General features: G+C 36.8%; 12 protein-coding genes and 6 pseudogenes across 12 annotated transcripts; 9 read left to right on the top strand and 9 right to left on the bottom strand.

The window, feature by feature from the left end:
- Window positions 1-141: 141 nt before the first annotated feature.
- On the top strand, window positions 142-1,612 carry LOC139884148 (uncharacterized; the record flags this gene model as incomplete). Its single annotated transcript, XM_071868221.1, has 6 exons — window positions 142-492; window positions 581-727; window positions 833-961; window positions 1,114-1,215; window positions 1,307-1,345; window positions 1,466-1,612. Coding segments are annotated over 6 exons (915 nt in total), but the record flags the coding sequence as incomplete, so codon positions are not given.
- Window positions 1,613-2,323: 711 nt separating this feature from the next.
- On the bottom strand, window positions 2,324-13,341 carry LOC139884149 (protein ROOT PRIMORDIUM DEFECTIVE 1-like; annotated as a pseudogene).
- On the bottom strand, window positions 5,099-5,733 carry LOC139884163 (dihydroneopterin aldolase 2-like). The gene is made up of 2 exons (XM_071868232.1): window positions 5,537-5,733; window positions 5,099-5,306 (listed from the first exon to the last, which is right to left on the bottom strand). Exons 1-2 carry the CDS (start codon window positions 5,731-5,733, stop codon window positions 5,099-5,101), a joined length of 405 nt encoding a protein of 134 aa, XP_071724333.1.
- LOC139884161 (aladin-like) lies at window positions 6,831-10,207 on the top strand. Its single transcript, XM_071868230.1, is given in 14 exon segments — window positions 6,831-6,888; window positions 6,994-7,049; window positions 7,142-7,266; window positions 7,367-7,581; window positions 7,673-7,775; window positions 7,949-8,128; window positions 8,251-8,318; window positions 8,695-8,782; window positions 8,887-8,962; window positions 9,222-9,321; window positions 9,551-9,608; window positions 9,747-9,884; window positions 9,967-10,054; window positions 10,145-10,207. Coding segments are annotated over 14 exon segments (1,416 nt in total).
- On the bottom strand, window positions 11,256-12,704 carry LOC139884147 (RNA polymerase II C-terminal domain phosphatase-like 4; annotated as a pseudogene).
- Window positions 13,342-14,056: 715 nt separating the features above from the next.
- LOC139884150 (histone-lysine N-methyltransferase, H3 lysine-9 specific SUVH1-like) lies at window positions 14,057-16,048 on the bottom strand. Its single transcript, XM_071868222.1, has one exon. It carries the CDS (start codon window positions 16,046-16,048, stop codon window positions 14,057-14,059), a length of 1,992 nt encoding a protein of 663 aa, XP_071724323.1.
- A 4,158-nt stretch (window positions 16,049-20,206) lies between these two features.
- Window positions 20,207-24,306, top strand: LOC139884151 (alpha-L-arabinofuranosidase 1-like). Its single transcript, XM_071868223.1, is given in 18 exon segments — window positions 20,207-20,371; window positions 20,493-20,547; window positions 20,655-20,857; window positions 20,948-21,063; window positions 21,165-21,312; window positions 21,397-21,466; window positions 21,550-21,579; window positions 21,582-21,685; window positions 21,769-21,814; window positions 21,904-21,956; window positions 22,192-22,336; window positions 22,449-22,567; window positions 22,667-22,738; window positions 22,817-22,920; window positions 23,010-23,066; window positions 23,169-23,361; window positions 23,443-23,589; window positions 24,157-24,306. Coding segments are annotated over 18 exon segments (1,977 nt in total).
- Window positions 24,307-27,345: 3,039 nt separating this feature from the next.
- Window positions 27,346-29,012, top strand: LOC139884152 (E3 ubiquitin-protein ligase At1g12760-like; annotated as a pseudogene).
- An 845-nt stretch (window positions 29,013-29,857) lies between these two features.
- LOC139884165 (DNA-directed RNA polymerases II, IV and V subunit 11-like) lies at window positions 29,858-31,123 on the top strand. The gene is made up of 5 exons (XM_071868234.1): window positions 29,858-29,910; window positions 29,991-30,080; window positions 30,175-30,253; window positions 30,664-30,759; window positions 31,091-31,123. The coding sequence occupies exons 1-5, from the start codon at window positions 29,858-29,860 to the stop codon at window positions 31,121-31,123; spliced, it is 351 nt and encodes a 116-aa protein (XP_071724335.1).
- Window positions 31,124-32,112: 989 nt separating this feature from the next.
- LOC139884153 (probable protein S-acyltransferase 1) lies at window positions 32,113-34,037 on the top strand. Its single transcript, XM_071868224.1, has 5 exons — window positions 32,113-32,181; window positions 32,667-32,846; window positions 32,953-33,261; window positions 33,354-33,575; window positions 33,660-34,037. Exons 1-5 carry the CDS (start codon window positions 32,113-32,115, stop codon window positions 34,035-34,037), a joined length of 1,158 nt encoding a protein of 385 aa, XP_071724325.1.
- Window positions 34,038-35,055: 1,018 nt separating this feature from the next.
- On the top strand, window positions 35,056-36,914 carry LOC139884164 (magnesium-protoporphyrin IX monomethyl ester [oxidative] cyclase, chloroplastic). Its single transcript, XM_071868233.1, has 5 exons — window positions 35,056-35,514; window positions 35,870-35,934; window positions 36,011-36,338; window positions 36,462-36,560; window positions 36,651-36,914. Exons 1-5 carry the CDS (start codon window positions 35,056-35,058, stop codon window positions 36,912-36,914), a joined length of 1,215 nt encoding a protein of 404 aa, XP_071724334.1.
- A 778-nt stretch (window positions 36,915-37,692) lies between these two features.
- Window positions 37,693-38,259, top strand: LOC139884154 (GCN5-related N-acetyltransferase 1, chloroplastic-like). The gene has a single exon (XM_071868225.1). It carries the CDS (start codon window positions 37,693-37,695, stop codon window positions 38,257-38,259), a length of 567 nt encoding a protein of 188 aa, XP_071724326.1.
- A 142-nt stretch (window positions 38,260-38,401) lies between these two features.
- Window positions 38,402-41,292, bottom strand: LOC139884156 (probable aquaporin SIP2-1). The gene is made up of 4 exons (XM_071868226.1): window positions 40,987-41,292; window positions 39,929-40,189; window positions 39,660-39,810; window positions 38,402-38,589 (listed from the first exon to the last, which is right to left on the bottom strand). The coding sequence occupies exons 1-4, from the start codon at window positions 41,290-41,292 to the stop codon at window positions 38,402-38,404; spliced, it is 906 nt and encodes a 301-aa protein (XP_071724327.1).
- Window positions 41,293-42,728: 1,436 nt separating this feature from the next.
- LOC139884162 (proteasome subunit alpha type-3-like) lies at window positions 42,729-45,800 on the top strand. The gene is made up of 10 exons (XM_071868231.1): window positions 42,729-42,835; window positions 42,960-42,999; window positions 43,090-43,173; window positions 43,941-44,014; window positions 44,437-44,523; window positions 44,619-44,703; window positions 44,846-44,892; window positions 45,099-45,164; window positions 45,382-45,472; window positions 45,729-45,800. Exons 1-10 carry the CDS (start codon window positions 42,732-42,734, stop codon window positions 45,798-45,800), a joined length of 750 nt encoding a protein of 249 aa, XP_071724332.1. The 5' UTR covers window positions 42,729-42,731.
- Window positions 45,801-50,278: 4,478 nt separating this feature from the next.
- Window positions 50,279-50,713, bottom strand: LOC139884157 (uncharacterized). Its single transcript, XM_071868227.1, has one exon. The coding sequence runs from the start codon at window positions 50,711-50,713 to the stop codon at window positions 50,279-50,281; it is 435 nt and encodes a 144-aa protein (XP_071724328.1).
- Window positions 50,714-51,540: 827 nt separating this feature from the next.
- Window positions 51,541-52,966, bottom strand: LOC139884158 (ubiquitin-conjugating enzyme E2 22-like; annotated as a pseudogene).
- A 4,177-nt stretch (window positions 52,967-57,143) lies between these two features.
- On the bottom strand, window positions 57,144-59,258 carry LOC139884159 (uncharacterized; annotated as a pseudogene).
- Window positions 59,259-60,722: 1,464 nt separating this feature from the next.
- On the bottom strand, window positions 60,723-63,340 carry LOC139884160 (COP9 signalosome complex subunit 2-like; annotated as a pseudogene).
- Between the last annotated feature and the right edge of the window lie 61 nt (window positions 63,341-63,401).

The raw sequence follows: 63,401 nt of genomic DNA on the forward strand, positions 1-63,401 counted from the left end.
GAGGTAAAGTGCAATCTAAACTTTTTGCTTTAATTTTCTTGCCTATGGGCCATTACTGGGAACTTTCCCAAAACTTTTCATCTCATGGTTAGAATTTACTTCTCTGAAGATGTTTTCTGATTCAATGATAAAAATTTGCAGGTGACTACTCCAATATTAAAATTTGTGTCTGAGTTGGTGAATAACAAACCTCGGAGAATTCATTTTGATTATCCGTCTGCTAATGGTTTAGTACTTTTCCGAGAAGTCAGCGTGCTCATGGTTGCTTATGGGACAAAGTTACTGTCACTCCCTGACGAAGCTGACAACTATACCTTAAAATACAAAGGGATCTGGATTTCCTTGGAAATTATTACTCGTGCTTTGCTAGGAGGTTATGTTATCTTTGGTGTTTTTGAAGTCTATGGTGATACATCACTCGTTGATGCTCTTAATATTGGTCTCAAGATGGCCTTATCGATTCCTGTGGAAGACGCACTGGCTTTTCCAAAGGTAAGATTTCTGATTAATATATTTGGGAACTTTCCATCTTGTAAAGAAAAAAGATCTAAAATCTACTCATTATTCAATTATTTTGCAGATCACTAAGCCTTACTTTGAATTCTTGGAGGCAATCTTCCGTAAAAACTTAATTTTCTTCTTTTCCCAAGATAGAAATACATTTTTTCGTATATTTGTGTGTCTTGAAGCTGGTATAAAAAGTTTAGAAAAGAGCATCTTATCAAAGGTATGGAAGTTCTCTTTCGTCATATCTTTTCGAATTTCTTGTACTCGCGATCTGAGAGAGAATCATACTTTATGTGGTCTAAATGATTTCATATGATTAATGCAGTGTGCAGTGACGGTTGCTAATATGGCGTCTTTCCATTTCTCAAACACAATAATGGAAGAGTCGCCTTCCTTACCAGCTGCTCGTTGTCTTTCCCAACACATTGTAGATCTACCAGCTTTGTTTCCCCAGGTAAGTTGTTTATGGCTAATTGTGTCGTCTACTACTTTTCTGGTCGTGATAGTAAATCAATTTAATTAGTATTGATAAGGGGTCATCCAAGTAGAGTTTATGTTTTTCTTAGTTCTGTGTTGATGTAGAGTTTCATTTTCTCCATTTTTTAGATGTTGAAAACTCTCTTTGAGGTGTTCCTATTCAACGAGACTGATTCTCCGTGGAGTCTTAGCAAAGCTATGCTAAGTGTGATCCTCGTACTTAGTGAAGAGGTATTTGTTGGATTTGTAGTTACTATTCTACCCAGTAATATTTCTCTCTTTTATTGAGATCCCTTTTTATATGACTTGCAATTTCTTGCAGACTTGTATGAATGTGAAGTCAATGATTCTTGCGTCACAAGTAAGTTCATTTCATCAAATTATTGATTGCCACTGCATGCTTAGTTTGAATTCTCTGTTTTTTCTATGATAATTCTAAAATGGTGGTTTTGACATTCGTGATATCTTCTTCTTTTTGCAGGCAGCGGACAAATTACAGCGTTTTTCACCGTGCTTTGATGATCTAATGAAAGATATTAACAGGAGCCTTGATCCAAATAATGTTGACAGGTTCAGCCAGAATCTTTCCAGATTCAAGAAAGAGTTCAAGTCTATTTACCAAGGTTGAACGTATATACCTAACAGCTCTCTTAGGACAAAAGAAAGAAATACATACATGAAAATGGTAGGTAGCCATAGCAAAGAAAATATACAGGAAAACGACGAGGGAAGCTTGTCGAAATTATAGTCGAATGTGAAAATTGACAGTATGCAAGTAGACGCTTAGTCAAAGTGAATGGTGCTCTATGTATGGATTTTTGCAGCAATTTATCCTCTCCAGAAAAGAGAGAATTTATACTCAAAAGGGTTTTTGTTTCTTGATATTCTCTAACTTTATTTCTCGAGATTAAAGCGGTGAATGGTGATGCAAATACCAGTACTTTTTAAACCAGTTGATTGATAGCCGAATGTCTACGAAAAATTTACCGCATTGTATGCTTCGAGAATATAGTTGTAGAACAGAGCATTCCTGGAAAAACAGTGTGAATAGCTAAAGTAGAAAGAACTACCAAGGATTTATCTTTTCTCATAAGTAACAACCATGAAGTTTCGTGCGAGCCAAGTTATAATTGTTCAGGAGTCGAAATGAGCTTTAAAATATGCAGGAAAATAAAAAATTTATGCACAAGTTACAGATAATATGATGTTTCATGATACATCTTCAACTAACCAACAGAAACCAATTAAACTGTGAATAGAATTTCATGTTCATAGCCTATCTATTTGCTTTGGGAAATATGTTGAGAATTAGAAGCATCTCCTCTTTTGTCCCTAAATCCTAATTGATTGTGCCATTTTCACTACTGTTACAGTCTTGAAACTCTGCTTCAGATAAGTCACTAACGTCACTCAGATTGTCGCTGAGATTCCCTTTGTCAAAACCCTCTAACATTGGAATAACCCAATCTCCATCTCTTTCACAATCTTTATAGACATTCCCGACCACATTACTCCTTTCTTCCTTAATCTCTGCAGGAGACTTCAAATCTCTTGTATTTCGGCAGCCCAGCAGAACGAGATCCAGCATTTTTCGCCGAACAAGGTAAATTGGATTAGACTCAATCAAGCAACCTTTAGCATAGGCTTCTCTAAGAAACACAGTCTGAGTGCTTCCTTTAGTAGATATATAAAATATCCCAGGATGCATCAACAGCAACTCACGCACATTGACTTGTGTGATACCATAATCCTTTCTAAAATGAGCCAACCTTTCAACATTAACCATATCTACAGTCAAGCTCAACAGCTCGTAGATGATCCCCACAACACGCTTCTCGAAACGCTGGATCCCTCCGGAAGTACAAATCCCGATTCCGTCCATCGTCTCATAAGGCTTGATGTAAGGAAGCCTCTGCCAAGTCTTCAACTTTTCCCTTGCCCCACCCTCAATCTTGAATCCTGTAGGGAAACTAATGGGAAATGCATATCTGATCTCGAACTCACTTAACCACTTTTCTACATACTCTTTCTCCCTCCACCTTTCAATCTCAGCTTTTCCCAAACCATTGTTGTCATCTCTATTTACCAGCTCTACAGTTTCCAAGTCTATTAATCTAAAATCATTCGAATATTTCCCTAAAATAGAGTCCCGAAAATTGTCAGGCAAGCCTAGATCTCTCCTAATCAGCCTCAAAGCTTGAACGTGAAGCCTCCCTGTTTTTGACATCATTAGCAGTTTCTTGATTCTCTTTACAGCATCCAATTCACACTCTTTCACAACACACGCTTCTTCTTTAATCAAATCCTTCATCTTACGAGTTAATCTGCAACACACATTCCTTTGTACAGGGTGCTTAAATATCTCAAAAATGTGGGGATATTTGTTCAAAATGGGCTGACATTAACATTTAATCCAACAATGTTTCTCCATCGAGACATCACTTGTACAGAAACAAAGGGACCTCGTTTTCGATTGGACATGATTTCCTGGAATTTGAGGATGATTCTGAGCTTCTTGAGGTTGGCCATGAGTTTGTCGAGCTTTAGGTCTCTGGTTCTGTTCTCTAAACGAGTTTGAGCTGAATTGGTTGGTTTTTTCCATCTCTTTTGGAGAAAGAAATTAAAGGGGCCAAATGAGATTTTGAATTCAGAGTTTGCAGTGGGAGAAGTAGCATCAAAAAGTATTTTAGGTCGCAGGAAGTTTTCTTGCCTAACTGTTCTGAAGATCATGTTCTACTGTTAGCAATTCACTGGGATGAGATCATTCCAATCCACTTCACGGAAGGATGCACTAGCACTCAAAAAATGACCCCAAAGAGACCTGCAAGGAAATCGATTGATTCAGCACTTGATCAGCAAACCTATAATATAAATTCTGATAACGAATTAAACTAAATAGCATTAAAACTAACTCTATGACTTTCAATAAAAGGCATAAATAAAACAAATTTATCAAATCTTTGAGGGTAAGGTAGTTGCAGCTTCAAGAGAGGAAATGCACCTTATTGCGTATTATGTCCTCCGAGGCCAACTCACTAACTCAAAGGAGATCATTCACCTCTTACGACATGGACGCACTAATCCTTTCCAGAGATTGGTATAGGCCAAGATATATATATATATATATATATATGTAAGGCGACAACACTGTCAATATAGTGTGAAACATAAAGTTCAGATGATTCAGAAACTAAAAGCTTATCTAACAGTTCAGTTAATATATTGTTCAAAATGTCTACTTTTTAAGAAATTTTTGCTTCATCTCTCTAAAAAAAATTATATCTTTGAATCCTATCTCCTTAAATAAAAAATCTTATTGATACGGATTATCACAAACATTAACAACGAACCAGCTCAATGTCCTAAATGTTAATTACCTGCACGGAGTCCAGAGTGTTTTGTCTCATCAACATGGTATCTAAGCAGCAGAAAGAAATCTACTCAGATGATTGCCGCCGGTGTCAGTGCATTTTTATATATAAAAGCTCTTCTGGAGGCTGGTAATTGTTAATTCATGTTGATTTCGAGAGACGATGGAGACAGGGAGGTGGTTGGTAACTTCCCGGCGTCTTGGTGATTGCCGCCGGTGTGGGCGACGTTAGAGGCGGTAGGCGGTGGTTGATGCTTCGTCGGGGGCGGGGAGGTGGAAGAAGCGAAAGAAAGATTTCTCCAAGGCCTATGCCAAAGCGCGATCTATTCGTGGGCTGTTTCAATAAAAGCCCATAAAGGGACCAAATATAAGACCCCATTCTACAGCCAGCCTCCTTACTCCTTAGTATCTTTTTGGTGCTCATACTTTAGAAAAATACCATCTTTGGGAACCCCATTTTATAATTTTGCTTATTAACCTTTGCGAGTCGCCAATGATGGAGGCTTCGATGCAATTGGCTTTATGATTTAGTGTTTATGCGCATTTGGCTTCAGCTTCATAGTCTATTTTAATTGCTCTCGGATAAGAAGATGCAATCATGCATTGATCAAAGCAAAACCAAACAACACTTATAACTTGAAGTAAATACTACTTGTGAGCCTGCTATAGTAGTAAAACAGGGCCAAAAACATCAAATTCATTATTTCATACGTATACAAGTAAAGATTGAAACGGAAGATAGGGTCAATTTGGTGGAGCATCAATGCTTCTGTATCTGAGAATCTCGACACCCAAGTAATCGATAGGACCCTGGACAGCAACATGAGGCTTCCCAACTTTCACACGAATGGCAGTTACTTGAGGATGCTTTGCTAGAGTGGTTGATGAAATTAGTTGCGCCACCGACTCGAGAAGATTCTGAGGTGTTCCTTCAACAATTCCCTTCACTATCCTGTTCAGTCAAATGAAAGAATTTCAGGAATATTGACATTTCCATAGATTCAGGAAACAATAAGGAATCAACGAAACTCTGAAGATGAAATTTTGGCAATCGTAATGAGATATTCAGATTATTTCATTTTAGCTGGCAGATTATGTGAGATATTCATTTCATTTCAGATGAAATTTTGGCAATTGTAATGAAATTTTGGCAATCATAGACCATTTCATTGTGTCACTTACCGGTAGATGTCAGTGTAACTTAAGGTGTCCGTCAACTGGTCAGACTGACAAGCCTTCCGGAGATCCATCCAGGCATCCACATCGATCAAGAACTTCTGACCCAGTTTCCTTTCTTCTGGTTTTACTCCGTGATAACCATGGAACATCATTCCCCTTAAAACCAGTTTGTCTCCCCTCAATATCTCAATGTCTTCCATTTCTCCTATACAAGTCAATAATCAATCAAATGTAAAAAGGGGTCGTCTTTATTCGCATATACTAGAAGACTAAGAACAAAAATGAACACTTTCTACACATCAGCTAATATAATGGTAATTGATGAAGGGTAATCTTTACTCAAAGGAACAAAATCAATAATTGCATCCAAGACAACATAATTAAAATCCCAGTCAAGCAGCAAATCAATTAGGGCAATGACCCAAAGATACCACATTGATGATTGAACATCATACATGCCTTTTCTTTTAAGCCTTGCATTCAACAAAGGTCATAACTTTACGTCTATTTTACTAAAAATTTGTTATATATTGTTTGAATTGCAATCAAATAGCTGTTCCCAAGAGTCCTAAACTGGAATTGAATTGCTCAAGCAAAAATCCACATCAAAGTACAATTGAATCAAATTCACACTCAAGCACAGGTAAAGAGCTTAGAAGAGATTAAAAAATCACATAATTATTTAAGTGGCTAAAATCCACTTCTTAAGGACGATGAGCACCAAAACGAGCCAATGAAAACATAAACTCAAGAAACAGAAACATCAAACTTCATACGTAAAGTTTAATATATTATCGGAAATTCAGATGAGGAAATTTACCGTTGAAATGGATATAGCTCCGTCGGCGGCGGTGGTGATAAACGGCGGAGAGTAGGAGAGGCACTCTCAGACTCACCGAAAAGCAGAGTGGCTGTGTGTCACTCATTCACTCTCCCTGTAAGCTTTAAAAAAACGAAAAAGATATTTACATCCCTATACTATATTATTTTATAAGAGTCAGTCCCTTTAGTTTTACTTCCTTTGATTCACTATGTTTTACTCGGTTAGGGATTAAAATCAAATAATGGAACAATACAAGGGTAAATCATACGAAAATGATAAAATGAAGTGAGTGACGAATGTGTACATAACACCAAATTCGAACTATTCTTCTTCTCGACCAAGTCAGCTGCTAATCAACAAAATTTCACATTCAGTTCGAAGAAGCTTTGGGCAAGAAACATGGAATCTGCTGTGTAAAACCCTAAGGTCTAAACCCTAACTTAGAGAGCTGCACAGCTTCTTGAATCGATTACAATGCCGTCGTATCCACATCCTGGCTCCGTTACCATCTGCGAAATCAACAGAGACTTAGGTTAACTTGCATCTCTCTACTCCTGCTATTGAATTGGTTGTATTGATGGCATTTCGAATTCCGTGTTTATAACAAGAAATTATCTGTGTTTTTGTAATCTGACAGTTACCTCCGATAGCCTTTCGGATGATCGAGCCAAGGATACTTATGGAAAAATACTTGTAAGTTTTATTTTTATTGGTTTGAGTTAGTCTGATTTCTGGTTTATTTGTTTTGTTGCCTGAAACTTGGGTTCTTTTGAGTGCTGTTGCAGGGAATGGTGTTCAGTCCAGTTCCATTTTCTGCGGAAGAGCAGTTGCCTGCAGGCTCTGAGATGGAACAGCTTGGAGCTGACAGGGGGGATGTCTCCAAACAACGCTATGTAAGTTGTTTGCAAAAGTTTGGAATTAGCTTTTTTTGTCTGTTTTGTGCTTTTTGGATGTTTCATTCACATGGTAGTATTTAGATTTTAGTCTTTGCTGCTTTTGAAAACTAATAGTCTGTTACTGGGAACTTTTTATCAAACTCAACCTTAGTGCTAAATGCTAATGTTTGAAGGAAAAAAATATCATTTTTGTCATACATTGGACTCCTTGCAGGTAGAGTTGTTACCTCAGATTGATATGCAAAAAGTAAGCTGGCACCAGCATAAACATATTCTGGCATTTATTTCTGGTCGCAATCAAGTTACCATTCGTGATTATGAGGATTCGTGTGAGTGAAATTTTACATTTTGTAAATTGGGTTTCCTTTGTGTAGCTTTTGAATTTGATTTCAGTGCATGCCTGAACAATTTCTATTTCAGCACAAGGGATAGATCCCTGTATATTGACTAGTGAGTCGCAAAGAGATGTTAAAGTTGTCGAGTGGAGACCAAATGGTGGAAAAGCGCTTGCTGTAGCATGCAAGTGAGTATCATAATTCATAATTGCTGCTTATGATACCAATATCTTTAGTATATTACTTTTTGAAAATACCAATAAATTATTCTGGAAAAGAATTTTTGTAGGACGCAAGACGCTAATCTTTTTCTGTGGCATGAAAACTTCAATGATTTCTCAGTTTTTATTATGAATTTCAGTGATGGAATTTGCATTTGGGCTGCTTCTTACCCTGGAAATGCAGCATCTGTGAGATTTGGCGCGACCTCCTCATTAGGAACTCTATCTAGAGGATCTGGAACTCGTTGGACTCTGGTGGATTTTCTTCGCAGCCAACGTGGAGAACAAATAAGCGCACTATCATGGAGTCCTGATGGAAGATATCCTAACTAAATTTTCTTTTGGTATTCAACGGTTTTATATTGGTATTCCTATAGATATCGTTGTTTACTTGAGGAGGAGTCATTAATCACTAATTTAGATTTCCTTAACCCATCCACAAATACTTGGCTTCTGCCTCATATATGTACTCCATCAACTCATCATTCACCATATGGGATGTTGCTCAAGGTATACAAATCACCTACTTAAAAAGTTGTTGTTTCTCGCTTGTATCTCCTTTTTAACTTGTTTCTTTGCCTAGATGTTCTGATTCAATTGTTGAGTTGATATGTTCTATTTTGTTGTGTGGCACTTTTTATTTGGTTTTTTTCCTTTTCCTTCTTTGTTCATTCCAAGTTCAACCTCTCAACGTATATCAAATTTTCATTTAGGGTAGTTTGATGTTGGTGCCTTGAATTTACATGTATTATTAAAACAGAGCTTGAACTTCTTATTGTCCATTGTTACAAAGTTTTCTCTCTGGTTATTGATCGGCTGTTGTGTTTTTTTCTAGACATCACGGTCTATTGTTTTATGCTTGATTTTCTTATCTTGTGATATTCAGGGGAGGGGACACCTATTCGGCGTGGAATAGGACCGACGTCATTCCTGAAATGGTCGCCGGCGGGAGATTACTTCTTCACTGCCAAATTGTACTGTCAATCTTTGGAAATTCAATTTTATTCTCAAAGTTTATACTTGATATACTTTTCTCCATTTTAGATTCTTAGACCGATGTTTAAATTGTACTGTACAGTGACGGAAAATTTTATCTTTGGGAGACCAGCACATGGACATCCGAACAGTGGACATCAACCAGTGGTTTTGTTACGGTAAATGGAAATAGAAAATGATATTCTTATTATTCTTAAATCACCTTTAAATTCATTTCATAAATGTTCTGGTGAATATTTAAATGCAACTTTAGCTTCTATTGTTTCTGAATGATGTCCAACTATCACGTATTTTATGCATATTAGTAATTCTCTCTCCATCTCTTCCTTTCTCTTGGTCAAATATGTTTTATTTTGTTTTTGCATTGAACATAATGTAGTACTTTCTAGAACCATTGATCAAATCATGTGATGTCAGGGAGCAGCTTGGGATCCTGATGGACGAGTAATTTTGATTTCTTTCTCCAAGTCATCTACGTTAGCTTCTGTTCACTTTGCATCGAAGCCTCCATCATTGGGTACGTAATCATGCATTTTTATCCTCTAGGCTGTGAAGAATATACACAGCTATGTTTAAACTTAAAATAACCGACTGAATTATGTTTTGGAGATCAGAAGAGTATCTTCGGAATCCTCTAAATCATGGCATCTTGGAAATTCTTGTATTTCTGCAGTTTATGTTCAAAACTGTATCTTGCTAAGATCAATAATCATGATTGTAATCTTGTCTTTGCTGCTACTCTTCAGATGCACACCTTATACCAGTTGACTTGTCAGTGATAGTTTCCTTGACCAACAGTGGCAGGTAATCATGGCACTTTGGAATTTCTTGTAGTTCAGTTTATGTTCTCAAGTATGTTTTTGTGCCTATTATGTTCTTCTTTCTGACATTGTGGACTTATATATGTTTATGATCTCGTGGATGTATGCTAATGTCATGCAGTGAGGGAATTGAGAAAATAGCATGGGATGCTTCAGGAGAGCGACTGGCCGTATCTTATAAAGGAGGAGATGATAATTACAAGGGGCTGATTGCCATATATGATGTGAGGAGGACTCCTTTGATCTCGGCATCACTAGTGTAAGACTTTCTGACATCATTGTCATCTTTTATGTCATTTGTTCATCTACAACTTGAGATAACTACAAATTATTGGTTTCAGTGGTTTCATAAGAGGACCTGGAGAAAATGCAAAGCCTACTGCTTTTTCATTTCACAACAAGTTCAAACAAGGACCTCTACTCTCCGTGGTGAGTCTTCGTAATTTATTTCATAATTGCTTGGATGGTCTTATCTGTGCACTACGTATTGATCAATCAGAATTCATTTTTTATTTGCAGCTGTGGAGCAGTGGGTTTTGCTGCACATACCCTCTCATATTCCATTCTCATGTCCTCCCCTAGTCATGGTATAAACAACAAATGAAATTTTGTGTCCGACAGAAGTATGAAGAAAGTGCAAAACATTATCAAGAAGATGAACTGGATTGTTTTTGAGCCTGTACGTAATTTCTTGATTCGTTGAAACTTTTGTGAACTCGTAATTGATTTAAGTTTCTCAACGAAGAATTTATCATTAGCACCGAACTATAATCCTTGCGTGACGAGTTTGTATACCATTTCTTCTGAACTTTCCTCCTGTAATACAAGGCTCTGCTCATTTCAATGTGACGAGTCGTCGAGTCGGGTAGGAGAGGAGAGTTAAGGAGAAACATCAGAGAGAGAAAGAGAGATCTTGATACATGGTGTAAGTGGAAAGCCAAGAAAAAAAAGTACCAAAAATATCGTATTCAAGGAAGTTTTTCCAATATAGATGAATTATGCTTCATTGAAATTAAGATTAATAAATTTAATTATTAATCTATTCCCTTTTTTTTGAAACTAATAGCAAGTATATATTTTTTTATTAAAAAAAAAAAAAAAAAACTTGTCTGTTCTCTAGCATTCAGGATTCTCGTCAAGTCTAAGAAATCGTCAAATTTTAATTAATGGTAAGTGTCTAAATGTCCATCCTAATATATCATCATATATTATTTAACATTTCAATTTCTTGATTACTGATCAATCATACGATTCAAAATGCTTTCATTATATAGATAACATAGATAGAATGCACTAAATCATATTATTATGTAAATCTGAGTATAAATGCTATACTATTTAATACTCCTAGTAAAATATAATATTTCTTTTGAATACTGAATAGAAACTGAAATTGAACTTGTAGACGGTGTTTATTACACATTAGTACATTACAGATTAACTGAGGACGAGTCTTGGCATAACATGTTAAGGTTGCTCTCGGGTTCGAGTCACGGAAACAGCTTCTTTGTAATTGTAAGGGAAAGGCTGCGTACTACGACATCCTCCCCCATACCCCAAAGCGGGGAGACTTAGTGCACCGGTTTTTGCCCTTTTTAGTAATCACAGTACTGCATTGAAGCTATGCTTTCTACATCATCATAGTGTCTAATAAGCACCCCTTCAAATGTTGGTTCACACTGTAACTGCCATCTTCAGTAGAGTGTTCATATTCCAACCAAGCTTTGAAATCTAGTTCGTTTTGATCATCAGCCGAGTTTTCGCACTCCACAGAAACTTTAGAATTGGAACCTTGCTCGTTTTCACCATCAATATTGCTTTTACCCCCATCAGAACTAATAGATCATTTAACATCACGTGTTTCCCATTCATCAACCGTATTTTTTTCCCACCCCATCAAAGCTACTACATCATAACTCGTTTTACGCGTTTTCGGTTCATCGACCATATTGTTTTCACCACCTGCCTCACATCACGGTTTGCATTGTTGTCTCCATGGTCATCAAAATAATTGTGGTGGATTTGTTTAAGAGCTTTAAGGACACATGCAAGAGACCCATCAGCCCCGCTTTCGTCACGCTTCAGCTCACAAAGAGATTTGCAGTTGAAGCCAAATTGATGACAACTTGATGAGAAGAAATGGTATCTATCAATAAGCATCAAATTGTCAGTGTTTTGGCCATGCACTTTCCGTGTCATCAATAATAAGAACGCCACTTTCGTGTGTCAACACCACATCTAGACTCTTTTGATTTTTTTTGTGCCATCATCTCGGGAAATGACTCTGCCAGTGAAGTATTCCATCTTAGGATCGAGCAGGTTGGCCATTTCTGATGCATAGAACCTGTCACCCATAGTGTAGATGTACATCTCAAACATTTTGCTTGCTTCCTTCAAGAATGGCCGGACAAAGGGCCTCAAGTCATCATGCGCATACGTTCCAACATGAAGAGGCTGCCCTTTGCAACATCTTGCAGAGAATCTATTTGCTTCTTCAGATATTCATCCTCTGTGCTCATATCCTTGAGGAAAGTTGAATTTAACAAGGTATGATCCAAATCGAGAACCAAGACGAGCTTCTTCCGACGTATCAGATTCTCCATATCTGAATTGCGTAATCTATTGATCTCATCAATGTCGAGTCTAAATCCCTCATGTATGTAAGATAATGTTACACCTGAATCACTGGATTCATTTTCCAAGTTCTTCCCACAGACTATGCACATGCCTCTAATGGTCCGGAATAGGCGCATGGCACTTTTCCATCTTGTTTTAGGGATCCATCAGACCGTGACGTCACCTCAAGTTGCTCTATAATTTCCACTCTATCCAATTTGCGTCTCTTTAACCTCTCTGTGTCGGCATCGGAGTCTTCATCATTGCTGGCATAGCATTCTTCAGCATCAGAGTCTTCATCATTACCGACATAGCATTCTTCGGGATCGGAGTCTTCATCATTGTTGACATAGCATTCTTCGGTAATGGCTTCTTCATCATCCTCATCAGTGTGAAGCTCAGCCTCAAGAAAGGAAGCAAAGTCATCGCTGTTGCTAGATGAGTCAGACGACAACAGAGACATCTTGAGAAGGAAGCAACAGAAGGAATTTTCCTTTCTACGATCGGGATTAGAAGAACTAGACTGAAGCTTGAAGAAGAAGAATTACATAATAAGAGGAGAATAAATATAGATCGGGGGAGAGGTTCTTAGAGAGATAATTGTATTGATATTTGATTTGTTAAAGCAATGCTACTACTTAATTAGGGTATCGGACACTAAATATATATATATCTCACACACATATTCCTATTTCCTATATGATTGTGCAACAATATATTCTTTTCCTTAGTCACATGTTATTATGTATGATAATTTGTAGTTTAATTTCGGAACTTATTCAAGAATAGTCACCGAGGTTTTACAAACGTGCTGCTCAAGTAACAAGGCCGCCTTACTGATGATCATCCCTAATTTATTTATTTTACATTATAGAATATATGATCTACATTGATATGGATAGATAAAAACTGGTTTGAGTTTGACTCATTTCAGAATTAAAGATCCTCGACTTCTCCAAGCGGCCCCAAGTAAAAACCAAACAGTATATGCATATACTCGATCAAAACCACATTCACAAGCAATATAGGTTACAACTTCCTTAACCTCTTCTTTCGGTGAAAATGGACACAACCGAAGAATAACGACCCACAAAGTTCATTTAAATGAGGATTCTGAAGAAAACACAACATGAAACCAAATCCTACAAAATAGAGAAAACACTTCATCCAGAAACCTAAAACTAACATAAACAGGTTGCTGATCTTACAATTTTTCTTTTTTCCTTTTTCCGGAAGGGCTGTTCTTACATGTTTACAACTAACAACAGCAGACACAATAATGTTTTGCTACTAACCGGGAAGTTATATCACTACAGAAGGCTGCAAACTGGACAAAATGCCTTCCGTCAACCGCCATGAAATGGGCAAATTCCCCGTTACCAAAAGTTCTAACCGCTACACCTGCAAGAATGGAAAATCCCACTTGAATAAGTTAAGATACCAAAAAGTACTCCATTATTCATTAACTCCGATTAATAATCACTATCACGGTGGTTCAACTAGCATACTGAATAAACCTATAAACTCCAAATAGTACTATAAGTTTGTAAATATATTATTCCAAACAAAATCCCACATGTTAGAACAAACACGTGCATGTAACTTATGTCTTCACTATACTCAAAAAAACAACTCACGTCTTCACAAAGGTCAATGGATTGCCTAACTTGTGTTCTAATTCCAACAGCTGACATACATATTTACATTACATAAACAAAACCCACTTAAAACTGATTGATTGAGCAATGAATTAAAACCACTGACCTTTTTCCCAAAAGCAAAATTTAGCATCCAGCTTCCCTTGTCGATCAAGAACTAATAAAAGTAACCTCTGCACTTTTCAGCTCCACAGAAACACGTTTTCCTCCTCTGGTTTGACTCTTCAGGGGTAACCATTCCATAATTATAGGTCAGCTCCGTCATTGGTGGAATGTGCTTGATGGCATAAAAGACGATATGTAAATCACACTCCTTGTCGTTCTGACGTGACACAGGCTGCCAGAATACGTTAGGAAAGCAGCTATGGTTCATGAAGCGAGCTACGTTTCCGCTAGTCTTGGCACTGATGATCATAGGAAAAGGCATTTTCGCAGGCTCGTTAAAATCAGCCGGCATAATTTCCATAGGCCTATAAGATCGGGTGGCATCAAATATATAATCCTCTTCATTCTCGCCCCATAGCTCGTCTGCTAGAGATTCATGGACAACTTCCCCTGCATATTCACAGATATAAGAGCCAGCTCGGATAAAATCCCACGATCTTAGCCCCCAACCCTTGTTCCTAGTTCTGAAAACTTCCAAACGAACCCTTAAGCCACCTTGTGATACACGGTTACGACAAGTAGGCGGACACTGACAAGAAGAGCCACATTCATGAATCAAGACTTTGGGGGTGACCATAATTCCATTTGCAAGATATACCATGTCATGACCGTTTTTCTGATGGCAGGTACAGCTGGCAGCGTTACCGACTGTGCATCCACCATGACAAAAGCAGCCAACGGAACCTTCCACTGGACTCAACGGCCTTGGATACTTAAGCGTAGGGACATAGTTAAAATATGACGGTCCCTTTTCACCGTCGATATCATTCACAAGAGAAACGGGAATTTTCTCAGCTCCTGAAGTAAGATCTGGCAATATGACCCCATCCCTAGAAATAAGACCATCTTTCCACTGCTGAATCATTTTCCACGTTGCCCATCCAGCAGCCTGTCCAGGTAATCTAGCCAGCTTATACTTAAATACACTAAAACCAGTCTTCCCTTTGTCTATCCACGACTCTTGTATCTTATAAAGTCCGTCGTACACATATATTTTGGCTGAATAACTGTTTGCTTCTTTAATACCTCGGATGACTCTCACCTCATTTCCACGATGCAAGCTCTTTTCAAGAGCAAGGTTACCCCTTTCTAGCTTCTGATCAGCATTTTCATTACCACCGTGGCCACTGTAAATCAGAACATCCGCATCCTCATCATTATCCCCATACCCTCCAGAAGCGACAATGCTAACAGCTATTGGCTCTTCATTTTCACCGATACGGACACTCATGTAGTCGATCCCAGACATCGACGGGGCATGTAATCCGACGACACACATTTCTATTCTGAAAAAGAAAATATCCCCTATCTCAACTCCTGGAACAGCTCCAACTCTCCTTTTCACATTTGTACGAATCCCCTTATGCAACAAAACAGTACCAGCTTTTAAGTCGGGGCGTCTAGCAGCACCAGGGTTTTCTCCCCTTAACTCATCGATTTGTGTGAGTTTTCTTCGGAGCAAATCAAATACCAACCGGACATAAGCAACTGACTCTTTGTCCCCTTCGGTGCGTCGGTTCGAGTCGAATTCCACAAGATTGAAGGATGCTAGAATGTCTTCCACTGCTGCATCAGTGTCAACCTCAGAGTTAACGTCTCCACGCGGCCTTCCCCTCCTTCTCCTTCTCTGACTCGTATCTTCTTCATCACTAATGTCCTCAACAGCTTCTTGTGGTGGTTGAACCCTTTTTTTCCTACCCCTTTTAGATGGACCAGCGGTTCCATTTGCAGTTGTCCGAAATGAATTGATTGGAACTGCATTTGATATGGGGGTTTGAGAATGATCCGACGGAGTGAAGAAGGGGTAAAATGGGGAAACTCCAGGTGGGAAAGGACCAGTTGGCGGGGCACAAGCAAATGGAGCACCTTGAGGATTGGGTGATGATGGGAAAATGGGTAAAAGACACCGTATTGGTTTCACATCAAGTACCCTAGTCTTATCAACTGTCTCAGGCATTGAGTTTTCACCAGGATAATGATCCATGAAAACACTTCAACGATAAATACTTCACTGTTCTTCAAACTCGTTGTCGAAGATGGGATTCCTAGAATGTACAAGCAGTACATAAAAAGTCAGATTCACAGTAATGAAAACAAGTACGAATGAAGAACAAATTGCAGGCAGAACAACAACAACAACAACAACAAATTGTATGCCAACTGTTTGAAACCCTAACTCTATCAACCCACCAAAAAATTATGCTCCATTCTTCTTTATCAAGGTAAAAACTAAAAATTGCAGAATAGACATATACACACTGCCCCAAACCATCTCCAGATCAAAAAAAATTAAAAAATTTTAAAACCCCATGAAATGAAACCGTGCACCAGCAAGAATGATCCGCTTAAACATGCAAATGAAAATTGAAATTAAGGGTTTTTTTACCATTACCTTTGGTTGAAGAAGAAGCTCTGCTTGGCTACAAACTGAGTGTGAAAGTAACTTTTTCAAACACACACATGCGCTGAGTGAGACAATAGACAGCGAGTGTAGTTGTAATGTGAAAAGTTTTATGTTTTGATGACAGAAATAATCTAATGGAAATCAGACCACGGGCTTTTGTGTAGGATGGCAGACTTTATTAGAGGATCGAATCCTGGAACGTTGGATTTATCATCGCTTGGCGTATTACTAACCTTGTGATCGAATTTGGTCCGTTGGATCTCAATGTGTGTGCGTTTTATTGGGCTCAGCCCAAATTGAAGATTCCATTGGACCATTATTAAATTGAAAAAATAGGCTCTGGGCCCAATTTATTTGGGAAGGACTGAGATTGCTCCTTAGCCAACTGAAATTGACTTCTGTAGTTTGACATTTTACCCAACTGAAAACAAAATGTACATACAACTCTATTAACTTACCATCAAAAAAAGAAAACATACAGTTCTAGTAACGTGCTTATTGAATACATTGAAATTTTAAACTACTTTAAGTATGATATAAGAATATATTGAAAACGAGTTGTAGTAGGCGCCGAAAAAACTTTCCCCAATTAAGTTCTTTTATGGAGTTTAATGAATCTTTCTTATAACATTTACATTTTTCGATTGGTAGTATATATTTTTAAATATGGAAGTCTTTATCCCGATCAATACTTCAATCAAGCTAGCATGAGTATCATACAATCTAGCTAGCATGAATATCATGAGTTGGCTCAACCTCGCTTGTTATTCGGCATTAAAGCGTTAAGATTGAGTCGAATACATGATCCTTATATTATGTTATTTTAATATTTACGTTAGAATATTTATTGTTAAGCTGTTGTACTATACTACATAGCCGCAAATGGCTACAAACCCTCGATTAGACAGCTTCATTAGCTCATAATATGTTACTATTTCTATCGTCTATCTAGTTAAATATTTGATATGCTTAACTCTGTCAACTGTCATCAAGTAATTAACGAAACTTACTTTTTTTCGTTAAGCCTTACTAAAAAGAGAGTGGTACATAATCTAGCTTTGAAAATTTGTTGCAAATGACACATTTAGGAAACATTTTTGGATATCACACGATTGAAGCTTGGGACAAGTTGAATGATCAATGATGATGTGTGTGTCTAACTTAAACTTAATATATCTTGGAGTAGACGAGACGGGAAGAAGGGGATCAGGCAAGCAAATAACTACATACCATTAGTAAACAATTACTATCAGAGTTTCTTTTGTCTTATTCCTTGTAACTTTTTATGCAAATATATCTTCTACATAATATTGTATTTCTCTCATTTTCAATTGCATTTTTGCAAGCAACGATTAGTGGTTGCTTGTACTCGTGTTTAAGTTATTTCCTTTAATTTACTCCTTTGTTAATTTTATTTCTTTTTAATTTTTTTTAATAATATTCAGAGGAGTTTGTCGAGAAAAGTAATCATCTAAATACGAACCAAAATCAAAGCAGAATCGTTAATTTAATAAAAAATTATGATTTTAATTCAATTTTATAAATTTAAGAATCGTCAATCGTCAGTTTTGAATCGGAACCATACCACCTCTAGCCTAGGCTAATTAGAGCAATTCATGTACTAATTCCAACCATTAAATTGAAATCATCTTTATCTTTTAGTGTTTATGTGGTGGTTTATATTTGGAGGGACTTCTCTCTCCAATCTCAATCTCATTTTGAACCAATAAAATAAATGGACTACATTTATAAACCAATCAACATTTTTAATATTTATATTATAATAAAAATTGGGACTTCTTTATTAGGATTATACAATAAAATCCATTTTTGACAAATTCCAATTTTTCTCTCTGTCTAAATATCGTTGATGTGTATAAAATCGAGACTCAAAATCGAGACCGACACTCAACATGCTGTTAGTTTTATCACAAAATAACTAAGAATACAATTACAAGTGGGACATGTAATGGTGAAATGGTGATTATCTACGATTCTAAACAATAGTTTCTTTTCTTTTTTTTTTTAAAGGAACAATAGTTTTCTATATTTATATAAGCAATCATTGCGATCAATTTAGATAATATGTGAATAAATAAGATTTGCACCGTCAAATAATTGAACTAATACTCCATAAATACTCTTATAGATTATATGAATTTCAAAAAATAGAATATATTATCACATTTAGTAGAACACATGTTACGTGTTTGAGGCTGAGTGTATGTTATTTTATTTATTTTCTAAATATGCTTAAGTGGCTGATTTGTTTCGTGATTTAAACTTGCTTAAAATATTATTTATTTATTATTTATTTTTCACAAAATCTTTTTAGCTATTCTTTGGTTTGTAATAGAAACTAAAAATTGTGATTTGCAAAGCTGGCGTCTACATACTAACAGACATGGAAGGCATTACTTATTACATCACATGGGAGAGGCTCTCCACACGGTTAGCACGAAGTGTCTACTCCTTCATGTTCAAAACTCTAAAAATAACACTCTCTGGATAGTTTTTTATTATTTAAATTCATTCAAATATTCATATATACAAATAAAAATAATAATAATGATTGGATATATTTATTTTTATATAAATTTAAAATATTAAAATGATTTTTATACTATCTAAAAATTTAAAATGACAAAATAATATCTATTTAAAGATATTTATTTCAATTTTAATGAGTTTAGAAGATAAAACGATATTTATTAAAAAAAAATGATTTATTATTTAATTTTTAGAAAATTTTAATTCTTTTACTTACTACTAGTACATATAGGTGAGATAATTAAATTTTGAATATAATCTAATAGGCCATAATAGAAAACAATGTAATCCAATACGGATGAGATTTGAGATATCCCAATCAACTGGGTTTCTTCCAATGCTGACGTGAAAGCAAGGCAAACGATTACCAACATAATCCCAAAGACTACTATTCTATCTTTAATCCTAATTTTTAAATCCTAATCATTTAATCTTACAAATATTCTATCTTTAATCCTAATTTTTAAATTTTAATTAATTAAATAATTAATCGTACAGATTAAATTTCCAAAGCCTATAAATAGGACCGAGTCAAACACAACATTTTACACAAAAGAACAAAGAGTCACCACTCTTCTCCACAGTCATCAAAAGTCAATCCTGCTCATTATCTCTCTCTCGGAGGTGATTATCCATGGTTTTCTCCTGTTAATTAATCAACCCCACTTGGGATCTTTGTTCATTGTGGATAAGAAGATTCTAATACAACGTCACTGAACTGTTATTTTATCATCTGGGTCTCTTTTACTTTCCTCTTTTGAATTCGGTGTTCGTCATTTTGATTGTTGGGTTTGTCATTGATGCAATAAAGTTTCAGTCTTTTTGATCATATAATTCCTTTGAGCTAATAATTCGGAACTTTGTTCATTTGCAATGGCTATATGGGTATGAAAACTTTGTTGAATTGTAATATACTATCATTAGCTGTCACTTTATGCCGTGTTTGATTTTATCTATCCAATGTTGTCTCTTTTAGACCAGACGACGATGATTGATGATGAATTTATGAGACATGATCACATAAAGTTTCTTTTTTAGCATGGCATAGCCGGATTTTGTGTTAAACCCATTATGTTAATAAACTATCTTCTTAAGTTAATTGATCATAATGTAACTGAATTAGCTTACTTTTATCTGCTTTTTTATATCAGGTATTGGATATTGTGAGCTGAGCTGAGCTACTGAGCAATGGATTCTTGGAAGTTCACTTGCTTTGGTTTTTCGCTATACCTTTTGGTTGCTGCTTGCTGTGTCCAACATATCGTTGCACAGGCAAACTATACTGGAAAGCTTGTTGTAGATGCTTCATCTGGCCGGAAAATCCCTGACACTTTATTTGGAGCATTCTTTGAGGTCAGTTTTGTTAATTCTTATGTTATTCTTTGTTATATCAGTACAGTCTTCCCAAGTAAAATGATCATTCTTGCATTTATTCTGGAGATTGAGTTTCAGCTGGCATATTGTTTATCTACAGGAGATTAACCATGCCGGTGCGGGTGGACTGTGGGCAGAGCTTGTAAGCAACAGAGGTGAAAAATAAATCCTGTCAATTCATTAGAACAAAAACTGATTTGAACCATCATGGTAGATGATTATCATGCCCTTGGAGACTCAAATAGTTATCTGAAACCAACAGGTTTTGAAGCTGGAGGCCCTAGCACACCATCAAACATTGATCCCTGGGGAATAATAGGGGATGGATCATCAGTAATCATATCAACTGATCGCTCGTCATTATTTGAACGAAATAAGGTTGCCCTTCGTGTTGAGGTTCTATGTGACAATGAAGCATGTCCAGCCGGGGGAGTTGGAGTTTATAACCCTGGATTCTGGGGCATGGTGAGTTCTCATCAACACTAATATACTCTGACCGTTAATATTCAGCAAAATCCTTTCTCATTATGCAATTTTTGTTTTTTTTTCTTCCAGAATATTGAAAAGGGGAAGACCTATAAGGTGGTTCTGTACATACGCTCTGAGGGACCAGTTGATATATCTGTATCATTGACTGGGTCCAATGGAATTCTAGCCACTGCTAATGTTGTGTGAGTAATTTCATAACATCACATCACGTGATTCTCACGTGTATGATATTCTAAATTCTGGTTTCTTGGCATCTGGGTGTTCACTTTTAGAATCTTTGCAGGGCATCTGATGTTTCGACCTGGACAAAGGCTGAAGTTCTTTTGGAAGCCAAAGGAGCAGATCCCAAGGCAAGCCTTCAACTTACAACGACAAAGAAGGGAGTCGTATGGTTTGATCAAGTGTCAGCCATGCCACTGGACACTTACAAGGTATTATTTCGACTTTTTTTAAAAAAAAAAAACTTGTCTACTGTGATTATATGAACCATGTCCTTATGCCACATTCTGTCCCAGGGGCATGGATTTCGAAAAGAATTGTTTCAGATGGTCGCAGATTTAAAACCGCGATTCTTGAGATTCCCTGGTAAATATACTAAAATTGAGTGCAGGGGAACTCAGAAGTCCAAGCATAAAACTAATCAACTCTTAAATCTTTTGCTTTTTTAGGTGGCTGTTTTGTTGAAGGAGAATGGCTTAGGAATGGAAAGAAACTGTCGGTCCTTGGGAAGAGAGACCAGGGCATTTTGGTGATGTTTGGAATTACTGGACTGATGACGGTCTTGGTCATTTTGAGTTTCTTCAAGTACGCCCAGAGCCATATGACTGCTTGGATGAATTCAGTTTTATGTTTATCAAGTTAATTATACTTTGTAAATCTTTTTGCAGCTGACAGAGGACCTTGGCGCAGCTCCAGTGTGGGTCTTCAACAATGGTACTTAAAATATACGTTTCGATCGATCATTTTCAATCTTTTTCTCTATTCTTCTCATTCAACCCTCTAATGACCCGTTAATGTTGCAGGAATCGGCCATCGAGATGAAGTTGACACTACTCTGGTTGCACCTTTTGTGCAAGTATGTTGATACACTCAAGTAAATTTATTTTCTTGAGTAAATGCTAGACATCCTGATTTTCCCGACAACTATTCTGGATATTGGTGTAATCTAGATACTAGTCTTGCAAATCAATGAATGCCAAAACTCTCCATTTTCTGACTCAATTTTCCAGAAAGTTCATCGAAATGCCTGTAATAGCTTCTTCTAATTTTATATACTTGTTAGTCACATTGCTTGGCTGTATTGTTTACAGGAAGCTCTTGACGGCATCGAGTTTGCCAGAGGCGCTTCCACTTCTACCTGGGGTTCTGTCCGAGCTGCAATGGGACACCCAGAACCTTTTGATCTGAAATATGTTGCAGTTGGAAATGAGGACTGTGGAAAAAAGAATTACAGAGGTTCGCAAACTTTTTCACTCAGATTCTAAATTTATAGTGAATCCTTTGGATTTTTAAAGACTGGTTGATTGTATATACTCACCTGTTTTTTCTTTGACTTCCAAATTGCCAGGAAATTATCTCAAGTTCTATTATGCTATAAAGAAGGCCTATCCAGATATTGAAATAATATCAAATTGTGACGGATCATCTCGTCCATTGGATCACCCTGCTGATTATTATGATTTCCATGTAAAACTCTTGACCCGACCTTTGTTTTACCGCACTTTTCCCATTCGTAGCATATTTCCTTGCTGATCCATGATTTTTCATCTTTGGGTTTTTTAATAGATCTATACATCAGCCAACAACTTGTTTTCAATGAATCGTCAATTCGATCGTACATCACGTAGCGGCCCAAAGGTGTGTTTTCGACACTCTTCTGATGTTATCATGAGTAGAATATGTTACTAACTACTTGTGTCTTAAATTGATTTGTAGGCTTTTGTGAGTGAGTATGCCGTGACCGGAAAGGATGCTGCGGACGGAACTCTTCTCGCTTCACTTGGTGAAGCTGCATTCCTTCTTGGCTTGGAAAGGAACAGGTTTGCATTAGTTCATTACATTTTCCATCCTAAATTAGGGTTTTGAGATATGTCAAGGCACTGAGTGTATTTAAATTCCCTTGTCCCAGTGATGTTGTCAAGATGGCAAGTTATGCGCCACTTTTTGTTAATACCAACGACAGGAGGTAATGTTTTTGTTTTCTATCTTTGTCCAGTGATTGAAAAATCATTTCCAGTACTGAGATTGACAAGAATAATATCTTTTTTATTTTTTTGTTCTTATAAAGGTGGACCCCAGATGCAATTGTGTTCGATTCTTCCCGTCAATATGGAACTCCTAGTTACTGGATGCAACAATTTTTTACTGAATCTAGTGGTGCTACTTTTCACAATACTACTCTGCTCACGAATTCCTCTTCCGTTGTTGCATCTGCAATATCCTGGAAGAACTCAGATGGCAAGGAATATCTGAGAATAAAGGTCTGAATGTTTGCCTTCTTTCAAACTTTTCGTTCAAGTCTAATGGAAATACGCTAATATTTACGTTAATATTTGTTGCAGATGGTGAACATGGGGAGCAGCATTGCCAAGATTAAAATATCAGTGTCTGGCTTGGGGTATAACTCCATACAATCATCAGGGTCATCGAAGACCGTCCTCACATCCGATAATGTCATGGACGAAAATTCTTTCTCAAATCCAAAGAAGGTACAACTATCTTTTCTCTCTCCGAGGGACTTGAGTTACATACATTTCCATACATATCTTATATGCCTTCTTTGCATAAATTGATTGTATATTTTGACTTTTAGATAATAGTCAAAAAAATAAAATCAAATGTACAATTATTTAACGCAAAGAAAGACATTATGTATGGAAATGCATGAAGTTTTTTCCCTCTCTGAGATGCTGCCAATAGTGCCAAACAAAACAAGTATATTATAGTATTGCAGTCCCTACATTTTTAGAAAACATTTAAATATAGTCTATATTTTCTAAAGTAAGTTGAAAATTGGTCCTTTTTGTAAAAGGAAGTTCAGATAAAGACCTATTTCGAGCTTTCAAGAAGAAAATGACTGATTTTGGATTTTAATTGAAACATAAGGACTAATTAATATATTATCACAGACAAAGAATTGACTATTTATCTATTCGATATAAATTTCAGCAATCCGATTTTTATTTATTTATAAAAGAGGAATTTATTAAATTTAATGTGGCCGAGTTGAATCGTCCGATTTGTTTTACTTATGTATTTGATCCAATTTGTATCAGGTGACACCATCTCAGGTGACGCTCGACAGTGCCGGCAAGGACATGGATGTCTCGCTGTCTCCAAACTCTTTCACTTCGCTCGACTTATTGAAAGCATCAACCATTCTCCGGAAGAAGGAATTCGATTCGTTCTCTAGGTCATCAATGTAAAATAACATCAACACTCGAACTATAAATTATAATATATATACTACTATACTATACTCATATACTGAATAAATAATACTACATTTATATCAAAATAATGTTTTTATTTTTTAAGTTAATTCATCCATTCATGTATCCATAAATTATAAAATAATTAGATACATAAATCGATGAATGAATCTAAAAAGTAAAAATATTTTTTATACAGAACGAGTAATAAAAGTGAGATTTACTAATGGTTTGACTCTCTTTTTTCCTTTTTGGTACAACAGAAACTTAAAAAACGACACGAGAATTAAGGGATAATCGGGCCCTTAATCCACCAAGCATTGATCCACCGAGCAGGAGGCGAAGCCTACATCTCGAAGGCTTGAGATTAGCATTTCTTTAATTTAATTGTGCAGCATTCTTTTTCAAGACTTTTTTTTTCTTTTTCTGATGAATATTCCAAACATTATTTCGGTACAGCTTTTTTTTTAATTATTTTTTTATGAATATTCCAGGTTTATAATAATTTGTTTTTCTTTTATTCGAAGCTTTATATTAATTGGCGATAATGATTCTTCTAAAATCATAAGATGTCAAAATACACATCATTGAATCAAAATTTATTACTTGGCCATTCAAATTCAATTCTATCAAATTTTACCACGTTTCGTCTCTAATTAACTATTATTTTTTTATATAAATTAATTAATCGTCACCTTTCTTACACAATTTACCTAGAAAAAACGATATATAATTAGGGATAAAAATAATATTAATAAGTTTATCCAGTGAAGGTTGTAGGTAAAATGATTTTTAGCCGTTTCGACTTGTTATTTATTTTTCCCTCTTAAAGATTTTTGTTTTCATTTCCACGTGTAATCAGAAAAGAATGGAGTTGAATATTTTTCAACAACTGGTTTGGGGCCTTTTGGCATCGTGTACTTAATTTTTGATTACGATGTATAACGAACAAGGCAACAACACCTAATTACTACAACAAAGAAGTATTTAAAATAAAATAATAATGTAAAATATTTGCACCAATGAGATACAATAATTTCCATTCATAAGCCAACCATATGTATTGTATTAGTAGTATTATATAGGCCATAGCACAGCATGATCATATTATTTTTTACTAAGATTATTAATAATATAAGTAGTAATGTTTAGTACAAATTAATGAGGAACAGTTGGGAATTTTATATTCCATAAATGATATGTTTTTTTCCTTTACGAAAGTGGAAATATATACCATTAATGAATTAGTATAGCAAAAAACAGACTTAGTATAACAAATAACAGACTGTCAATATCTGATCTCCATGATATGAGAATCTCCATGTCAACTATCCCCTAATCCATAATCTCGCCATAATTTCTTTTTTATTATATCCAAATCAATAAACTAAGTCACTCGTAACCAACGTGTTTAAATAATAAATAATCCAGTTATACTATGCAGCCTATTGCTTGTGAGGAAGAAGTATTAATTGGGATATTATTATTATTATTATTATTATAATAAGTTCGTAGAAAATTCAATTTCACACAAATTGCTTTAAAAAAATCACACAAATTAATTTTGGAGTAAAACACTAGAGATGTGGTGACATGCAGTATGAGGAAATTAAAATTCACACATATTAAATTTATATACCAATCATTTCTCATTCTAAAATCTAAAGAAAATTATTATATTCGACTATCTAATTTTCTTTTATACTTAAGCATCAAACAACATATAATTTAATACGGATTAAAGACCATAAATTTGAAATACTACATTTCTTAATTTTTGAAACGTTAAACTATTCCAAAGAATCAACGACGAGTAGCGAGGCTACCTTCGGTAGCCGACCCTCCACATTTGATTGGACCCTCCACATTTGATTCTAAAATTAGTAAGATTATAGCCGAATCGATTTTCAGATCTCGAAAATTATACGAATCGAATGAGATGATCAACCGTTTAATGTCACAAACTAAATTACGATAGGAAAGAAACACAAGTTCCTGGTTTATTGATTTCCTTGATACTAAAGCATCTAACTCACACAAAACAGTCGTAACTCTAGATGAAATAGCTAATGAAATACTACTCCATTAACCATGGAAAACTCGTATCAATAAATATACTTCAATTATAATGAGTCTAACTAAGTAGTCTGTGGTTTTACTTTGACCAGTTCGATACTGATTTTAGACATAATCTTTTACTAAGTCAACATATGTTAGTATTCAAGTTTTTGTCTTAGCAGCAAATTTATAAGCCAAAAATTTAGCTAAGATCTACGGGATTGTATGTAAATATTTTAGAGAGCGATTTCGGATACATATATTATATTTAAATTAATTAAATCTACCAGCTAATGTTATTAGTCATCACGTAATTAAGGTTCTAATTTTCTTTTTATATACCTAATACAAATCTATACATTCAAAGTCTATTCTTTCGAAAATCGAACTTATGATCTTTCAAATGAGAGAAAATGTGTTAACCATTGAATCACGCTCTAATCGAATAATTAACGATTCGTTCATTATATGTCTGGAGCATGTTTCGTTGTTCGTCTTGCTCCAAACAACTTCAAAATATATAATTTTTTATCATTTTTAATACTACTTTCATTTTAAAATAGATGCATATTTTTACATATAATTTATATTAAAAAATTTATATTTATTTTGAGGCGGAAGGAATATAAAACATGAATTTTAGATCGTATGGAACGAAAAATAGTCGATACATACGACCAAGGAAACCCAAAGCTTCTTGTCATAGAATTTATGTACCCAATGGCCTATTAAATAAATTTAATTTAATATGTTTATTCTAAAGAAAAGAAAAGGAAAGCAGTCTTTGACTTTGTCCCTTCCCAAGAGACGAGACGACATCGTTTATTAACGTTAACTTTTTCTTCGTGCATCTCTCTCTCTGTGCGACTCTGTATATAAAAAAACCAAAAACCTCAAAAGCAAAAGGCCATAAAAAGGAAAGACCCTTTCTCTCTCTCAGACAAATATTCAAACTAAACATTCTAACAGAAGACAATGGAAGAAGAAGGACCCCAAACACAGAAAAATCTACCACAATTGTGCAGCGAGCAGCAGTCCACCAGCCGTCAGATGGACCGTCGTCGATCGGAAACTGCTTCAGACGACGACGACGTCTATTACCCAAAACCAATTGTGATTTTAGACCTAATATGGAATCTAGCATTCGTGGTTGTTGCTTTGGTCGTCCTATTGTCCTCTGTATCGGAGAGACCATCTACTCCTTTAAGGATTTGGGTTTTTGTTTACGCTTTCCAATGTGTTTTGCATGTTATTCTTGTATACCTTGAGTATTTGAGGAAGAAGAAGAAAAGGAAGATGATGATGATGATCAGAATGCAGCCTGATTCTATCGATCTGGAGGCTAATCATGTTCCTTCTCCTTCCAATGGTCGTCACAGCCGGTAATTTTTGGTTTTAATACATTTTCTATTTCAAAAATTCGAGCTTGAATATGAATTTCTAATTTCCTAAACAACAATGTATGTTGTTCAATGAACTCTTCAAGTGGCCAGGAATCTGTGACTGTGAATCTTGCTTAATTATACGGAAATTTTACTTTATAGCTGTGTTATTGTAATGTAGATGCCTACTCTTGTCCGGATTTGCAAATGAGTGTGTATCTAGATGTGTAAGGAGTTAGTACTAAGAACAGCAAACAGTTTTTGTGGAATGAAAGTGATAAATAGTGCTATGAAGGCGGGTACTCGGATCAAATGTTAGTTATAATAGGGATTCCTATGTTCTGCCAGTCGTTTGATTTTTCTAGTCTGTTTGGTGTTTAGTAATATCCACCTTGTGTCCTTGTTGATTATGCTATTTGCTCTCCGTAAAAGCTCACTAACGTGTATGTCTTTTCTTTCTCCAGCATTGTGAAAAGATTGGAATCTGCGAATACAATGATGTCCTCTGTTTGGTGGGTGGTTGGATTTTATTGGATTGTTGTTGGTGGCCAACAACTTCTGCAAGATTGTCCTCGACTTTACTGGTAAGTTATAGATGTGCACTTGATTCTGAGACATGTTTCTTTTTTGGTCTTACCCTTTCCCTTTCATGAATGCTTTTGCAATGATTTTGGTTTTCTTATTCACTTACTGATGAACTCTTGCTTCAAATGTAGGTTGACCGTGGTCTTTCTAGCCTTCGACGTTTTCTTTATAATCTTCTGCATTGGGATGGCCTTCATCATTTTCCTTTTCTCTTCTTCTGCATCCCGCTTGCGGCGGTCGTGTATGCCGTTTCATCGAGACGAGGTGGTGCATCTGAAGATGAGATCAAGAATCTTCCTAGATATATATATCGCCAGACTAACTCTTTGGATAATAATAATAATGAGGACCAAGAAGAAGCAGAAGAGGAATTAATGAATTTAACTGATAGTGGCTCAGCCAGCGAACTTGCTCTTCACCCTGACGACTCTGTAAGTACACGTGCCATTTGTTGAAAACTATGAATAGTAATGGCATCTATAATGGGAACTAATTTGAAATGTTTCTATGCAGGAATGTTGTATATGCCTTAATCAGTATGTAAATGGGGCAGAGCTTTGCACTCTTCCATGCAATCATCATTTCCATGGTGGATGCATCAGCAAATGGCTTCGGATAAATGCAACTTGTCCTCTCTGTAAGTTCAACATTTGCACACGAGATACGTTGGTTTGACTGCCCTTTTCCCCACGAGAGATGACTTGAAACTTCAGAAAAAAACTCAAAAAGGGAAAACCAGTTGATCAGTTTATGGCTTCTTTCTCTAGTCCTTATAGGAAAAAAGGAAAAATAGAGAAGTTCGGGAGAGGATGAGGACAATACCGCTAACAGGTAGAGCTGGTATATTACTTAAATAGAGAAGTTCGGGCGAGGATGAGGCACCACGTGAATGTACTTTCTCATTCGTCGCAATTACTTAAAAGATGAGTGTATATTTTTGTAGGTTTGCTAGGTAGAACACAAACATTCGATTTCCTTTTTAACTGATTCGACATGCTATTCTTCTTGAAATGTATGTCACCGGAAGTAGGTGTTGATTTTTATTTTTTTGGAGAGTCTTTGTGTGGGACTCTTTCCTAGTTTTTTTTGTAATGCATAAATCAGCTAGCCTTTTCCATGTAAAAGATATCTCTGGTCTTCAATTCATCACTCTAATATCAACAAAGATTTGATCAAATGTGATTAATCAAAACCCAAAACATATGTCCACATTACCGCCCAGTGCTTTTATTTCAGATTTATATGAATGAAAATTGGTGATGCTAAAGTGCAGTGACAAATGATAAAGTTGCTTTACATCTTTTGTAACTGGGATAAAATCGTTACATTTTAAAAATAATAGGGACCATTGGCAAACTTTATTTACATAAAAGTATTTTGGTCAACTTTAATACGACACCGTATTGGTCAACCTGTTGGATCCCTCCATTCATACTCGATGAACTGAGAAGTGAAACAGTCGGAGCTCGAAGTCTGCAACTAGAGAGAGAGAGAGAGATTGAGATTGAAGAAGAAGAAGCATGAATGCCCCCGATCGATATGAGCGTTTCGTCGTTCCTGAAGGAGTCAAAAAGTAATTTCACTTTCTCGTTCTTTAAATTATTCTGTAATTTTCTTTCTTAATGTAATAACCTTTGATTAATCGTGGTTAAGGGTGTCGTATGAGCGAGATACGAAGATAATCAACGCGGCGTCGTTTACCGTCGAGAGGGAGGACCACACCATCGGAAACATTCTCCTCATTTATTCATTTGCTTTGCTTTATTGCTTTGGATTTTTAATTCAGACATTAATTTCGTTTGTTTTTACTTTTCTTCGATTGAATGGTTTTGATTAGGCAATTACACCGAGACGAAACCGTTTTGTTTGCTGGTTACAAGCTTCCTCATCCTCTTCAGTACAAAATCATAGTCAGGGTTAGTATTTTCTGACCTTGTGTATCCACCTTGTGTGCATTGTGGTGTTATAATTGGTATGGTGAAAGCATTTTGTTTATGTTCATACAATTATGTGGCAAATAATTTGGGAGTAGTTTATAAATTATACAGTTGGATCCAATGATAGTCTTCTCATCGACCGCATTAGTTCACTTCTGCAATCAACTATGGATTGCTAAGAACTTAAATGAATCAAGTGTCCATATTTTATTTGGTTTCATCAACTAGAGTTAACTGACCAGATCTCCTATGATTTATCTTGGCTGAAGATATCGTATCTGTACTTTGCTGCATTTCCTTATCAAGCTTCTTCCATGTCTGCTATTTTTTGTCTTGTGGACTCTCCTAAACTATTCGTATGTTGTTAACTAATTTGGTATGGCTTGTAGATTCATACGACGAGCCAGTCTTCACCAATGCAGGCATACAACCAAGCGATCAATGATTTGGATAAAGAACTTGACCATCTGAAGAATGTATTTGAGGTGGGTTGTGATTTATGAATGAAGTTCTTATGTTTCAAAGTTGTGATTTATGTCGGTATATACAGATAGCACATATGAAATTTCCCATGGAAACACTTTCACTATGATTAGCATATTCTTACGATTGTATGTTTATTGTCACGGGGATTTTTGAAGTGTAGTGTTTAGTACTGACTACTGAGTATTTCTTAAGTCATGTTTTCAGAGTTCTCGGACCATATAGAATTTTTCAGTCATGTCTAGAAGTTACAAAGTCTGTGCTATGATTTAATCCTGGAGTGAGATTGGCAGCTTCTCATTTACAACTCTGACACGTGCATATTTTTTGCAGACGGAGTTGGCAAAGCACTCGAGGGATTACTAGTGTCAAATGAAAAGGCAATCCTTTATAGTATGGATTTTCAAATGAATGGTAGTGTAGACACTTGAATGCTATGGGATCCTGTGTTATATGACAATTATGCTTTTCGTTGAATATGTACTTATAACGTACTACTTTACTGATGGAATACTGTGTTTAACCAATTTGCAAACTGGGAAGGGCTGTTTTGCTGTCGAGAATCCCATTTCTGTTTATGTCTAGTTTGTGTTGCAGGCACAATGTCTAGTAATGTTTCATGATTCAAGAAGTTGAGGATTAATTGGATTCATAGTTTTAAAAATCAATTTTTTTACTAACTATAAAAAAGTTGCGAAATTTATAATGACAATTAACAGGACATCAATAATGGTTATTCTTCTGGTTCGTCAAGCAGAACTAAATTCTATCATTTAGTTTCATCACTAACATATGTATAGTTCGAGTTCTAAATAACAAAACCCTATGGTTGGTCAATCTTCTGGTTTTCTTTCAATCCAAATCAATTTATTTTAGCCATAATTGGTTCCGCGCGCGAAAACATCGTTTATCTTTTAGAAAATCGTTATGAGAGAGAGAGAGGAAATTCGTAAAACAAAAAAAATTGATTTTTCCTAAGAAAAAAAAAATCTTTTGATTTAGGAGAAGCTGTTTTTTTCCTCTCTCTATCTCTCTCTTCTTCTCCTTTAATCCAATATACAGAGAGAAGAGAAATGTAAAGAGGGAAAAAAGAGAAAAAACACCAACACCCACATCATTTTACAAAACAAAAAAACAATTTTTTTTTTTTTGGGTTTTTTAAGTTTTCGATTTGTATTTGATTAGGAGTTTCTTTCATGTGGGTGTTTTTATAAAAGTTATGTTCTTTCATTTGCATTGCCAATGCATTTTTGAAAATGCATTGTCAATGAAATGAGTCGATAAAGAAGAAGAAAAAGAAAAAAAATATGGATAGAAGCACAAGTTTGGCTTATAGTAACGCTCCCTCTAAGGGAATGGCGGCCTCTGAAAATGCTATCACCTCAAAACCCAGAAGGCTTTATCAAGTTTGGAGTGGAAACAATGTATGTGATTCCCTCTTTCCCTTTATCCGTATATGTTTGAGTTTTGCTTTTAGTTTAGAGAAAATGTTCATGATTGTTTCCTTTATGTTGCAAACCGTTTTAATGCTTTTGCGAATTTGGAACCTTGATTATGTTATTGCACTATGAGGAAGAAAGGAAGCTTTGTAGAGAAATTGGAATTCATTTTTTGCAGTAATGGGTTTGTGCAATCTAGAGAATTGCCATGTATTAGGTGACAGAAGAAACCCTAACCTAGGGGCCTTTGGTTTGTTAACTGACGGTTTCTAAATTGTCGTTCATATGATTTACATGAGAAAAAGCTGATTAAGTAGGCTTTCGTAAATAGTAAAAGTAGAATCTAAGAACTCTCAGTCAACCAATCAATCACAGATTTTGCTTTTGAAGGGTTTATGTGTCGTGTCGTCATTAAGAGGTTGGTGTGTATAGATTATGATGACTAATGGAGTTTGATCTTGTGATTTCAGAAATTTGGATGTGGTGGGAGAATAATTCTTGGACCAGATGGATCATCTCTGTATCTAACAGTTTTCCTAATAGGATGCCCTGCATTAATATTTTGCACGAAGATGCTTTATATGATTGACAATGGCAATCCACATTTTGAAACTCCTATATTTATCATAGGACTCATTCTAACTATTTTGGTAGGTAAAATGGTTTCTGGATTTATCCTGTTATTATTTGCAGCATCTGTTTGTAGTAAAAGAATTACAGTGCATCAACTCGACCGTCCTTTTGTTATTTGTGCAGGATTTTATCTTTCTTTCCCTAACATCTCTAAGAGACCCTGGAATTATACCGAGAAATTCACAACCTCCTCCCGACTCCGATTTACCATATGAATCAAGTGTCCACTCTGATTGGGTTAGCCAGAGAACATCCTCCTTGAAACTACCTAGGACAAAGGACATATTCATAAACGGCCACTCTGTGAAAATAAAGTTTTGTGATACTTGTTTGTTGTATCGTCCTCCACGTGCTTCTCATTGTTCGATTTGCAACAATTGTGTACAAAAGTTTGATCATCACTGTCCGTGGGTTGGCCAGTGCATTGGATTAGTAAGTTACTTATCAGTAAATTTTAGTTACGATTGAACATAAGAAATATTTACTTACCAGCTGCTGTGTTTTTGTTTTGTGCTGATTTGCAGAGAAACTACCCATTCTTTATATGTTTTATATCATCTTCCACTTTGCTCTGCATATATGTCTTCACGTTTTCTTGCATAAACGTGGCTCGTCAAGATGGAAACTTTTGGAATGCTATGTCCAGTGATTTTACATCTGTTGTCCTTATCATTTACTGCTTCATTGCTGTTTGGTTTGTTGGCGGTCTCACGGTCTTCCATTTTTACCTCATGTGCACCAACCAGGTACACTTTTTAAATTTTTCTTTATCTAACCAGCTCTATTTTCTTATCTTGTTAATCTACATCTGATATTTGTGTTTTCAACAGACAACTTACGAGAATTTCCGATACCGATACGATAAGAAGAAAAATCCATTCCGGAAAGGGGTGGTAAACAATGTGATGGATGTGTTTTGCAAAAGGATACCTCCTTCAATGCTCAAGTTCCGACAATGGGTGATTGTACAAGATGAAATGGGATCTATCGATTCAACAAATCGTGGAGATTATCTTGGCTCACATCGTGGGGATTATATTGGCTCACATAAATATGATTTAGAGATGGGGAGCAATAAGTTTGGGAAAAATGGATCAAAACAATTTCCCATGATTATGGAAAATCTAGATTATAGTTGCTCGGATGACGATTTGAAGAAGAAGAAAGTGGGAGGAGGTACAAAATTTCCTAATTACCCTTCAAACTGAGGTTAGTGGCAGATGGATAACAATATCAGAAAATAATTGTTTCAGAGACAAGTTACCGCTACTTCTCTGGGGTAACAATCGCCCTAAATTGTTACTTTCTGTAGATTTGACTCGGGAATACTTTTGAACCCGCCGTTGAATATCATAAGCGAGTGGGAAGGATGGAAGGAAGGAAACATAGGTTGTCAATCAGCAGATGCTCATTTTGAAGAGAGAAAAAAAGGATTTATGATGTACTTTGCATTATTGAATTTGAACTCATTCCATTGTTGCTGCTATTTCGTGTTCATCATAAATCATACTACCTCCATCTCTAATTAATTGACACATTTTTTATGCATTTTACATTAGAAATGTGACCGTTAATTAGAGACGGAGGGAGTAATTAGCAAGTATTGTAGTTAGTTCCTTCCCTTGATAAACTTAGACACTGTTCGAACTCTCAATACATTTATTTTAAGCCATTGTTTGTATGTTTAATGTTTGGTTGAGATAACTTGCAACTGAAGAAATTCCATTTTTCAACTTGGAATGCAAGTTTTATGCAATAAAGCATTACTTTCACTCTCCCTTAAATTAGGATTTAGGAACTAGTTTGAGATCAGTGGATAAAATATAAATCGATTTGATTCCAATTTAAAATGAAATCAAAATTGAACCAGACCTACCAGTTTCGAGTCGAAGGAAAACCAGACCGGAATGTTAAATCTATGTGCTATTTTTTTTTCTAACGGCAAGAAGAGATATCTAACGGCTGTTATGGAAAGTATCTAATGCAGAAAAACACACACCACCACAAAATCTAATGGCTGTGATCCACTTGGCATGAATAAATGACCAATGCAAAAATCCAAAGAACTCAACACAAAGCAATAATAGCCAGACACGTGGCATCAACCCATTTAAACTGATTGATTTCATTGGATGAGATTTTCATCAAACTGCCATATCTTATCTCTCAGCCCAAATAAAAGCTTAGTACAAAAATCACACTCTGTTTCTACACAGAGCTCAAAAAATGGCAGCAAAAATGGCTCTGATCAAACCCATAACCAAATTCAGCGCCGACCCACGAGCTTCACCATGCCGTTCATTCTCAAAGTCGAACACTTTCTCCGTCAAGATGACGGCGACTTCCCAGCCGCCGACGAAGAGGCCGAGCAAAAAAGCAATGAACAAGGAAATTAAGGAGTCACTCTTGACGCCTAGGTTTTACACCACGGATTTCGATGAAATGGAGCAGCTATTCAATACGAACATCAATAAGAACCTTAATGAAGCTGAGTTTGAGGCACTTTTGCAGGAATTTAAGACTGATTACAACCAGACTCACTTTGTTAGGAACAAGGAGTTCAAAGAAGCTGCTGATAAGTTACAGGGACCTTTGCGTCAAATCTTTGTTGAGTTCTTGGAGAGGTCTTGCACTGCTGAGTTCTCTGGATTTCTGCTCTACAAGGAACTTGGAAGGAGACTCAAGGTATGCATTGATAGTTTTGTTGGTGGATAAGATACCAATTAATCCCTTTTCTTTAGTCTTAATTCGTCATTGGTCCTCTTACTTTGAAACATCCAAAATTGGTCCCGCTTGTAGTTGAAAATAGTGACGGTTGAATGTTATCTTTTGAAGCAGATAGTATTGATAACTGATAGAAATGGCTTGATGATTGTGAGATTTCGGTATTACGTATCAGATGTTGATTTAGCTAGACAGTAGTTGTATGCATAAAGTACAAATACCACTATAAGTTATGAGAAATATATTGGTATGTGGCTTTTGATCTGGTTCTGCATCAAAGCCGAATTTTCTGAACTGTCTTGCATGAATGTTGCAGAAAACCAATCCAGTTGTGGCCGAGATTTTTTCTCTCATGTCCAGGGATGAAGCCAGGCATGCTGGGTAAGCATATCGAATACTGATTCTGGTTTCCACACGAAATAGTTTGAATATTCATTGAGTTCTTGATTGGTTACAGGTTCTTGAACAAGGGACTATCCGATTTCAATTTGGCACTGGATTTGGGTTTCCTGACCAAGGCTAGGAAATACACATTTTTCAAGCCAAAGTTCATCTTCTATGCTACATATCTGTCTGAGAAAATTGGATACTGGAGGTACATTACCATTTTCAGACATTTGAAGGAGAACCCTGAGTACCAATGCTATCCTATTTTCAAGTACTTCGAGAATTGGTGCCAGGATGAGAACAGGCACGGAGATTTCTTCTCTGCTTTGATGAAAGCTCAGCCTCAATTTCTGAATGACTGGAAGGCAAAGCTCTGGGCTCGATTCTTCTGTCTCTCGGTACTGCCCCCTTTACCTTGAGCTAGACGTCATAGAACTTGAATTGCTTACTAGGGTTTATATATATATATATATATAAAAGTATTTTCCTTCTGTCACTGACTTGATACATTAATCTTGCAGGTTTATGTGACAATGTACCTCAATGATTGCCAACGAACAGCTTTCTACGAGGGCATTGGGCTTGACACCAAAGAGTTTGACATGCATGTCATCATTGAGGTTAGACTTTCGCTCTTCTTTGCAAGCTTCATAGACATTATGACAAAAATAATGGGATGTCCGACAGATTTTGTGTTGTTTTCTTAACAGACCAACCGCACGACGGCTAGGATATTTCCGGCAGTGCTGGATGTAGAGAACCCAGAATTCAAGAGGAAGTTGGACAGAATGGTGGTGATCAACGAGAAGATTCTTGCAATCGGCGAGTCAGACGACATTCCTCTTGTGAAGAACTTTAAGAGGGTTCCTCTGATTGCAGCATTAGTATCTGAGCTTATTGCTGCTTATCTAATGCCACCCATTGACTCTGGTTCTGTTGACTTGGCCGAGTTTGAACCTCAGCTTGTTTACTGATCGCTTCCTTCCTTCCTTTGTAAGTTACTTATGATGATCATGCCCCCATCCATTCTGCTCATCAGCTCTAGTATTACTAAATACTACGTAACGTATGAGTTAGCTCGGAACAAATTGGGAAAAAAACATTGTCATTTGTAGAGTGTTCTTGTATTTTTGTAATGATAAAAAAACTACATTTTTTCCCTTCTTATGTATGCCATTTGCCATCATTAGTCCATGTTGACACTGAATACCAAAACTTCCAATCCTGATTTCTTCATCTGTAAAAGTCTTTTAATCAGGGAACAGTCTCTGATGAAATGGTCGTCACATACAAGTTATGTGATCTTTATCTACGTGGTTTCTAATTCGTGGAGATTTCAAACTGGACCATAGCCAAAGAATCGAACTGAGTTCAAGGACCAACCTATTTATTTTCTATAACAGAGAACAAATTCTGAAACTTTCGAATTCAAATTCAAGCATTTGTCGACAAAACAATGACATTTTGTCGACTATGATCCCTGCTCGATGGGCGAGTCTTGCAATAGAACACGATTTTGATTTAAGCTCGATTTAAATCGCAAATTCTTAATGTATAAAATCGACAGAGGAAGAAAATAAACTAATATTCATGGCTTAATTGCTCAAATCTGTACAAAGGGAGAATTTGTGACCACTTAATTCCAATCTCATCTCTTTCCACAGCCACTCGTATTCCTTTGTTATCTATCTAGATTCTACTCTCCTATCTCACTTTTCAGTTTTGTTTTCTCTACATTCCCAAATCACAGACATGATTCTTCCATTACGTGGCCTGACCACCTCCAGACTTCCCTCCCTCCACCACCACAAACCCCCCCCTCCACGCACAGCCACCATCTCCTCCGCCCTCTCAATCCCCGACGAGGCCTTAACCTCTCGAGGCTTCACATTCCACCGGACTCCACAAAATCTCAACCTAGACCACCTAAACTCCGTCTTCGTAGCGGTTGGCTTTCCCAGGCGTGATCCTGAGAAGATCAAAGTGGCATTAGAACACACTGATTCGATGCTATGGGTTGAATACGAGAAGACGAAAAAGCCCGTCGCTTTCGCCAGAGCGACCGGAGATGGGGTTTTCAATGCCATTATATGGGATGTTGTCGTCGATCCTTCATTTCAAGGGATTGGTCTTGGGAGAGCTGTAATGGAAAGGCTTGTTGAAGAATTGGTTAGTAGAGGGATTGTTAATATCGCATTGTATTCTGAACCTAGGGTTTTGGGATTCTATAGACCTTTAGGATTTGTAGCTGATCCTGATGGGATTAAAGGTATGGTTTATTCCAGAAAGAATAATAAAAAGAAATCGCAATTCTTGTAATCAAAATTCAATCTTGTCGAACAATTTCTTCCATTCATAATGTAATTTCACAAAATTGATGATGAACAACACAGGGATGAACAACACAAAATCAATAAAGATCAAAATGTAATTTTATTTATTTTTTATGGAAGTGAAACAATTAGGAAGAAGAATTTGAAGAAACGAGCTTGGCGTTGTAGATGAAAGCAGCAGAGCAAAGAACGGAGGCGGTGAAAGCGAAAATGCCCAAACCGATCACCAACGAGAAACCAGCCACGATCAAATCCGCCATGGTCTGAAAACTTAATCCCATCAATAGCATCGTCATCTTCTTCCTCCTCTCGATTACTGAAACAACGATTGTCGGTGCTCAAATCAAGAGTCGCAGTCGTAACTAACTCCACCACCACCACCGCCACCGCCACCACTGTAATAAATAATAATAAGCCGGAAAGTAGAGAAGGATTTGTATATATAGTGTGCCGGGGACTGATCGATCCTTATCGTTTGATCAGAGATAATCTTGGGAAAAGTGTAAAATGTCTGCCTTATCCTTTTCCCTCCTCGTCTTGGGGCAAGTGTCATAAAATGTTTGAAGATTTGGTTTGCTTACCTGGCTGAATCAAAAAAATCGATAATTCTCGGTTCTATTTCAACTCGAATCACTAATTGAAATTGGATTAAAATCGGATTGATCCTCGGTCTTCAATTTTTCATAAGTTGAAAAATTATACGTCCCTAATTACTTGTCAAATTTTTTTTTACAAATGCAATTTTCATAAAAAATGATAAATAATTAGGACGGAAGAGTAATAAATAAGCATAAGGTAAGATCGGCTTTGAGTTCATGAAGCTTCAATTTCAAACCGGCTCATTGATTAACTGAAATAGAATCGGTCTAATTTGACTTCATATGTCACATGGGTTTAAGGTTCAAACAGATGAGAAACGAATTCTTCATAATGTACACTATGATATTGTGGTTTAAAATACTTTCGTTGGCTAGTTGGAAGTTTAGTCCATGGTTCAACCGAATCGAATCAAATCGAGTGAAATTAATATGCAATTGATTCAACCTGAGGGCTGAGACAAACAATAACGTGACAATTTCGAGTTATTGCTCAAGAACAATGTTCAGCTTTATGGCATTTCGTATCCAATTTTGACAACATAAGTATGTATGAAGCAACTACATAGATACAACTAGTATAGCTATTCCTACGTACACACACAGGTGCTTGCTTGAACGGCACGCACCTTTCCCTAGCCGAGATCTGCCGGTGCAAGGGAGTAATTTCAAACCGAACCAGACTAAACCGTTTCGATCCAATTGTAAATTGGGATCACAATCCTCATAAATACGGAATGGAAGGTAGAATTTCACTTGAACCATAGTAGAAGACATCATTCTTGTTTACCCTTGACTTTTTCTTTCTCTTCTTTGTGTGGTTTAACAAGGAAGCTAGAAATCCACACTGCCAATAGAGTTGCCTCGAACGGGAAAATCCAGTAAACTAGTAAATGCTCATCGCTCAGAGCTTGTCCTCTAGCATATGCCCATCCTACCACCTAATTAACAATATCTCTATTATTTACTTGTTTAATAAACAACAACAATCGAGCTCAATACTGGAGTCGACTCTATGAATTATAGAGTATTGATAGAGATTGATAATTGGAAACTTACAGATGCTGGGTTGATGCTGGTTTCGGTGTAATCAGAGCCGATGACAATAAGAGCATTTTTGCAGACAGCGCTGATCCATGCCTTTAGGAAGAAGCCACTATGGACTTTGCTTGCAGATACCATTGAGATTGTAACATATACAAGTGTTAAGGCACCTTCTATAAGTGCTCCTTGTAGGAGAGGAACATTTACATGTGGACCAAATCCTGGTCCAGGAACATACTTCTTGATCAGCTTAACCGCATAAATAGCTCCAATTACCTGTTACAGCCGGCATATGCTTTATACGAGATGAAACCCCCGAAGAGAAACAGGGCAATGCAAATTTAATCCCATCCAACAATTTTCAAATATAGAAGCAAATCATTTGTTGATGTCATCAAGCATAAACCATTTGTTGATTATTTTATTCGGTAGATAACTACCTTGTGGAAATTGGAAAATGTCACATGCTTCCAAGATTTAAGTATGACAGCTTTAAACCAAGCAGTCATACCAAACAATCTTAGTAACAAATATGAACAAAAACCTTCATCATAGACACAAAAACCTTCATCATGGAGACCTCTTCATAGATGAAAACTAACCAGAAAAGCATCAAGACCAACCCAAAGCCAGAAATTTGATTACAGATAGAAAACAAGTGCTCTAGAAAGAACGAAACATATTCATATCATCATATGATTGTAAAAACAGCCATAGATTCATATTCGACGAAGCAATTTTCAACTCTTGATCGATGCTTGTAACATGAATCAATAGGTTGATCACAAGATAACCGATGATGCATTGTTTTATCTTACAAAACTTTCCTTACAAACAGTTTCTGTGCTTAGCATCCCAAAAATTTCAACCAGCCGAGAATCTACTATATAAAACAAAATAACATAATTGCTCAAGTGCATATGCTATGCTGCTACATCATATCAGACAGATAAATGACTCACTTCATATATCAATCAAAATCTCATTTGAGCAAAAACCCAGTCATCATGATTCTCTGGGATTTTCAGAACACGATTAATTCCAAGGATAAAGCTTTGATATTAGCTAATTACCTGAGCTGGGATTCTGGCATTAAGAGCGAAAAGGATGTGATTGAAATCTCCGGTAATGGAATGATACAAGACGGTTATAGGATTGTACGTCCCTCCTTTCAATTTTTTGCTAAGGAATTGAAAAAGGATGGTGTTGAAGATCTTGAACGTGATCAGGACTGCCTCGCCGAGCGCGTCATGGTGAAATCCTAGTATCCTGTATACAAAAATCTTGATGAAGACACTGATCCATGCGTACAAGAAAGACATTACGAAATCGACGATAACCACCACGACACTGATGCCATCGCCGCCGCCGCCAGACATTGTTAATTGTTGGAGCCGGACAAAGCAAAAAATTGGAAATTAATCTGTGTTCAATGATAATGGGAGGAGAGAGGGAGAGAGAGAGAAATGTGTGATGACCATAAGATTGAAGAAAAGAATAAGGACATGTATTTGTGTTTTGTAAGTGGGGAGGGAAGGTGAAAGCTGCTTTCGTGCTTTTATGGCGCGCGAGCGGGTCCAACGAATTTTTATCTGATTTGGACGCTTTTGAACAGATGTCGGCTTTCCATCATTCCTGGTAAAATTATGTAATGGATATTTATCTCTTGTGAAATTTTATTAATGGAACGTCAAGCTCTCGTCTTGCAATACCTTCTCGGGTCAAGTTGTCTAATGAAACATGCTTTGTTACAATTTAAATACTCAAACCGTCGATAATTAATTATCATTTTTTAAAAATAATATTATTTAGAAATTTATGTATATTTGAAACGTTATTTTCAATTTATCTTAATATAATTTCAATAATTATAATTTATAATTATATTAATTTTAAAATAATAGATAAATATATAATTTTATTGATCATTAGTTATTTTTTTAGAATTTATTATTTTTTTAGAATTCGTGTTATACGACACTAAAATGGATCGGAGGAAGTAAACCAAAAAACATTTCCCGCTCTATTCCCACCTCAACTTCATTTCCTGGCCTAGACGTATTTGGTCAACAATGAAATTTTGATAAGGAAAAATATTAGTTAACGTAAAAAATTAATAGTAAATTAGTAATAAAAAGTCTTAATCTGGCTCATCATGGATTATGAACGTTTGTTGATCAATTGTCTACCAGTCATACCAAAATAGTAGTTTTAGCATAAACTCAGCCTCTCTCTCTCCAATAAACTTGGAATGTCTGCATTTATTCAACGAGGAAATTGACATTTATCTATCAGCACCAATAGACACATGCCACGTGTGGTGCTCTATCTGTCGACCATTTTTCCAAACGCTCGATCTTTAAAAAAACAACCTGACTTAACATGTAAGAACTTCAATTATACTTGTACAGTTGTACTTACTAGAATTAAGAATCTAATTATGCCACAAAAACAAAATTATGATTTGTCGTTGCCACTCATCTTCCTCACTACCATTTTTGTGGTAAAAGTCATTTTCATGTTCTTACCAATCAAATAAAGAAAAAAATAAAAACCACAGTAAACAGAATTGCTTGAAGCCCAAATGAATGGGACATTCTAAATCAGCTAATGGCCTTGGGCTTTTATTAAGCCCAATATTGATCTTTCTTTCTCCTTTCGTGAAGAAAAAGATAGTCTGCCGAGAAAATAGAAGTGATATCGAAGCAGTCAGCAGCTTAATTATAATCATAACAGGAGCTTCGAACTCTGAGCTTTAACTTTTGGTTTTCGTTGATCTGCATTCCTTCTTTTTCCATACTAGACAGAGAAATCGAAAATGGCCAGCATAGGAACTGGGTATGATTTATCGGTGACTACATTCTCACCAGATGGCCGTGTTTTCCAGATCGAATACGCCGCTAAAGCCGTCGATAACAGCGGGTCTGTAAATTTCTTTCCTTTTCTAAACCGAGTCCTCGCTAGGTGTCTTGTTGTTCATTAATCATTGATGACTAATTTAGAGATTTTATTGTTTGTCTCTCATATGAGCTTGCTTCATCTACAGGACTGTTATTGGCATCAAGTGCAAGGATGGCGTCGTTTTCGTAAGTTAGATGATTACATCTTGATTTTTTCTTCCGTCGTGTTTTATTGCGTTTATTGGGTTATGAATTTTCGTTTTTGTAAATGAAAAGGGTGTTGAGAAGCTTATAGCATCGAAAATGATGTTGCCCGGTTCAAATCGAAGAATTCACTCTGTTCACCGCCACTCTGGCATGGTACTCCTCACTCTCTCTAGTTCAGTTACTTCATGATATCCGAGTTTTATGCAAACCTTTTAGTGGATCATGCTCTTTTACTTGCTTAATTTTCGATATTATTATGAGATGGAAGAAGGAACATATGGAATGCTTTCCAATTTCGTAGGTTAAGCTCAATTGAGAGCCTCGAAACACTAGATTTTGTATACAATGTTTATTACTGGAAGGCTGCTCTACCTTCTACAACCTAGGAGTCTAAGACTCTACTCGCCATTTTTTTCCGTCATATTTTTGGTCGAAATAACTGTATCTTTAAAAAGTTCATTGGTGCGAACGATATACTTATTTGAATGAATAATGTATTGGACGAGAAACGACCTTTCTCAATTTTATTCGCCAGAGGATTCACTGAAGAAAATTTACAAGAATGAGATTTCTGTTTCCCTGTCATGTTGTTTTGCTCTTGGAGTGCAATTGAATTGTTGCTAACTTGCTATTGCGTTCTCTCTGCCCCAGTATTGATTTCCAATGCATTGTTTCTTGCACGTCTGTGTATTCTGTTTCTTCTTTTCCCCAAACTACCATAGAATATAGAAGAATTCCGTGTCCATGGACTATGGACTGGGATAATTTTTGATAAAAAAGGACTGCTGAGTGCTGACAATAAATGTGTATGATATTCTCGTTGCCAGAAAGATATCTATGTTTCAATAAAGTGGCCTTTCATTCGAGTGGTCAATTTTATCTTCTTTTATCATAATTTACTGATGTTGTTTCGGCTCCAGGCTGTGGCGGGACTAGCCGCAGATGGAAGACAAATTGTTGCTAGGGGCAAGGCTGAAGCTACAAACTATGAAAGGTATGCTTTCAGAAGATCATATTTATATGCAACTAACAAACAATGAACCACTCTGATAGATGTACTTAATAAGACTAAGCTGACGGTGTTGATTCTGTTCTCAACCAAGTTCTTAGCAAGCTAAATGGTGAATCTACTATTAAATTGGCACCCATGGAATGTTTGGTTCTTCTATGAAGAGTAATTTAATAAATAGAGTTTTATGAAAGATTTTTTGTGTACCCATTTTGAAACATTGATCATTTCTATTTGAGGTTTATGTAATTGAAGCAAACTGAGTAGTTTGAGATGCTTATAAATGGTATATACTTGGCCCCAAACACTGCTTCTCTGAATCACCCCAACGTCTCGTACAGTTCCTGTGAACATCATCCACCTTTTATCATGCTCTTATCTCAGTTTTCCATGTCTTACTTGTGCAGTCTGTATGGTGAACCAATTCCGGTCAAGGAACTTGCCGAGCGTGTTGCTAGTTATGTACATCTGTGTACACTCTACTGGTGGCTAAGGTTTGTCAAAATATCACCTTCGACCCTCTTTGCATTTCTTTAGGATTTTCCCAATATTTTCTATGGTTTTAAGAAAATAATTTCTGGTTCTGTAGGCCATTTGGATGTGGGGTGATTCTTGGGGGCTATGACAGGGATGGTCCCCAGCTGTACATGGTTGAGCCTTCTGGGGTTTCTTATGTAAGTTAACATTTCTGTCCCGTGTTATGGTGGCAGTCTTCCCATTTCCATTTGGTTTTCTTACTGTCTGCTACTTGTGTGATATTGGTCTGGTTTTAGAGAGGATCTTTTCCCATCTAATATATTGTTTTTTTGGGTTTAGAGGTATTTTGGTGCCGCGATTGGAAAGGGTAGGCAGGCTGCTAAAACGTAAGTTATTAATCAATTTACACTATATTGTGTGTTACACTTACAGTTCCGGTTGTTGGCGATTATTTTGTTCCAGACTACGTGTCTGTAGAGAATAAAAAATCAACAAACAAATTGAAACTAAATTTTGAATTTGTTTGTCATTCTGCATGTTATCAACAAAGTTAAAGTGTGACTATACTAACACAAATAGGGACATTTTGCAGGGAGATCGAAAAGTTGAAGCTCTCTGAACTCACTTGCCGGCAGGGGGTTATTGAAGTTGCAAAGATGTGAGTTGCATAGTGTTGTAACATTACTCTCCTGATTTACAGTTTGATATGCTGGTGGATAGCCATAAATTTCAATTTGAAATCCTCACAAATGCAATATATAAACCTATACATATGAAACCTTTCAATTGCTGGCAGATATTCAGTTTGGGTTTGTAGAACTCTGTTGAATGCACCATCTTATTCTTGCTCTAATATTTCCATGAAACTTGCACAGCATTTATGGAGTGCACGATGAGGCAAAGGATAAGGCATTTGAATTGGAAATGAGCTGGGTCTGCGATGAGTCAAACCGACAACACCAGAAAGTAATTTTTTTGTTTAATGCGTTGAAACATCTTTTAAATTATTTTTTTGCTTTATTTGCTTGGCCTTTCCCATCCCCATGACTGGAAAAGATGTGGAGCATGTAACTCAATATTCTGGAAATGAAATCTTATCCGATTTCAATTGAGTTTGATAACACTAACTCTACTTGTTCTTGTAAAGGATAAATCAATACACCAGTTTCGTATTGTTTTGGTAATGGACAATAATTAACAATCTCACATTTCTTTGTGTCAGGTCCCAGATGATCTATTAGAGGAGGCCAAGGAAGCAGCTAAACTAGCTTTGGAAGAGATGGATGCCGATTAGAGAGCTTGTTCTCATCCATCGATCAATCACTTTTCTAATGGTTTTTAATCTATGCTTGTCTCGCACTTCTTTGATATCACATGTGAATCATTTTACGAATGATTGAGTTGATGGGATATGAAAATCATTCAAATCATAGTTGTGTAATTTTCTTGCAGTTCTTCGTCCGTGTTAGTTTGTTGATGATGCCTTGTCCTGATTTAACTCGGGCCCTTTTTGCCTTGCATGATGAGACTGTTTGACTAACACTAGACATAATTATAAGCCGATTTCATCCTCAGAAACATCGTCTGCATATTTTCCAGAAAACTTGTGAAAACTAAGCCGATTTCGTACCCTCATGACTCATGAGAGAGAACTCAAATACTACCCGAAATTTGGAGAGACGCTTTTTTATTGAGTTAAAGACGATATATCTCTCTGAATTTTCATAAGTTTGCAACAGGCGCCCGGTACTACACTTTCATTCAACCGGATTCTTAACCTTTAGTTCCAACCAGCATCTGGGTTCTTGACGTTGAGTGGCCGTTATATTGGCTGATGAAACAGTTACCGGAAATGCAGAAACTACTATAAAATCAAGATAATATAATCTTACATTTTATTTCAACATCAATAATACAATTTGCTTTTAGTTAATGTACATTTCATTCCTTCTGCCTTGGTAGATACCGATCATCATTTATTTTTTACATCGTCGGGTATATATAGGTCTCAAACTAGTGAGAATGCGCCACCAAGAAATGAAAATATTGATAAGACTCCCGAAAGAACACCACTGAGATTCATAGGTGCATGGAGAACTCTGGCAGGTGGGAAAAGAGAGCAAGAGGCTATCGGGAGATTAAGATTGACCGCACAGTTAGAGGGATCGAATAGCAATATATCGACCAAACTAAAGATGGTGAAATTATACAATCCATTCACGTCAGTAAGCGTCTGCCCTAGGTTCAGTTGATTCCCATTACTCGTCACGTTTAGGAGCGCGTCGACAATAGCAGGACCGCTCACATCTGGAAGAGAGAACAAGCCCCCTGCTCTCTGGTTGCATTTGAGGATGCCACTTACAAGTGCTACAGCTGGGTTGATCTGCCCATTGAAGAGTGTTGCTGCCATGAGTCCACGACACTCAATATTAAAACCAGGAGGACTCTCCATTTCTGACAACAGTTGTATAGTAATTTGGAGATTTTTTTTTGATGTTGAGGCCACTTGAATTCCACATCAATTTAGGTTTGGAAAATTGGATTTTACAATTTAGTTAATAATAACATGAATTAAGAGCAAGGGATTTATAAGATAATCATTGGGACTAGATGTTTTTCATTGTTATGAGGATCTGAAGAAATATAGAGAGACAACATTTTATGAATATTACATGTTGTATAGTAATTTACAAAATTATATTTCCTACATTAATGTTGTACTTACTAATGATGTTTTACACACAGAATTACAATACAATTACTCAATTTTAATAAGAAAAATCGTGATCACTAGACATCAAGGTGTTCCATGGCCAATCTCATCCCTCTACAATGAGCTAAACTTGTTCTAAAATCACTTTGATGTCTCTCCTATCGTCTTCGGCCGCATCTCCTTCGAAAAATCGTCTGTGTGCTTCTGTTGCTACACATAGAGTGTACATCAAACCTTCTTTAAACTCGCTTTCATCGGTTCTGGACTTGAAGAAGCCATCTTCATGTTTCGTATCGAAAAAGTTAATTATACTTGTCTATGAGCAAAAGGTTATTCCGATTGTGTGGCCATATTCCAGTGTCGTCGATTATGAGGACGGCATGATCTTGCGCGAGTACAAGATCGAGAGTCTTGAACTTGTATGGAGTATAGTCACGACTGATGATCCTTTTTCCAAAGTATATGCCTTGAGGGTCAAGCAACTTAGCAATTGACCTAGCGTACATCCTTGTGCCTCTCGTGTATAGGGACATCTCGAATAGAGAGTTTGCTTCTTCCTAGAAAGTATGGACAAGAGGCCTGATTTTGACTAGAAATGTCGTGAACTCACACTCGAGCGTAAACAAACTGCCTTCGAAAATCTTCTAATTCTGCTTCAAGAAATCGATATCTTCAGGACGAGCTTGATCATGAGAAACAGCATGGATTAGACTGTGGTCGATATCGAGAATGAGGTGGAGCTTTTTTGTTTTTGACAAGATTATTCGTCAAAGTCTCCGAATAGGCGGCAGCTTCTTTATTGCTTAGAGACAAACCAGCGCAAATATAATCAAGATGAAGGACGTGATTTGTTATACTGATTCTTTTGAACTTCGGCTGTGAAAGATGGCATAATTGTTTGGTACTCATGATGATTGATGATGATGTTGAGTTTTGGAAATGTTGGCTGTGAATAAACGGTTTGTTACTATTGAGAGGTGAATAGAGGGTTTGTTTATTTACAGCTATATGTATACTATAGGTGTCTTACAGTTGCTTAGCGCTGAAGTACGTGTGACACACGTTTTAATGTGGGCCAAGATACTTGGGGAAGGGGTAACTGATAGTTTATCAGTGATACAGTGATTTTCTAGAGGAAAAGATTGCTGCCTTTTTGTGTATTTAAGCTTTCAAAGGGTTTATAGTTCATGTAATGCCCTAGTGTAATGTTAATAAGTGAATATTTGTTTCGATATAAGGTAGTTTTACCGACACTAGCAATCATATCTCACATTTTCTCTGTCATGTATGGACTGAATCTATGAAAGTTCACTGTTAAATAGTCAGTTTTGTTTTGTGCCTATGGGTAAACTGTCATTATATGGTCTCATCTCGATGAATGTCAGCTGGGTGCCTATGAGTAAAGTTGCCATTACATAGGCTTATCCGTCAGGAGATTTTAGAAATCGCACCTGTAATTTTACTGAGTTAATTGTTAATGAGAGTCAACTAAAAGTTCTAATCTTTCTTCTTTCTTCTCCTTTATTTCTTGCAGCTCATAGAATTGAGGAATCTTTTAAGCTCGCTGATGTCTAAAAGGCAGAAAATTGCTAATAACTTTAATTCAGTTGACAACTTAGATAGGATTAGCAAGTTGCCTGATGAGCTTCTTTGCCGCATACTCTCACTTCTACAAACAAAAGAGGCAGTTGCAACAAGCATTCTTTCAAAAAGATGGCAGTACGTTTGGACTTCTACACTCAATCTGAATTTTTCAGATCAGTATCGTTTTTATGGAAACTTTAGGCTACGAAAGTTTAGAGAGTATGTTGACAGTGTACTTTTTCTCCATAGTGGTAGAAAAATGTTCCCTTTCGTGCTACTCAGACTATGGTTCAGATTGTCTTTACGCTTGGATATGTGCTATTATGTTCTATTTTGATTGCTATCGAGCCGGTCACTAGGGAAAGGATGGCATATGCTGCTATGGAAATGAGGTTAATCCACATTGCATTGATTTTTAGCAGTATATGTCAATTGTGGTGAAGAAAGGAAATATCGATATGACGAGGTCGATTGGTGCGAGCATCGGAAAGGAGGTTAATCCACATTGCATTGATTTTTAGTAGTATATGGCAATTGTGGTGAAGAAAGGAAATAACCATATGACGAGGTCGCTTCGTGCGGGCATCGGTGGTAGAAAGATTGGTGCTAGTCAAGGATCTACCTAGTTGTTTTTGTGGTTGACATTAGTTGTTTTGAAAATAAGTGGGACATTCGTGCTATATTTGCCTAGTTGTTTTTGTCTGTCTAAACTTAACACCCAACACGGGTATAGAGTTATGGCAGCCTAATACGGTGGAATACCACACAACGCGAACGGATATGTCCTCTGATATCATGATAAGATGCCTAACTCAACTCCAAAAGCTAGCTCAAAGAGGGAGGTTTGCATAAGTCATTATAAGAAATACCCCAAATTCGGTAACCGCCTGATGTGTGACTTTACGACGCACCCAACACGGGTGTGGAGCTATGGCAGCCCAAACATATAATATTACATGCCTTTATACTTTCTGAATATTGTGTAGTTGAATTCTTCTGATGAAGAAGTAAACCTTTGCTCCGACACTTTTGTAATTTGTTCCGACAATTTCATGTCTTTTGGATACGTTTCAAAAAATCCACACATTTATGTGTTGTTTCGAGCTAGTGATTTTGTTGTAGAAGACTATATGTTTGTGTTAGGATTCCTACACAAAATTCCCTGTCTCTGGCTTGTTGTACGTTAATTGGTGATGAGTAGACGGAGAAAACCATTTTGATACGAATCCTTCAACATATATTATCCTATTAAATAAATTCGAGGACACATAAACTACTATAAACCGATATAAGATAAGATAATCTTGCATTTTATTTCAATATCAATTATACAATTGGCTTTTAATTAATGTATATGTCATTCCTTCTGCCTCATCATTTATTTTCTACATTATCGATTGGGTATATAATTTCATGTAGATATAGTGCTGCATTCATAATTCTCTCTTATTCATTACTCTATACATATATAGGTCTCAAACTACTGAGAATGGCCCACCGAGAAATGTAAATATTGGTAATACTCCCGAAACAACACCAGTGAGATTCATAGGTGCATGGAGAATTCCTGTGGGTGGGAAAAGAGAGCAAGAGGCTATCGGGAGATTAAGATTGACTGCACAGTTAGAGGGATCGAATAGCAATATATCGACCAAACTAAAGATGGTGAAATTATACAATCCATTCACGTCAGTAAGTGTCTGCCCTAGGTTCAGTTGGTTCCCATTACACGTCACGTTTAGGGGCACGCCGACAATAGCAGGACTGCTCACATCTGGAAGAGAGAGCAAACCCCCCGCTCCCTGGTTGCATTTGAGGATGCCACTAACAAGTGTTACGGCTGTGTTGCTCTGCCCGTTGGAAGTGTCGCCGCCTCGACACTCAATATTAAAACCAGTAGAACTCCCCATTTCTGATAATATTGAGCAGCCATTAATTTTATCAGTAAATGATTATTTCAGATTATTAGAATGAGTTGTTGCAATTAATTTGTGAAAATTAGCTAGGGTCCTTCTAATTTATACTTAAATTTGGATACATGTTAGTATAGTTGGACAGCTGATCATGAAATTAGCTGATATCAAGATATGCTATACATGGTAATTAGAAATCAGGTTTAACCCTCTAACTGAGATTAAAGTCTAAAAATTAGATTGACATCGAAGACTTTCTTCACAAGTTTCTATAATTATGTCCTAGGTTTTTCTTCTCAAAGATGAATTTGCTGCATCCCAAAGGAACTTTTCAGGGTGAGTTTCATCCTAAAATTCGATCTAGCTTCCTGATAAGTTAAAGAAGAAAAAGTAACACAAACGACTACACGTTAGGATCTTAGGATTGAAGTTCAAATATGTTATCATCTTACAATTTACTCAAATGGAAGAAATGCTTGATTTGGAAAGGTTGGAAAAGATATTTTACAAGACGCCAATGGATAATCCTGTTAAACATCTAACTGACAACGCAGTATACTTGAAGGTCGTTTAACGGTATAGACCCACACGGCACGTGCTAGACAACAAACAAAGATCATGGAGCCAATTGTCAGGTGGACCTAGAAATATGACAGGGAATTGCATTGAATTAACTGGTCAATTGGATTGATACATCATTCCCCTGAATTTTTAAATGTCTCGTCACACACCTTACATAGAACTTGTCCCGCTCCCTTTCTAGTTTCTACAGCAATAAACATGAAAAAGAAAATAATTGTGCGTCAAGAAGATATTAAAATTGATCATAATCTCTTGAGACTTTTCTTTCTTGCGTCTACTTTCTTTATGTCTGTGGCCTGAACTTTGGCCAACCCGCCGCTTACTACCTTCTTATGTGGTGCCATAGTCGATACTGACCCGCTAACGGCACTGCCACTTACAATTGCAGCCGTGGTGGTGGCCGTTGAAGAAGCCAGGGGAGATGGCGATGGCAATGTGATTGTTGCAAGATGGTTGGTCAACATTGACAATGGAAGCATTACTTTGGTCAACATTCAGTGCCATAGTGGACTCCGATATGGCACCTGACTTCAGTTTTAGTTTTGGGCTTTGCATGGATGCCAGTCATCAGCCTGGCATGTCTGGCATACTCTTCATAATTTTCAAGAAGCATCTTGCCTGCTTGTTCATTCAATGCCGACTCTGGGAATGGCCTCGATCAATAAGCACCTCACTACCTGTTTATTTAAGAGAGAGCTCATGTTAAAGCTAAGAAAGTTAATATACATATCGTCCAAGAAAGGGAGGAACGCCTGAAAACAGTTATACTTACAACGAGAACGTGCCGCAATCCAAGACTTGGATTCCAATCTTTTTTTAGCATATTGACACATATCTCACCATTTGTTGCGATGTTTGGATGAAAATCTTGGTCAAAAAGTATCCTGTCATTGTTTTTCCAAAAAGCATGAATATGCAAAATAGTTGTATGGTGAAACACTTCTTTTACAAATAGCTCAGATTTAATCATTTACAAAACAACCACATTCACAGATACATCAGAAACACAACCTTTTGGAGGAGAGTGTGGAAAGCCACGAGACAACAACAGTTTCATCCGAAGATACCATTTTCATAAGGGGTCCCAGCTGCAAGATGCCCAAAAAATATCATTACTCAGTGTCAAGCCAAGAAAATTTAGGAGTCTAAAATAAACACAGTAAAGAACATACCAGGGCCATCAATATCAGCAAATATGTTTGAAAAATCATCATCATTTACTCCTACTTTAATCCCTACCGGAGGAGACTCATCAAGATTCTTTAGCTCCCTTGCAAGTTGCTTGATGACATTTCGGTGGGAGATTCTCATTGGTCGCCTAAGAAAGTGATCCATATAGGAAGTGTTAAAGCAGAACATTGTAATTCGAACAACATATCGCATAGAGGAGTTCAAAATTCAAATGACATTCACATAGCAGAAAAAGGGACACAAAGAAAACTGTACATAATAAAACAAAGAAATGATTACCTATACCTAAAACGTAACTAGTATCCTTCCGAGAAATCTGGTAATTTGAGTGGCAAGAAATCAAAACTTCAAGCGAACAATGCCTCGAAGCTGAAACCTTCTATTATATACCTTAATAGCAACAAGAATGTATACAAATCAAGCCACTGTCTGCCAATGTGATAAAATATCAAGCTTATGTCAGTCATTCACCTCCATAAACTAGCAATTATACAGAAACAACACCACATATCCAAAAAATTAGCAAAAAATCAGTCTTGCAATTGAAGAAAAAACAAATCATACCCAAGAAAACTGAAAGCTTGCGACGAAGAAAAAAGATTAAGAATCGAATAATGAACAAAATAAACAAAAGACGACAAGTAAGGAATTAAAAAAATCACAGACAATTCTAACAACCGAAAAATGCATGCGATGGCTGAATTAATTGGGAGAAAATAAGATCAAGAACACAGCTAGTCGGCAATCAACGCAATGAAAAGTTCAACCTTTTTTTTAATAATCCAATTAAAGACTTGACATTGCTATAGCACTGGAATGAATTACCTTATCAGTCTCGAGAGAGAGAGAGAGAGAATGGTGTCTGTAATGTAAATGCAGAAAGACTGCGAGAGAGCGATCTCTCCATCGGAATGAATGCTTGCTTTTGTATTTTTTATTTTTTTTCCTAAAATATTAATACGACCGTTAAAGAAGTACAAAATTATTATTATACCCTCCATGTTTATTTTACCAATTATACGGTCTTGAGTGACCCGGTATAGTGTCTGTATATTTATATTTTTCGACTTAAACTCGTACTCCCGTTTCAAGATCGTTAATATTTTGAATTTTAATGACATAAATAATTAAAGATGTATTTGTTATGTGAGACAGATCTGAAAGGACAGAATTTTGGACTGGACAGTTTCATGACCTGTTTTGTGTTCTGGACAGTTTCATGACCTGTTTTGTGTTTGGTTTTCATTGAACAGGATACGACTGATTATAAATACAATGATTTTAATATCCCTATATATCTTTTTAAGATATAGTGTAGTCCAATTCTCGTCTTCCAATCCTTCTAACAAGATGCCTATATTCATCAAGGGCAGATATGGCTTATTTAATAAAACGTTAGGACCATAATGATAAAATAAAAACGTCAGGGGCCTTAGTGTCTTTTAATGAAAGAATTTGCAGATCAGATCTCCTTCTCTCTCGTCCATCAACGTTGGTCCGATCTAACCTCTCGCCGCTCCGATCACTACCTTTGTCGTCGTCGATCTCTGTACGTCATCCATCAACGAAGAGCCGTCGCTCCTCTTCTCTTCTCCGCTGTCGCTTCCAGATCGATCCACGCCGCTCGACGCCACCACCTCGACGCAACCTCAGATCTGACCACTCTGCCACCGCTTCTCCTTCCACCATCTACTCTTGTTCGTAGTCGACCAGCTGTAAAAGGAATAAACATGGGCACATCCAAAAGGTCAAATCTAGAGGAATTAGGCAGAGGCCATGGGAAAATTGGCGCCGGAGATTTGGGATCCACGTCGGGCGGCCTAGTGTTTGGCTAAGAATTTTTAACACGGCGGAGGAAGCGCGAGAGCTTACGACAAAGCTGCCATCGATTTCCGCAGCCCAAGAGCGAAACTAAACTTCTATCCCAATAATATGGAGGAGTTTTCGAATTCGTAGTAAGGAGAGTCACAATTGCAAAGCAATTTAGTGGTGACGCCGCCCCCGTAGTGGGCACTGAGATTTGGGAGAAAGTTATTGAAGAGTGAAGACGACATTCATGAATGGCTGTAAAGAGTTTTGAACAAATTAGATTCTGTGTAATTTTTTTTAAAAAGGAGGGGTACGCTGGTCAATGTGTGCTTCAGTCTCAATTTATTCTGAGTTGTCCCACCCCAGAATAGTGGACAAGAAAATAGAAAATTTTATTTATAATTTGAAACTTGTCCCATTAAACCTGTTCTAGTCGAGAACATTTTAAAGGAAGAGTTAGGTGATTGTTGTCGGTTAGTGAAAGAGACTTCCCTGATTTCATTCATTTCGTAAATATACTATTGGGCCATATTTTGTAGGTCTGTGTAGCTTTATGGGCCGTCGGTAGAGTCCATAAAGCTATTTATTTACTTTTTAAAACAAGTGATTATTTTTTATTCCCCACATGGTGATGTGTTTTGAGAAAAAATGCATTTGGTTTTTTGATTGTAGGGGTGAAAACGTGCTAACAACAACCACTTGGTCTATTTCTCTGACTAAAAATATATCGAGGGGTTATGTAGCAACCAACTCTTCTTCTATTACAATTACAATTACAAAAGCCACTTCTCTTACAATTACAAAAGCCAATACAGTCATAGTCTTCATTCTCTTCAAGGAGAAAGGAAAAATGGAACAAGTTGAGAAGCAAAAGAAGATGAGAATACTTTGCCTTCATGGATTTAGAGACAACGGGAGTTTCCTAAAGAAGGAAATCAGTAAATGGGATCCTTCCATCTTCTCCAACTTTGACTTGGTAAATTTATTCGACACTCAACAATTAGCATATTTCGTGTTTTTCTCATACCGGCCGGTTTAAGTATTATGTCTGTGTGTGTGTGTGCGTGTTGACTTCTCCAACTACTATTTGTGCGTTGACTTTCTGAACTTTTTAGGATTTCTAGACGGACTGTTTCTTGCCGGTGGCAAATCCGACATAGAATTTCGAATGGTTTCAGTACGACCAGGTCCTCTTTCTTTTTTCTTCTATACAACTTGGTCCTTGTATTTTAGTTTGGCTTGTTGTAGCAATTTGGTGAACAATGTGCAATATATCACTTTTCTTCACTGCAGGACTCCACAGAGTATACAAATCTAGAAGAATGCATATCTCACTTGTGTGAATACATCACCAACAATGGTCCCTTTGACGGTTTCCTTGGATTCTCTCAGGTATAGTTAACACTTAACACTAGATTGATAATTCGAATCAAGTCAAGTCAAGTCAAGTTTTCCAATATTGTACATATTTCTATATATATATCCAGGGTGCAAAACTGTCGGCTCTTTTGCTAGGGTATCAAGCACAGGGGAAAGTATTGAAGGATCATCCACCGATGAAACTATTTGTATCGATAGCCGGGATAAAGTTCAGGGACCCTATATGTGACGTTGCCTACAAGGATCCAATCAAGGTTAAGTCAGTTCACTTCATTGGTGCAAAGGACAAGTTTAGATTGCATAGTGAGGATCTGGCTACCTCTTTCGAGAAGCCTCTCATCATAAGGCACCCACAAGGCCACACTGTCCCCAGACTAGATGACCCAGCCGTTGATCGGCTCCGTACTTGGATTTCTCAGGTACTCCAAAATGTTACAGATGGACCGGAAGGCGGAGAAACAAAGGACAAGGAAGTTGAAAGCGAGCCAAAAGAGGTCCGCAACAAGGACGATGGTGTAATTGGGATGGCTCATAGCAAATTATGAAGGCAAAAGGAAGTTGAAAGCGAGCCAGAAGAGGTCCCGCTCATTTGCCAATTTAGGAAGTTAACGTCTCCCTTACTGTCACGGGGTACGAAAATTACGGTCTGGACCCAAATGTTAAACTGAGCGTAGTTTAAAGGGGTCAAATGTGATGTTTCATAGTTTATGGACCCAAAAGTTATTCAGGTGTTGGGTTCTGGGTGTAATTATCCCTTTTACTATTATCAGACTGACCATTTCTCCATTGTTCTTCTAGGCACAAATACATAGCTTTAACATATCGAACCTACAACTACAAGAGAGACCAGAGAGAAGCAAATACATAAAAGGGAGCTTAAATGACCAGATAATACCAGCCCAAGAATCGGAAACCTTATAATGAAAAAACTCAATTCCATTTACACACAAATGAAGATGCCCTAAATGCTAGATGTATTGCGCTGCATGATTTCACGGCCTATAAAATTACAAGAACTTAGAGGACATTCTGAATTGCCCCTTCTTTACAAGAAAAGGTAGAAATATACACCCATGCCATGTACTAAAACCTTACCAAGAAGAAAAAATGCATAGTCAGCATAGACCTTTTAGAACCTCTACAAGATAAGTACTGCATACCAACACTTGCACACTTTCAAGAAACCAGACCAGGAACACCAACCTGAAAGTATTCAACTGTAAGCTTCGCAGTTTGTCTCTCATGTCATCATTAGCATTGGCTGGCTCACATGTCAAAACACCAAGCAATCCCAACAAAGCATCTTGAAATATTGAAGAACCATTTACTCGAGTAGCATAAATCAATAATCATTCGATTAGATCGACAATTGCATTCATGTACCAGAAATGCCTAAGCTCAGTCAGGAGGCAACAATGAACATAATGTTCTGGAAGATGATACCATTGAGGCTATTGAAGTCCTCCTAGCCTGATGTGTTAATCTCCTTTCCATGGTCCTCTTCATGGATATTCCTCTTTAACCTTCTAAGCCATATATCATAGTCAATAGGATATGGTGTTCCACATAAGCTATCAACGTAATCTGCAAAAGCTTTTAACACAGTTGAGACCTCACCAAGCTTCTGCTGAATCAATCTCCTAGACCAGGCAGTTTCTCTCCACTGAAGAGCACCCTCCACTGAATCAAGATCAGGCAAAACCCCATCACAACAATAATAGAGCATGTAAACCAAGCTTTCGGCATCTGAAGCTGAGCACAATTTTCCTTCTTGTAGAGCATAAGTTGATGAGAAATGAAGATTCATTGCAGGGCGATCTCTATCTTCAAGAATTGCATGTCCCCAGCCAATAAGGACAAAGAATGGTTGTGTAGCAGAAGATCTCACACATATTACATTATCAGGTCGAATATCCCCATGCCAAATTCCACTAGAGGAGGCAGTAGAAAGTGCGGACAAGCAATCATGGCAACACCTAATAGCTTCCTCAGCTCCAAATCTTCCTTCAGCTATCATATTGGCCACAGTTTCACCAACTGGGCTAGTCACAAGGATTGGGGTCCCACACCAAGGGTGATCACAGTTTCCACCAGAGCTAGGCTTCTGACACTGACCAGGGTGAATGATTCGGCCAGATGCGCTCAGTTGAGGAAGGTATATGCTAGATAGACCTTTTTGTTTCATAATTGCCAAAACTTTAGTCTGTCTCTGAACTTGATACCATAGATTCATATCTTCCCATGCTGGTTCCACCTGAGAAGGTGGGGAACCAACATATAGAAACAGAGCTTTTCCGGGTTCTTCAACAGGAGAAACAACATAATATGGGAGGTCCCCATTATGTAAGATTTCATTGATTTGATATCCTTTTTGCCGGTTTGAATCATCTAGCCATAGAACAGATCCCACTTCCAGCTTCATCGCCTCTTCAGGTTCGATTTGATAGATTCTTCATGGACTTCAACAATTTCAGGAGATACACTGCGCTGCTGAAACCGAAATAGACCATTCTCATTCACTCTGGCCTCTCCCAACTGTCTTTCCATTCTCCTTGTTTGAAGGCGAGAGCCATGGTCGGCAGCTAAATCTTCAATTGAGTGCTTGGGCATCCCAGCAAATTGCAAAATACAATGGAATGTTGCAAATAGGACTTGAAGGGCACCGATGTCACCCCAATTGGCATTTCCAAGCTTGTTCCATATCCTATCAATGGAGAGACAGAAATTCTACAAGTGTCTCCTTATCCAATTAGCAGCAGAATCATAAACGTTATTGACATCAAATTCCAATTTATTTACATCCCCTTCAACTTTTACAACACCTCCATATTGAGAATCGACAAGTAAAATAAAGATAGAGTTTGACCCTACAGAAAAATTCAGTCTGCTTACGTTTCTTGATAAAAGCATACGGAGAGCATAGAAAAGAGCTTCACCAAGAACAGAAAATGAAGGCTGCCTTTCCCTTTCCAGAGCCATGCTGCCAATATCAGGCCTCAGGAGAGCCAATTGAAGAATATTTTCCCACTTCCCATGTGGATGTCTACGGTTCTTGAGCAAAATCCCAGTGCCACAAAGACTATCTAGCTTCCCTTGAGATATGGCCTTCTCAGCCTGATAAAATTTCAAGTTTTCTCTAAATAGACAACCAACGGAGAAAGGCATTGGCTCATCTTGACTCCAGAAAGCCTCCCACAAGCCCTTTGTGCTTGCATGTAGAAAATCTTCAATAGCAAGATAAGCAGTTGCTTCCACTTCATCAGATGTTGAAGCATAAACAGCATTGGGCATCCGAATCAGCTGCTGGAACGAAACACTTTCTAATGCATAGTCAAACTTTTGAAGTTCTATCAACTCAAAAGGAACATCAAACACTGGCTTTTTCGATGTAGACTTTTCTGACATAGAGACAAACCACTCTTCGAGTTTTTCACTTAAAGCATCACTGTCCAAAAATCTATGAAGAAATTCCTTACGGGGTTCGACTTCCAGACGACGCACTAGACCTTTTTGCACCTGATCCTATTGATTCCAGGTCTGGGGATCCACCTGCCAATAAAAAAGCAAAAGACAAATACATTTATAAAAGATCCAACTTTGAATATCAAGCTCAAAGAACAATAAAAGAGCTATCAATAACATTAACAGCTATGACTTTTCACATGCTCAGACAAACCAAATTCAAACCCAGATGCTAATTGGCAGTGAATTGTTGCTTTCATGAGAATAAAAGGAAATCAAATGGATTCCTTTTCCTTTTCAACAAAACAGACCATTCAAAAAAAAAAAAAAAAAGAAGAAGAAGAAGAAAGAAGAAATCGACATAACAAGAGATAGAACTGACCAGAACCCATGATTATTATGAGATAGCAAACCCAATTCCCTGAGCTTCACTAGTTTGATGAAGGTGGAAGGAGGGTTAGAGAGAGAGAATAAAGTCGGAGGCTTTAGAGATAGAAAGAAGCAATACTGCTAAATACAATAATTAAGCTAAGTAAATGGGAGTATATTCTATTACAATGTGATGCAGACACGCTTTTCTCTCTCTCAAACAAATCTTTTTTTTTTCTCTGTCCTCTCGTAAATGGATTGGAACTGTATAAAAAAATTCCGATTTCGATAAAAATTCCCTTCCTCGATTGAACCCTAAATTCTCTCGCTCATTTGACTTTGGTTGAATCAAACTCAATACATAGGTAGTTCAGAGTAGACCTAAGGAAAAGTCCATTGAGTGCGGTCTCGTGAATACGTTTGTCTTTTTCGTAACTTTTTAACTTGCCGGCTCACCGACGTCATCGTTGCCGTTAACAATTTTTCATTTAGCACATATGGAAGAAATTAAACTAACATTAATTAAATAGTCGAATTTCGGCAAGGATTTCAAATTCAAATGCTTTATTTGTTCACAAAAAATGTTAACTGAAAAGACACTAGATAGTTCAGTGCCTCGTCCCTTAGCTATAGTTAGAACGAGAAATTAGTTTAATATTTTGTCCTTTAAACACAGTTGGAACGAGAGATTAATGTCACGACTGTAAAAAATTAGTCTTATGGGTGTGAGGATACCCGAAAAAATTTAACTAAATTTGAATATTTGATTTTGGTAGATATATTTCCTGTTTATTAACAACTCGTAATGTCGAGTTGTCGACACAACTTGTACGAAACCGTTAGAATCAATTTAAGAAAAAGCTTTTCTTACACAGTCATGCAATTATGCAAATATGTAAGAAAAAGCATTTATGGATTGGAAGAGTAGTAACGAAACAACTGAACCGTTTCAATATTTGGTTGGGTTTCAGTCATTCTTTTGTCTGTAAAGAAACCAATGAAGACAGAATATAAATTGAAGACAAGAACACCATATTTAGTTTTCAATCTGGTTTTTCATTTTTCCTCCCTTTAAATCGTTTCTTCAAAACCTCCGACCAGGAGGGCGTTGTCCACGTCTATTTGACACCACCATGGCAAAAGAACACACATTTGTCATAAATACCCCAAAAAGAAATAAAACAACACTTTCTCTTCTCCCTACATACAATTCTTAACCTGAAACTCTACTGCTGATAGTTTGATACAGGGATTTAAGTTGCGAGTTCCATTTATCGACGGCAGCGTACTTCTTCATTCCCTTTGATCTGCCCAGATAAAGAATACTTGGTTAATAAAGAAAAGAACACGATGTAAAAAAGAAACAAAAAATGAATTGATAACTTTTATTAGTTGACTGACCTATCAGAGCGCTCCAACAGCCTGTTCACTTGATCAATGTGACCTTGAATCCTATTGTCCAAAATTAACGACACCAGCAGCTGCTCGACCTCTGCCTCGGGCACATTAAGCTCCTATAAACATGCCATCTTTTCAAGTCAAAATATGTTTCCAAACAAAGCATTGTCTTCTCATAGTTTAAGGACATATATCTCTATCATCCAGTTAGTTGAAGTTACCTTAGAGATGAATGGGATTCTAATCCGTGTATATGGTTTGATGAGCTTCAGCAACACTTGTGTTCTCACATTCTTAAGAAGGTCTTCGACATAATTCCGTATAAATGGATCATCCATAATTGTTCTCCTGTTTGTCTGAGAACCAAGATTTCCCGATATTCATATGAAAATGAAAAGCTAATCATGCAGATGGAATTATAGAAGTTTTCAAAAGGTTACCTTCAGAATTTTCTCAAACTCCAATATCTCATTCCTTTGGTAAGCACCAATCAGATTTGTCATTGCCAAAATCTCAGGATCATTTTTATACCTGTGGGAGCAAATTGTTTAGTGGACAGTTAAAAGTCAACATATTTATTCCACAACCTGTATCTAAATCACTCCGACCACCAAAATAGGTAGCAGGAAAAGAAAATTACATAATATTGGACAACAGATTAAATGGGCACTTACGGTTTTGCCTCTTGCCCATCAAAGGGATTAACTTGAGACTCCATTAGCATGTTGGCAAGTACCAGATATCTAATATGTAAAAACAAAGGAGAGGATGAGAATGCAAGCGGTGTAAAGGTGTCTAATTCTGAATCTGCAGTGCCATATATATAAATGTAGACAAATGTACAGAGTACACACACAGTACATAAGATGGTGCAGTTAAGCACCATCTTAAAAGAAGCCTACATGAATTTAAACGTTATTATTTGGTGACATGTAAAGTTAATGGGAAAAGAAAAGGCAGACCCATAACATACTTCAGGCATTGGATTCGACGTGGGTTCCCTGCTTCATCATAGTTTTTAAAAAGCCTCAAAAAAGTCAGTAGCTGCTTCTGCCCACTGTCGTTCAGCCATATGCATCTTACCGCCACATTCACGAATAATTCCCATGATCCTTGGATGAGGTATTGCTGACTTAATTGTCAGAGCCTTCTGGTACAGTTGCTGCATATGATCCAAAATTCCAATCAAGCTTAGTCACCCAATTAAGTTAAAATCAAGTAAATACAATTGATAGCAGTTAAACAAGAATACAATATTGGCAGCTTTTTTTACGAGATTTATTTATTTCTTTTCAATGAGCTTATTCTTGTCATCATTTCACAGGAAAAAGGCATGGTAAATAAATCGGGAAATCCATCAACCCTCACCTTGAGTTTCTTGTTGTTCTTGGTCTCAGTGTACATTTGATCTCCACAGCATAAACTTCTAGAAGTTGAGTTCCTTTCTTCTGGTCATCTGAACCATCTTCTCTTTGACAAGACTTATGAAGCTCCTTCAAAATCTGTACATTCCACCACAAAGAAGGTTATTATGCAATTGCTTTATTGCATAAGTGGACAGTAGCTTAGTTTTGAACCAAATACCTTACTCATTCGCCCATATTCACCCATGTCAAAATAAATCTTACAAAGTTTGAGATTTGTCTTGAACCACAATCTCTGCAAAGAAAAAAATAATATTTTCAAAATTGAATAATCACTTGGGCAAAAAAAAACTAGGTTACTAGCCATTATGAGCTATAACCTCATTCTTGGCCTCCTCAAGGGCCTTTAAGGTGGTCTGGTAGAACTCTTGAAGAAGCCCAGAGTTCTGACTAGCTGAGCCAGACACATAGTCCATGATGCTGTTTATACACTTTTCACTGTAATTTCGAGTTACTGCTGATTTAATGTAAGTCAACATCTCTCTGTATGCTTCCATCATCTCTTTATGCTTCCCTAGACGATAATAAAGTTTGACGGTCTGCTTTAATGCTTTAAAACCCCTGACAGAAAAAGATAATTAACACGGATCATCAGCTCCAAACAACTGAAATTAAAAATTTCAAAGCCTACCTAAACATGAAACTTCAGTTTGTGAACATGTTAATAATGGGTAGATAAACGTTCGGTGTTTCATTTTTCTACAAGGAAACTACAAACGGAAACTAAAATTAAGATAGCCGAGAGTTTCCATTGGAAACTGCATGATTGTACAAGACAAAAAAGCCTCAAACTATTCACAGCAGGTTTGGAACTATTGAGAAGAGGTTTTATTTTATACTTCAGCTCGCAAAGAACCGTAGAATTTTCACTCACCACTCTGCTTTTTCAGTTTCCATGGAAACTACATCAGCAAAACCAGCAAGTGCACCTTGTGGATCGGTTTCCACCAAACCTAGCATAAATGGGAAGAGAAGGGAACGATTATTTCTATCCTTACGAAATAAATGACTGTTGAGACAAACAACAGTTTGGCAAAGCTAATAAAGTTAATCGAGCACATAGAAGGAAA

Source organism: Rutidosis leptorrhynchoides, unplaced genomic scaffold (assembly GCF_046630445.1).
Source record: "Rutidosis leptorrhynchoides isolate AG116_Rl617_1_P2 unplaced genomic scaffold, CSIRO_AGI_Rlap_v1 contig510, whole genome shotgun sequence".
NCBI classification, from domain to species: Eukaryota; Viridiplantae; Streptophyta; class Magnoliopsida; order Asterales; family Asteraceae; genus Rutidosis; species Rutidosis leptorrhynchoides.

Coding starts and splice junctions, on each gene's coding strand:
- LOC139884163 (XM_071868232.1), bottom strand. CDS start 5,733: ATGGAAGACATTGAGATATTGAGGGGAGACAAACTGGTTTTAAGGGGA. Junction 5,307..5,536: donor AGTTACACTGACATCTACCG/GTAAGTGACACA, acceptor TTGACTGAACAG/GATAGTGAAGGGAATTGTTG.
- LOC139884150 (XM_071868222.1), bottom strand. CDS start 16,048: ATGGATCATTATCCTGGTGAAAACTCAATGCCTGAGACAGTTGATAAG.
- LOC139884165 (XM_071868234.1), top strand. CDS start 29,858: ATGAATGCCCCCGATCGATATGAGCGTTTCGTCGTTCCTGAAGGAGTC. Junction 30,081..30,174: donor ATCGGAAACATTCTCCTCAT/TTATTCATTTGC, acceptor GGTTTTGATTAG/GCAATTACACCGAGACGAAA. Junction 30,760..31,090: donor ATCTGAAGAATGTATTTGAG/GTGGGTTGTGAT, acceptor TATTTTTTGCAG/ACGGAGTTGGCAAAGCACTC.
- LOC139884153 (XM_071868224.1), top strand. CDS start 32,113: ATGGCGGCCTCTGAAAATGCTATCACCTCAAAACCCAGAAGGCTTTAT. Junction 32,182..32,666: donor AAGTTTGGAGTGGAAACAAT/GTATGTGATTCC, acceptor TTGTGATTTCAG/AAATTTGGATGTGGTGGGAG. Junction 32,847..32,952: donor GACTCATTCTAACTATTTTG/GTAGGTAAAATG, acceptor TTATTTGTGCAG/GATTTTATCTTTCTTTCCCT.
- LOC139884164 (XM_071868233.1), top strand. CDS start 35,056: ATGGCAGCAAAAATGGCTCTGATCAAACCCATAACCAAATTCAGCGCC. Junction 35,515..35,869: donor AACTTGGAAGGAGACTCAAG/GTATGCATTGAT, acceptor TGAATGTTGCAG/AAAACCAATCCAGTTGTGGC. Junction 36,339..36,461: donor CTCGATTCTTCTGTCTCTCG/GTACTGCCCCCT, acceptor TTAATCTTGCAG/GTTTATGTGACAATGTACCT.
- LOC139884154 (XM_071868225.1), top strand. CDS start 37,693: ATGATTCTTCCATTACGTGGCCTGACCACCTCCAGACTTCCCTCCCTC.
- LOC139884156 (XM_071868226.1), bottom strand. CDS start 41,292: ATGTCTGGCGGCGGCGGCGATGGCATCAGTGTCGTGGTGGTTATCGTC. Junction 40,190..40,986: donor ATGCCAGAATCCCAGCTCAG/GTAATTAGCTAA, acceptor CGGCTGTAACAG/GTAATTGGAGCTATTTATGC. Junction 39,811..39,928: donor CCAGCATCAACCCAGCATCT/GTAAGTTTCCAA, acceptor ATTGTTAATTAG/GTGGTAGGATGGGCATATGC.
- LOC139884162 (XM_071868231.1), top strand. CDS start 42,732: ATGGCCAGCATAGGAACTGGGTATGATTTATCGGTGACTACATTCTCA. Junction 43,000..43,089: donor GCAAGGATGGCGTCGTTTTC/GTAAGTTAGATG, acceptor GTAAATGAAAAG/GGTGTTGAGAAGCTTATAGC. Junction 45,473..45,728: donor CAAACCGACAACACCAGAAA/GTAATTTTTTTG, acceptor TCTTTGTGTCAG/GTCCCAGATGATCTATTAGA.
- LOC139884157 (XM_071868227.1), bottom strand. CDS start 50,713: ATGGGGAGTTCTACTGGTTTTAATATTGAGTGTCGAGGCGGCGACACT.